This window comes from Xenopus laevis, chromosome 9_10L (assembly GCF_017654675.1).
Source record: "Xenopus laevis strain J_2021 chromosome 9_10L, Xenopus_laevis_v10.1, whole genome shotgun sequence".
In the NCBI taxonomy this organism is placed as follows: Eukaryota; Metazoa; Chordata; class Amphibia; order Anura; family Pipidae; genus Xenopus; species Xenopus laevis.
In genome coordinates this window covers 44330570-44388416 of record NC_054387.1, presented here as the reverse complement: position 1 = coordinate 44388416, position 57847 = coordinate 44330570, and the positions used below count along the sequence as shown (strand labels likewise).

General features: G+C 42.7%; 2 protein-coding genes across 3 annotated transcripts; both read right to left on the bottom strand.

Moving 5' to 3' along the window:
• Positions 1-3289: 3289 nt before the first annotated feature.
• On the bottom strand, positions 3290-27599 carry LOC108701074. 2 transcript variants are annotated; one of them, XM_018235241.2, is made up of 8 exons: positions 27388-27599; positions 20026-20113; positions 18850-18946; positions 11049-11618; positions 10385-10506; positions 9019-9109; positions 7379-7966; positions 3290-6102 (listed from the first exon to the last, which is right to left on the bottom strand). In XM_018235241.2, the coding sequence occupies exons 2-8, from the start codon at positions 20059-20061 to the stop codon at positions 5627-5629; spliced, it is 1980 nt and encodes a 659-aa protein (XP_018090730.1). In that variant the 5' UTR covers positions 20062-20113; positions 27388-27599; the 3' UTR covers positions 3290-5626. The 2 variants fall into 2 exon arrangements, with proteins under 2 accessions (XP_018090730.1, XP_018090731.1); XM_018235242.2 differs by lacking the exon at positions 27388-27599 and adding an exon at positions 22086-22235.
• A 5946-nt stretch (positions 27600-33545) lies between these two features.
• LOC121398200 (mitogen-activated protein kinase kinase kinase kinase 4-like) lies at positions 33546-38330 on the bottom strand. Its single transcript, XM_041577048.1, has 11 exons — positions 38242-38330; positions 38019-38072; positions 37800-37925; positions 37586-37696; positions 37370-37460; positions 37098-37225; positions 36538-36592; positions 36282-36354; positions 34728-34900; positions 34276-34466; positions 33546-33790 (listed from the first exon to the last, which is right to left on the bottom strand). Exons 5-10 carry the CDS (start codon positions 37398-37400, stop codon positions 34351-34353), a joined length of 576 nt encoding a protein of 191 aa, XP_041432982.1. The 5' UTR covers positions 37401-37460; positions 37586-37696; positions 37800-37925; positions 38019-38072; positions 38242-38330; the 3' UTR covers positions 33546-33790; positions 34276-34350.
• Positions 38331-57847: the final 19517 nt, after the last annotated feature.

The window sequence follows — 57847 nt, the reverse complement described above, 5'->3', positions numbered from 1 at the left end:
CCCAACCACCACTGATTCCTCCGATTTTTCGTACAGGGAAAAAACTGGCAATTCGTGGCACTACCCTTCTGACTTTCCTCCGCTCCTCGAGTTTTCACGCAGGTCATGGTAGCGGCCCTAGAGGAACTCCTGGACGACCTCCTTGTCAAGGCTCCAACGTTGCCACTGGCCACAGAACATCTACGGACAGTTCTGAGTTCCCTGTCTCACCTGGGTTGGATCATCAACACCAACAAATTGATATTAGTCCCAGCCAAAGAGATGGAATATTTGGGGCTTACCCTAAAAATCTCCAAGAGGCGGACTTTTCTCCCCCAGAACAAGGTATCAACACTGCTCAACCGACTCAACACAATTCAGAGGTCACAACAGGTGACACTCATCTATGAGAACGCTAGGGACGATGGTGGCATCCTTTCCAGCAGTCCCTTATGCACAGCTGCATATCAGACCACTTCAGAGGCTAATCCTACTTCATCAATAGAAAGACCGGAAAAACCTAGATCGACTAATCCCGGTATCAGACTCGGTTCAGGAGTCCCTCTCCTGGTGGGTTCAATCGAAAATACTCCACGTTGGAAAACCATTCCCCAACCACAAGTGGACGGTCATCACAACAGAAGCCAGCCTAAAGGGTTTGGGAGGAGTCCTAGGGGACCTCACGGTACAAGGTCGCTGGCAACTGAGGGAACGCTTGCTCCCAATCAACATCCTAGAACTCCTAGCAATCCACCTGTCGCTACTCCACTGGATGGACCACCTGAGGGGGCACCTGGTCCGCATCCAGTAAGACATGACTGCAGTGGCCTACATCAACCACCAGGGTGGAACAAGAAGTCAAGCGGCATTCGCAGAGGCAAATCGGATCCTACTATGGGCAGAAAGAACTGTCCCGGCCATATCCGCAGTTCACATCCCAGGAGTAGACAACTGGAGGGCAGACTACCTCAGCAGGGAAACGATAGACCAGGGGGAGTGGAGTCTTCAACCAGAGGTCTTCTAAACGATCACAAGAAAATGGGGTAGCCCAGACGTAGATCTGATGGCTTCACCCTTCAACCACAAGGTAAAGGAATTCATCGCAAAAATCAGAGACCCTCTGGCCCTTGCAGTGGATGCTCTGGTGGTACCTTGGCAATTCCAACTGGGGTACGCCTTCCCTCCGGTAGCGCTTCTTCCAAGAGTCATACGAAAGATAAGAGCAGAAGGGGTACCAGTCATCCTGGTAGCACCATACTGGCCTCGTCGCACATGGTTCACAGAGCTGGTGACTAACAGCAGACGCACCGCTTCACCTCCCAGACAGGACAGATCTATCACAAGGTCCCATACTCCACCCGAATTCACCTCGGCTGTGTTTAACGGCGTGGCTCTTGAAACCTTGATACTGTCTAGATCGGGCGTTCCATGGGAAGCCATACCTACAATGTTATGAGCCAGAAAGCCGGTATCGGCCAAGAAATATCACAGGGTGTGGAAGGCATTCATAGTCTGGTGTGAGAAGAACAATAGAAATCCTCAACATTGGGATGAGAGTAATCTTCTACGATTCCTTCAGGAAGGCCTAAACAAGGGACTGGCACTTAGTTCAAGGTACAGGTCTCGGCTCTTTCCATATTCTTTCAGCAGCAACTTGCACTGAAACCAAATGTCAAGACCTTCATTCAAGGAGCACTCAGACTGGCTCCCCCTTATTGTCATCCCTTCCTGGGACCTCAACTTAGTACTCTCCGTACTACAAGAGACTCTGTTGAACCATTACAGACCATCTCTCTAGCAAAGCTCACAATCAAGGTAGTATTTCTCCTAGAAATTATGTTGGCTAGACGTGTCTCAGCGCTCACTGCCTTTTCCTGTAGACCTCCACAAGGACAAGGGTTGTTTTGAGACCGACGCCAGATTTCCTTCCCAAGGTGGTATCGGATTTTCACCTTAATCAAGATATAGTTGTGCCATCATTCTGCTACAAAGGCAACCATTGCAAGATGGATCAGATCTGCAATACTCAAGGCCTACAATGTCAGGGAAAAGCCTCCCCTATTCGGTGTCAGGGCTCATTCCACCAGAATGCTCAGTACTTCCTGGGCAATAAGACATCAGACTTCTGCAGAGCAGGTTTGTAAGGCAGCAGTATGGTCGTCACTGCATACCTTTACCAGATTTTACAAGGTCCATACACTCGCCTCAGCTGAAGCAAGCTTGGGAGGAAGGTGTTAAGGGAAGTTCTCCCTCAACACTAAATGGATAGTCCCACCCTCATGGGTAGCTTTGGGATGTCCCCATGGTGCCTGTGTCACCCAATCTAGGCAAGAGAAAAATAGATTTTTGTACTTACCGTTAAATCCTTTTCTCTTGTACTACATTGGGGGACACAGGCCTTCTCACAGGCCCGTCTCACAGATGTTAAATTTTCTAGTTATTGGTTGGCCAATAATTCTAATGTTATAACTGCCTTTTTTCAGGCTTAGAAACACAGCACAGCTGTCTTGGGGAGGGGCTCCTCTTCTTGTTTGGCTCCTTACCTCTTCGGACAGAAAACTGAAGATTGAGGAAGTAGGCAGGGGATAAAGCCCAGAGCAGGAGGAGGAGCTTCTTTAACCATTTAGTGTCCTTCTCCAAGCAACTGGATCTTATCCCCAAGGTGCCTGTGTCCCCCAATGTAGGACAAAAGGATTTAACGGTAAGTACAAAAATCTATTTTTTTTGGCTTACTACTGCCACAGAGCCACTCACAGGATCTCCCCTTAGTCTCTGTTCTCATGGTTCCCACACAAAAAAATAATTGTATGCCTCCCCGAAACTTTGGGGACAAGGCATTTTCAGAAACATATTGAAACCGCTTCTTAGGCAGCTCCCCAATGGGTCCTGATCATTCTGGGCCCCCAAGCAATTGCAGGATCTACTTTCTCTGGGCGCTAAGCAGTTGCAGGATCTGTTTTCTCTGGGCAACTTAGCAGTTGCAGGATTTACTTTCTCTGGGCCGCTAAGCAGTTGCAAGATCTGCTTTCTCTGGGTCGCTAAGCAGTTGCCGGATTTACTTCTTCTGGGCCACTAAGCAGTTGCAGGATCTGCTTTCTCTGTTCTACCCCTGACTAAAGGTGTTTTGTTTCATTCAAAAATATCTTGATAACTTATAAAAGCTTTCTATCTGCAACGTTGCCATTTTTGATCTTGGGTCTTCTGGTCTTCCTATATTTTTGTCACCTAACAAATACAGGCCTGTAGTTGCTATGGGAAGAGCCAAGGCATTTGGGAACAGAAAGTCACCAAGTCAGTAATTACCCACACATATAGTACTGTCCTTTATTTAAGTAGCGCAGACACAGTCCATACCTGGCAACATTTAAAAAGTATAAGGAGGGACATAAGCAGCAGTGGAATTTTGTGCCATGGCCACGTTGTAGCCACACCTCAAAATATCACAACCACTAAACAAAAACACTACATTTTACATGGTTGGAATGGCAGCATACTATAGAGTTAGCAGGGCCCCCTGCCATAGGATCCCAGACTGCAATACCCCCCTACGGGTGTCCCTAATCAGTAGTGAAAAAGCACTAAGGGCACCAGTGTTTTATGACAGACACAGTAGCCCCTGCTATTTCATGACACATTCTGACCCCAAGTATTTCATGACCAACCCAGTTTGTGTCCCACCCATCAATTCATGACACACACTATGACATCATGACCAACACAGTTTGTATCTGACCCAGCATTTCATGGCCAACACAGTGCGAACTCTAATCAGAACATAACCCAATCCGGGACAGCAGGCTGTGTTTAGAAAATCAGTACCGACCAATGGAAAGTGGTATAGTTGGGATGTATTACATTCTGCAGCGATTTACAGAGATTTTATATCAGTCACATCAGTCCCTGCCCCGGTGGAGCTTACAATCAAGGCCCTATTACATTCACACAAAATAGCTCAATCAGGAACCGGTTATCCTGCCTGTATAGTAGGCGAGGTTGAAAAGACACACGTTCATCAAGTGCAGGCTTTTTTTCTGAGTGAAACTGACTAGCTGAGTGAGAGTAGGGTGGGTTTTTGGAGTGGATGAGGGAAATGGAGAAAACCAACACAGAGAATATACAAAATTCTCGCAGTGCCTCTGGATTTCATTTGTAATGCTGGTGCTCTGAGTTCCACAGTGACAATTTGTGTGTAACTACGCTTCTGCTTTAGGAGATGGCGGAGTTATAAGTGGTTAGAGCCATTAGACCCTGCAGTCCGGGTCTGTTTACTTTATAGAGAGGGGTTGCAGATAGTCCAAAATCGTGGGTGACCTATTATTTTGCGTTTCATATATGACCCACGATTTCATGCAGGGGCCCAAGGAAGGAGCTCAGGCCCACAAAGTTACACTACTGCCACTGCCTTGGGTCCTGAGTTTGGCTCAGCACTATCTTCTTGAAGGTCCTGTTTTAAAACTTGATAGATCTATTTATATAACATTGCTATCATTATGCATAGTGCAGGGCAATGGCTGGGTGGTTAACAGTGCTGTGTGAATTTGTTTGAGCTATGAATTATGATGGTTCTGTGCTAACTGCTACTGCCATACTGAGCTCCTAAATTTTATTCGGACCTCATTTCTATATACAAGGATTGGAGATCAATGTAAAAGGTCCATGGTACGCTAAAAATATAAAAGTGTCGCTGCCTTGTATTACTACGTTTGATTTTGACTATTGGATAAGCCATTTACCTTGTTAGTACTAAATATATAGCACTGAGCTGCCATGACACCAATTTACAACCTCGATCCTTTTAACATATTTTCCAAAAAAAAGAGACATGGGTAGAACATAGAGAAATCCTTGTTCCAATACTTGTAGGGCCTGCTATGCTGTTAGGGGATTAGGGATGCAGGGAATTCAGGATTCAGTTGGGCCTTTTTCAGAAGGATTTGGACGAATACTCAAGCCTGGTCAAACAGCATCTTTAAAATCATGTAACTTTTCATCACAGAAACAGGAAGTAAAACATTTTTTAGTTCTCTTTTGCCCTTCCCAACCACATGCAAATTAGGATTCCGTTAATATTTGGCCAAATCGTTCACAAAGGATTTGGGATTAGCGGAATCCCAATATAATGGATTCGGTTCATCCCTTGATTCTATAGCACCACCACTTTTACACAGCACTTTACACAAACCAGACATGTGGATCATGACTTGCATAAAATGCCAATGTTGAAATTAAGAGCCCTGTAAAGCAGCAGTGCAAAGCACCATGCCTCCCGCTACAGTTTATTAAAGCGGAGTTGGCTGGGGGCATTTACCTGAATGTCACAATTGTTTTGAAAACTTTTGCTGCATATTTTTAAGACAATACTTTCCCAAGAGATTGCAGCGACTGGCCAAAATGGAATGTTCTTTGAAGAGCGCTAGAGTGGGTTCTGAATTAGAAATATACCCTGTTATGTCTAGTCTGGGGCCAACGTCCCAATTCCAGTTAGTGGCAAGTAGAGAAAATAGGGGGTATATATCCTGTAGCAGCAGATATGATAAGGAAATCAGCCTTCTGGGCATTTGTTCAAGAAATGTGTTGGAACAGAAGAAAGAAATGTGGATAACAATATGGAGGATATTTTCTCCATACACCTACTGATAAAATCCAGTCATCGAGGAAAAGATGGATCATAAGAAGGGGGCAGGTAAGAAACCGCTGTTCTGGATGACAGGTCTTGGTGTGCACTGGGGAGAAAAGGTCCTGGTCGGGAAGCTGCCATTTGCTCCACCAGTTGGCACATGGCCTGTGTGAGATGTCCAAGTTCCTGCGTGTGCTGGGCTTGTGCCTGGATTAGAGCATGATTTGTCTGGACCATGGTTTTTACTGCATTCTCCAGGCACACCATTCTGCTCTCTAACAAGAGTTCGTTTCTGCGTTGGCTCCGGAGAAGTTCATTGTGTTCCCGAATGCTTTCCACTAGTTGTCCAACATGGTGCACCAGCAGCTCTGGCTGCATCGATATTTCGTCAGGCTCATGTCCTCTCATCTGAGCCGTTGGCGAATGCCTAGGAAAGCCTAGTTGTGTGTCGGGGGAGGCAATAACAGAAATGGGTCTTTCTGGGTCTTCCATAGAAATATCGTGATCTGAAAGAAAAGGGACATACCTTTATTGCTCAGCCATATTAAAAAAATGATATGCCCTTTACAATGTAGCGTTTGCCAGATTTTAAACATAGACAATAGATCAGATACCAAGATATTTGTACAAAACAGCTAACCTTTTTGTGCTTCTCAGTGAAGTGACCCTGGGAGTTTTTTTTTTCTTAATGAAGAGAAAAGGTTAGCAATTTTAATCATGGGGGTGCCTAAGAAATGGGCACAACTGCTTTCAGGCACTGAAAAAGTGACTAAAAAGATAAGAAAACCTTAAAATAAGTGAATGTAAAATTGATGAGGGTGCTATAAGAACTTTTGCAATGTGCATTCGTTATTTAATTATTTTTTGAATTCCAAGATATTAAAAGATACATGTGCTGTTAATATGAATTCATTTTGTTACATCACCACCTGCTGGTCATTTTCTGACCAGTCTGACCACCAAGTAGTCAAGGAAGTGGTCAGGAGAGAGAAAGAGGCTGCTCTGATGTTCTTCTGCTTAGGAAAAAAATTAGAACCCTTTCTCAAATCTATCCTAAGCAGAAGAACAATAAATGTACATTGCAAAAGTGCTTAGAATAGTGGAAAAGACTAAGAAGATGATAATTGATTTTAGGAGGAAAACTGAAGATCTTTCCCCATTATGTATAGAGGGTACAGCTGTTGAGAAAGTTAGGAATGTAAAGTTCATAGGAGTGAATTTTGAATACATTAGAATGAAAGAGGAACAGAAAAATAAATAGAAAAGGAGGACACTGGTATAGGACGCCATCTTCAGCCGCTTCGGTAATCTTTGGAATGAGACCTGCGTTTCACCAATTTTTGTAAGTTTCGTTGCATGTTTCACAAAACATAAAATTGCTCCAACTGCGCATGCGCCACTTCGCCAGGTATCCAAAGATTACGAAGAGAAAAAGATGGCTGCTGTGAACTCCGCTGGACAGAATCTGCATGGAGGGGTAAGTAAAGACTTAGGGGCATTTGCCTGGGGGGTAGCTAGGCTGGGGGTCTATGTAGGGTCGGGTTTTTTTTATTAAGGGTTTGTTTCTCATTTAAGTGTGCAAAATAGCCCTGCATGCCCCTGTCTGAGTGAGATATACAGTTATGCCTATAAAGAAAAGCTGAGATGCAGAATATGCAGCCATGTTGAGAGCAAGAATAAATAATAGATAAAGAATGGTAGACTTGGAGCCTGACCCAGTAGGACTGAAACTGAATCAGAAAACACACCCACAAGTGTTTATTGTATGCTCAGGTAACTCACTATTGGTAGAGGATGTGGGCACCATTTTTATCAGTATTCTCTGGCTATTTTGGGCCTCTGTCTCGTTGATAGACTCTTCTTCTTGCTCACAGGGAACCACGTGAGTTATCTCACAAGGTTCCTCCAGCATGCCATTGGTCAACAGAGAAATCTGTGCCTCGTCCTCACTTTCCATTATGTCCAACCCTTCGGAGACTCCATAGATCATCTGTGGGGTCATTGTCCGAGCCGCCATCTCCTCGAACTTTGTAAGATGAGTCTCTTCCACTCCCTTCTCTTGCATCTCCCTCCTCATCTGTAGGAGCTTCTTTTTGGTAGTTCTTCTTAGTTTATGCCACCTCTTCTTTATATCTCCAATAGTCCGGTGAGTGATGCTTACGACATTCACCCTCCGCAAGATCTCCGCCCATTTGTGTGCCTTGCGCTGCACGTCTGCCAGGTTGTGCTGGGCACGGAACAGCAGCTTATTATAGGAAGATAATTCTTCTGCCACAATTGCAAGCTCTTCTGGGTTGAACCTGGCCTTCCTCTTGTGCACTTTGGCCTGCCATCGGCTCATCATCTGTGTTGGCTGTGCAGCAGAAGCCCCTACAGTAAAGAAATTGTGAGTGAGACAAACTAATACGCCATCTTGATATCTCTACGTTGTTTTTATTCAGCCCAAATTTACTATGTGACTATATAACAGTTGAAAGAAGACTCTCACAATAAACTGTGGAGCCACCCCACCACTAACTTCTATTCTGGGCTTCCCTTCCTATGCATCTATTTAAAGCTAACTAGCTATTGTCAGTGTTAGCTATTGAATCACGTATTTATTGTTATGAAGTATTTATAAATCATTTTACTTTCTTCTGCTCCATAGTGCATTGAAAGATATAGCCATTAGGCACGGTGTGGTGAAATAGGCAACGTGCCAGCTCAATATAACCTCAGCAGGTTTAAAAGCAGTGGTTCCCAAGCTTGGGGTCAGGCTCCTGTAGAAAGGTGGGAGGCAAAGTGAGGTTTGATTAAGAGTGTTAACTTAACAAGGTGATTGTTATGAGCCCTAAATGTTCTATACTGCTATCTGTTGTCACTGCAACACCAATATTTCTATCTAACCAATGAATCCTACTGAACACCAAAACTTGTGAAAAATAAGGGGGGGCAGAGGTCAAAGGTTTATTAAACATTTAGAATATTTAGTCCACTTCACCAAATGTGGTCCAGTTGATATCACATGTAATTTTTTGAGAGCATCTACCAAGGAGGATTTGGTCACTCGCTTCCCCACCTCCCCTTTTAAGTTTTAATCACCGCCACTCTCATACCTGCTTTGAGCCAAGGGGAAGGGTTAAAAACAACCAACTAGAGAGACCCCCCACCCCCTCCTCCTGGCAGTCAGCAACACCTAGCCTCAAGAACAATAAGTCTCATTGGCCTCCATTTAAAGAATTGTAGCCTTTTTAACATTTGGTGGGCAGAGGCGAGATCCCAACTACTATATACTTCAAGTATGGAGTGTGTTTTTTACTGTGCACCCCACACAAAGTCTGTATTACTACAGAACACTTCCCCCAGTCAGCTATATCACCATGCACTGGATCTCGGTAATACTGGAACATTGTAGCAGGTTGCCCTGTAGGCTACTTTCTTACCCCATGAACTGTGAGATTGTCCTCTGCGTATTATCCTCTCTTCTCTAATGACCTTCTTCTCCTCATACTCCCAGTCAGCCTCGGACTTTACCTGGAGATGAAACAAAGTATCCCCACGAAGCAGGTCACATCTTCTATAAACAAATTACATGGCTTAACAACATGCATGCATGGACTTAAACTGTCAGTATCTGTAATACTGTATATGGGCACAGGTGTTTCCAGCAGCCAGACACAGACCTTAAGGAAAACTAAAGTCTAAAATAGAAAAATGCTAGAAATGCTGTATTTTGTATACTAAACATAAACTTACTGCACCACAAGCCTAATCAAACAAATGATTTATGCTTTCAAAGTTGGCCACAGGGGGGTCACCATTTTTGTTATACATCTATTCAAGACCAAGATGAGGATCTTAGGGATCCTCATCAATTATCAAAACAGCACTAATCAAATAATATCTGCCATAGAAGCCAATACAGCAAGACTAAATCAGAATATACAGACTGCACTGGGTCCTGTCTTGTCATGTAATCTAATGTGGATTTTATAGTTTTTGTATTGTTTAATACAACTCTCCAGAACCAGTGGCTGCAGCAAAATAATCCTCCAAATAGAATTCCGGTTATCTGTTTAAATCTGGCTCCATGATCTTTGTACCGGAAGCTGGAGTTGGAAACATTAAAGAAGAAGTAAAGGCAAAAGTAAAATCCCATTTTTACTTTTAACTGAAAAAGAAACCTATCCCCAATATACTTCAATTAAAAAATCTGTACAGTTTTTATAAGAAATCTGACTGTATGCAGTGAAATTCTCCCGTCATTTACTTGCTCTGACTGCTGCAGATAGAAATCTCTACACGGTCACCGGCTGTTCTACAGGGAAACGAAGTCCCTCCCCCTTTCCCTGCCGAGCAGTTAGGGACCGGCTGAAGTTTCCTATCTGCAGCATACAAAGCAAGTAAATGAAGGGGGAATTTCACTGCATACAGTCTGGTTTCTTATAAAAATGGTAGACATTTTTAAATTAAAGTATACTCGAGATAGATTTCTTTTTCATCAAAGAAAGTAAAACTGGGATTTTATTTTTTTGCATTTACATCCCCTTTAAGGGAGAACAGGCAATCCCCCTCTGGTCATTCAAAATATTACTTTAATACACACACACACACACACCATTTGCCAAAAAAGACACACTTTCACAATTTTGTAGCATTTTCTCTTTATCGTGTTTTTTTGCTCTAAAAATGTTGAACTGCCAGCATAGCATGATGGCCGATCACAAAAAATCTCAGGTTTGAAAAGCACGCGCTTTGCGATGTATTTCTCTAAACGGTGGCACTAGCTTGTACATAGAAAATACTTACAGACATGGCAGTCGGTGGGTTACTTGTTGCTTTGTGTGCCAACTGGTGCTGATCAGGAGCTGCACTCTCTGAAGACATTTCTGTTTTGCCGTTGAACATGTCTTCAGAATAGGAACTGTGACCTAATTAATTAGGACGAAAAAACATTAAAAACAAATATTAGTTGTTGACTGTCTTACTGATTTACACCACATGTCCTTGGAACTGCTCTAAGAACCAGTAGTTTATATTTTGTGAATACAGGAGGATCAGTAACTAGATAGCTAAATATTGCTTGAATATTGGTTCTCTCCTTTTTTTCAAAAATACACAGTCCTCCCTGCTTTATGGTTGAACATAAAATTCTAGCTATCTTTGTAACAAAGCATTCTGTCACAGAGACACAGATCCTATCTGATACCCACTGTAAGCAGCAGTCCTGTCCTGCTTTATGGCTGAGATTCTAGCTATCTTTATAACAGAGCATTCTGTCACAGTGACACAGATCCAATCTGATAACCATTGTAAGCAACAGTCCTGACCTGCTTTATGGCTGAGATTCTAGCTATCTTTATAACAGCATTCTGTCACAGTGACACAGATCCTATCTGATACCCATTGTAAGCAGCAGTCCTGTCCTGCTTTATGGCTGAGAAGAATGATTGAATAAAGTTGAAAGACTTACAAGATGTACTGGCTTCTGAATTTTTCTCTTCACTGATTTGGGTTATGGCAATCTGACTGTTGCGTCTTGTCATGTATGGCTCTCTTTGAGGGTCTTTACTCTTAGGTGACCTTTCATGTGACGATACTTCAGAATCTTCATTACTATTTAATATATCATCACTATTGAAAAAATAGCTCATCTTTGGTGTCATGGTCTTGGCGGCCATTTTCTCTAACCGAGTGAGTCGAGTTTTCTTCCTTGGTGACACTCCACCAGGCTTTCCTTGTTCCCTCCTAATCTTAAAAAGCTTCTTCCTCGCTGTTTTTCTCAAGTCATGCCAGCGTTTCTTAATGTCGTCTATGGTACGGAAAGTCACTTGATGAGCATTGACCCGGTTCAATATGTCAGCCCATTTAGCAGCCTTACACTGGGCTTTGGCAGGATCCTGATGAATGGTGAAGAGGAGCTTGTTGTGGGTAGAAAGTTCTTCCACAACGATAGCCAATTCCTCTGGTGTGAATCTGGCTTTCTTTTTGTGCCCTCGCCCTTGCCCACGCTTTGACGCATTTGAGGGATCTTTTTGTGGGCCTGCAGAAATAGATTGTTTTAGGTTAGGGTATTATAACATTAAACGAACAGTAACACCAAATAATGTGTCTTAAAGTAATAAAAATATAATGTCCGGTTGCTCTGCACTGGTAAAACTGGTGTGTTTGTTTCAGAAACATGACTATAGTTTATATAAACAAGCTGCTGTGTAGCCATGGGGGCAGCCATTCAAAGCTGAAAAAGGAGAAAAGGCTCAGCATACACAGCAGATAACAGAAAAGTTATGTAGTATACTATGGGGACCTTCAGAACTTATCTGTTATATACGGTGTATCCTGTGCTTGAATGGCTGCCCCCATGGCTACACAGCAGCTTCTTTACATAAACTATAGTTGTGTTTCTGAAGCATACCCACCAATTTTACAAGTGCAGGGCAACTATATTGCCATTCCTTTAAAACATGTTCATTTTTTGGTGTTACTGTTCCTTTAAAACATTGTATATTGTAGATTATATATTATTAGGTAAAAATGGCAAATTAGTATTCAGGTTTCCAAAAGTTCACATTTCTGAGATTAAGCACAAAAAAGCTTGAGAAGTCAGACAAACAAAATTGGCATCTAAAAGTTGGCAAATTTATTAAGAAATTAACGGTTGTGTTTTCACAATTCAAACTATTTTTCAATTCAAGTTTTTTTTAGAGCAATTTAAAAATTTGTTAGGATTATTGAATAGAAGGGATAGAATGCGATTTCACTGCATATATTTATTTATTCTTAAATATGTTCACATTCAAGTAATTCTAATTTAGATAAATCTGCTTCTGTCTTGTAAGATGCTATATATTAGAAGCTTTCATTAATTTTCATTACTAGTTTAGAAAAGATTTGTGGTTTTGTAGTCCATACTAGAGAGATATCTTGACGGGGTGGTTCACCTTTCAGGTAACTTTTATTATGTTATAAAACGGCCAATTCTAATTGGTTTTCATTATTTATTTTTTATAGTTTTATAGTTATTTGCCTTTTTCTTCTGACTCTTTCAAATGGGCGTCGCTGACTCCTTTCTCAAAAACAAATGCTCTGTAAGGCTACAAATGTATTGTTATTGTTACTTTTTATTTCTGATCCATCCCCTCTCATTAATATTCCAGTCTCTTATTCAAATCAATGTATGGTTGCTAGGGTAATTTGGACCCTAGTTACCAGACTGGTTAAGATGCAAATTAAAGAGCTGCTGAATAAAAAGCTAAATAACTCAAAAACTTTCAATAATAAAAAATGAAAACCAATTGCAAATTGTCTCGGAGTATCACTATCTATATCATACTAAAAGTTATCTCAAAGGTGAACAACCCCTTTTTTTTTTTAAAAGTTTTTATTTTTCATTTTTCAAGAACACACATTTGAGAAAGAGAAGAGAGAAAAAGGAGGAAAGAAAGAAGACAGAGAAGCCGACATTGCAAGCCAATAAAATACAAATGCTGTATCAATAAATTTATCTTGTTATCACCTTAGTCTACCTGCGTTTTACTTCCGCACTCTTGTGCCAAGGGTGATCACATTACACTGTAGGATCCTTTCTAGAGTCCTCCAAGGTCAGCCACTGAGCCCAAACCTTCTCAAATTTTTGGGGGCATCCCCGGGCAATGTACGTCAGTTTTTGGTTTGGGAGGGTGTCATTAACCAGTCTACGCCAAAAGGCTAGTGTTGGGGGAGCCGTGGACTTCCATTGAAGCAAAATGGCTTTCTTTGCATAGTATAGCAATTGTAGATAGCATAGTTTGATTCCCACTTGCAGCCCTAGATCGTCCACCACCCCCAAGAGGCATATCAGTGGGTTTTTAATACATGGGACACCCAATGCATCAGATATGTATTGTAAAACCTCCCCCCAGTACCTCTGGATATGCGGGCATGTCCAGAATACATGCAAAAATGTGCCAACCTCTTGTGTACATTTAACACAGTGGTCTGGGGTCGAAGGATATATCCTAGCAAGTCTGTGGGGGGTAAGATAAACTCTGTTAAGGAATTTGGCCTGGATATATCTGTCTCTAATTGACATTGTAATGTCCGGAATCTGCTTCAGTGCATCCTCCCACATTTCGTCCTCCAGTTCTGGAATATCCCCAACCCATTTCTCTTTTGCCTTAGCTAGGGGGTCTGGGGAGGCTTGGCACAATATTGTATAGAACCATGATGTCGGTTTTTGAGATCCACCTTTCGTAGGTATTTCTCCAGTGTAGTGACCACCATTTCAATGGGTTGTATGGGAAATTGCATTCTGAATGCATGTCTTAGCTGCAAATATCTAAAGAGCATGGAGTTGGGTAACTGGAATTCCTCTTTTAGGCTCTGAAACCCCTTTATGTCACCATTCTCTACAATATCCCCTAGCGTCTTTACTCCCTTAATAGCCCAGGCGTTAATATCAGGTATAGAACTTAGGTGCGGGAGAGTACCATTACCCCATAATGGGGTCCAGGGGGACCACACTGGCCTCCCCTTGCGAGCATGTTTGAGACCTCGCTTAAATGCCTCAGCCACTGTGGTCATCGGTGTTGTTAGTTTGTAATACTCCGTGGGACCCCTATATGGCAGCTTGGACAGCGCTTCCCAAGACCCCATGCCAGCGGCCTCCAGTGTAGTGGAGAGATTATCAATTTGAGGTACAAACCACCAATGCGCATACGTTAATTGGCTGGCCAGAAAATATAACTTGAGGTTGGGGAGTGCTAGCCCCCCACCAGTCACTGGGGCCTGCAATGTAGTAAAATTCAAACGTGGGTGCTCCCCCGCCCATATGAACCTCCTCAATATTGCATCAATATATTTAAACCATTGGTTTCGTGGTAAAATAGGCGAGTTGTGGAATACATACAAGAATTTGGGCAGGAACACCATTTTGAACAGGTTGATCCTGCCCGGGGGTGAAAGGGGCAACTGCTGCCAGACCTCGGTCTTGGCCTTCAAGGCATCCACAATAGGGGTCAAGTTATGTTCTTCAAATTTCTTATAGTTAATGTGAATTTTTATACCCAAGTATGTAAAAGACTGTACTACTTGTAAATGGTGAATTTGCAATGGTGAGCCAGTGGGCAACGGATCTATTGGAAATATCACTGATTTCGCTCTATTAACACAAAGACCAGAGAACTTCCCAAATTCCTCTATGAGGTTCAGGGCTGTCTCTAAGGCTTTGTCAGGGTTAGCCAGATATAGGAGCATGTCATCAGCATACAATGACAACTTTTCAATAATATTACCTACTGCCAGCCCTTCCACCTCTTGGGCTTCCCTTAATTTCACCGCCAGCGGCTCTATTGCTAGGGCGAACAACAGTGGGGAGAGGGGGCAACCCTGTCTCGTTCCCCGCTCCAGCCGTATTTCATCCGTGAGTAGGCCGTTCACTAACACTCTGGCTCCCGGCTTATAATATATTGCCTTTATCCACCCTAGAAAACGTTGTCCAAAACCGAACCTGCTTAAGACTTCCCAAAGGTACTCCCAGGACACCGTATCAAACGCATTTGCCGTGTCCAAGGACACCACTATTCTGGTCTTGCTATTAGTGTGGTCAAGAGCCAAATTATTAAGCAGTCTCCGAATATTTATGTCTGTGGCCTTGTTCGGCATGAACCCCGTTTGATCTGGGTGCACCAATTTAGTAATTATATTTTTGACCCTGTTTGCCAACACCTTTGCAAAAATTTTAATGTCGCAATTCAGCAAAGAGATGGGACGGTAAGAATCACACCTATCAAGTGGTTTGCCAGCTTTGGGGATCAGAGTTATGTGGGCCAAATAACAAGAGTCTGGTAGTGGGGTGTCTAGCGACGTCCTATTAAAGAGTGTGCAAAGTTTAGGGGCCAGAATCTCAACATGACGTTTATACCATTCTGCTGGAATACCATCTGGTCCAGGTGACCTGCCAGCGGGCATGTCAGCAATAGCCTTAGTTATTTCCTCCTCAGACATGTCCAGTTCTAACTCCCCTACCTGTGGTTGGTCAAGGCGTGGAAGCATTATCCTGTCTATGTATTCATTAAGGTTCTGGAATGAGGGTGGTGGAGGGGCAGCATAACTACTTTGAAAATATTGATGGAACCTATTAACCACCTGGGGTCTATCAGTGATCAATACATCATCTTCCCCTTTGATTCCCTGAACAACGGTATGTGGGACATCTCCCTTTGCTAACAGGGCAAGCAGTTTCCCATTCTTATCCCCCTTATCAAACCACATTGCTTTCCTGTAAGTTTCTCTCTGGGAGGCTTTATCAATGAGCAGTAGATTTACACGTCTTTGGGCTGCTGCATGCTCCTGTTTGGTACTTTCTGAGGGATGGGCTATTAGATCAGACTCAAGGGTTTCTAGTTCCGCCCTGGCCAGGTCAAGGCTGGCATCCTGCTCCCTCCTTACAGATGATATAAGAGAAATATAGGTACCTCTTGTGTGGGCTTTACATGCGTCCCAGACAATATTCGCAGAGGCACTACCTAGATTGTTCTGCCAGTAGGCCTCCAGCGTTGGGACGTACATCTCCCCCACTTTAGCGTTGGAGATCCACTTAGGGGGGAGTCTCCAGTTTCTAGTAGCCCCAGAATCCCTTCCTGCCAATGTCAGTATCACTGGGGAGTGGTCAGAGCACACTCGTGTGGAAAAATAAACATGTTCCAGGGCCTGTAACACTTTGGCACTGACCAGGATGATGTCGATCCTGGACAGCGCCGAAGAGGAAGTAGTGTAACACGAAAATTGTTGGAGATATGGATTTCTCCATCTCCAGGCATCAGTGAGGCCAGTTGTTTCTAACCAGTTTGCAAAGTTTCGGTTGTCACTCGCAACAGGCCTCAATCTGTCCATCCCTGGGTCTGGAACCATGTTAAAGTCCCCTGCCCATATCATAGGGAAGCTGGTGAACAACCCCTTTAAGCCATTTTAAATCCATCAGAGAGAAAACTTTTCATATTCCACTTTTTTATGTTTTTACAATGAAATTTGTTGTTGCACTTCTATATCATGGGGTGCCTAGAAGCATCATCATCTTTATGGTACTTTGAATTAAGAGACATTTGTTAGTCGATTTCTGAATTTAGAAAACCACAACTTTCGCAAGGATTTATGGCTTTCATGTACTTTGTATGATGGCATGTATACAGGTATGGGATCTGTTATCCAGATTGTCCGGGAACTGGGGTTTTCCGCATAAGGGATACTTCCATAATTTAGATCTTCAGATCTTAAAGGGATACTGACATGGGAAAAAAAAAAATTTTCAAAATGAATCAGTTAATAGTGCTGCTCCAGCAGAAATCTGCACTGAAATCCATTTCTCAAAAGAGCAAACAGATTTTTTTATATTCAATTTTGAAATCTGACATGGGGCTAGACATTTTGTCAATTTCCCAGCTGCCCCAAGTCATGTGACTTGTGCTCTGATAAACTTCAATCACTCTTTACTGCTGTACTGCAAGTTGGAGTGATATCACCCCCTCCCTTTTTCCCCCCAGCAGCCAAACAAAAGAACAATGGGAAGGTAACCAGATAACAGCTCCCTAACACAAGATAACAGCTGCCTGGTAGATCTAAGAACAGCACTCAATAGTAAAAACCCATGTCCCACTGAGACACATTCAGTTACATTGAGAAGGAAAAGCAGCAGCCTGCCAAAAAGTATTTCTCTCCTAAAGTGCAGGCACAAGTCACATGACCAGGGGCAGCTGGGAAATTGACAAAATGTCTAGCCCCATGTCAGATTTCAAAATTGAATATAAAAAAATCTGTTTGCTCTTTTGAGAAATGGATTTCAGTGCAGAATTCTGCTGGAGCAGCACTATTAACTGATTCGTTTTGAAAAATTTTTTTTTCCCATGACAGTATCCCTTTAAGTCTACTAGAAATAGAAAATCATGTAAACATCGAATAAACCCAATAGGCTGCTTTTACTTCCAATAAGGATTAATTATATCTTAGTTGGGATCAAGTACAAGCCACTGTTTTATTATTACAGAGAAAAAGGAAATAATTTTTAAAAATTTGGATAAAATGGAGTCTATGTGAGATGGTCTTTCCGTAATTCAGAGCTTTCTGGATAACGGATCCCATACCTGTACCAGATTTGATTTCTCCAGCCTCTGCTTTGCATACACAGGAAAGTATGGGTTAATTAAAAAGTTAGAGTCATTGAAAATAGAAGTTTGTTTCCAAATAGGGTATGATTAACTTTGCTTTAACTATTTTAAAAGAAAATTCTGAAAACAGCCGTACAGCTTGGACTTTACAGTTTAAAATGAATTGCATGTGGCATGCAGAGACTCCTGTGAGAAAATAGTGCATACAACATTCTTACAAACAAACAAGTATTTGGCCACAATGCAACACAAACAATGCAAGAAATTCATAGCTATAAAAAAAAGGAAGATTATGGCCAAAATCCCAATTCCGCAATGTTTTGTGGGCAAAAACAAGCAATCAGTAAAGCAAAACTGAAAATTCAATGAAGTCACTGAAATAAAATACAAATGATTCTGTGATCGGTGAGCTCTTTATTGGCAGATAATACATGTATGGGAACTATTATCCAGAATGCTCCGGCTCCTGATAAGGGGTCTTTCCTAAATTTGGATTTTATCTCATCCTTAAATCTACTAGAAAATCATTTAAACCAGGGGCTTAACTACAGAGGAAGCAGACCCTGTGGCAGGTATAGGGGGCCCATGAGGCCCTAATTAATGAGTAATTAGGTTACCAATCGTACCAATATATATTGTTAAAACAGGACAACCTCTGGATATTTTGGGGGCCTTAAAATGTATTTGCTGTGAGGTCCAGTAACATCTAATTAAGCCACTAATTTAAACAATAAATAAACCCAATAGGATTTTTTTGCCACTGATGAGGATTAATTATATTTTAGTTAGGATCAAGTAGAAGGTACAAAGAAAAAGGTAATTATTTTTTTAAAAAAAATTAAATTATTTCAATAAAACTGAGTATGGGAGATGGCCTTCCCATAATTCTGCGTTTTCTGGATAATGGGTTTGCACATAACGGATCCCATACCTGTACATTTTACTATCTTTGGCAGTTGTTTGGCTAAAGATTGTGTAAATTACCAAACATTTACACATAAAATAAAAAAAGCTAACCTTTTCCAATTACCATGTTGTTCCCAGACTGCCCCAGGGGGTCCCAAACCATGTAAGGGAAGAAGAGCCTGACTATATTACCGAGTTATGAGCTAAGGGCAGCAGAACTCCATTTACCTGAGCGAACCAACGGGGTAGCATCTTCATTACCATCTGAGGATGACGCCTCTTTGTCTTCAATATACTCCCATTCCTGCTCAGAGTTTATTTGTATCTGAAATTGAATCAATCACATTTAAATAACAGCAGGGTGTTACAAGATCCAGTCACATGATTAACTAGGGTGTGCCTAATTAGCGTTTCTATGTCCTTAAGGGACAGACGCTCAGATTTGGGGAGATTAGTCGCCCGGCAACAAATCTCCTCTTCTTCGGGCGACTAATCTCCCCGAACTGCCTTCCCGCCGGCTAGAATGTAAATTGCCAGCAGGATGGCACTCGGATCGCTTTGTTTTCCGAAGTCGCTCGAAGTTTCCTCGTGTGGTTGGGGGAGAACAATATTCCTATTATAGGTACCCTTTAAATTAATAGGATTTCCTGGGGCCAATGCTCCTCTTTGGAAAAAATACACTGGTGCTTGTATCTTTTTATCTAAGTTCTATGCCACCATATTTCCTGACTTTTCTGGTATAGTGTGGATGAACAAATTTCTATGCAAGAAATCCCTGGAAGATGCAGGCAATTCAATAGACTGCAGCTTCTCTTCAAAAAAACAAAACAGGGGAAATATAGTATCATAGTATGTTAGGTTGAAAAAAAGACACACGACCATCAAGTTCAACCTATTAACTTTTTTAACCTGCCTGCCAGTTGATCCAGAGGAAGGCAAAAAAAAAACCCCATCTGAAGCCTCTCCAATTTGCCTCAGAGGGGGAAAAATTCCTTCCTGACTCAAATGGCAATCGGACCAGTCCCTGGATCAACTTGTACTGTAAGCTATCTTCCATTACCCTGTATTCCCTCCCTTGCTAGAAAGCCATCCAACCCCTTCTTAAAGCTATCTAATGTATCAGCCTGTACCACTGATTCAGGGAGAGAATTCCACATCTTCACAGCTCTCACTGTAAAAACCCCTTCCAAATATTTAGCCGGAGTAAATATTTGTGATTTAATTCACAGGTGGTGCCTATACAATATACCACCAGTGAATTAGCCTTCTCTTAACCTTTATTTTAAATAAGTTCATGAAAAAAACAGAAACCACTACAAAAAAATTACAAATTATTTTGTAAAGGAGTTCTGACGATTTCCAAGCCGTTACCCTCCTCTGTATTGCAGAAAAGTATATTTTTACCGTGAGGAATGGGTCCTTAGAGTGTGATTTCTCCATGCCTCATTTATATTGATGTCTTTTTCTGGATGGGTCCAGCAGAGCAGCAATGCTAAAGAGAAACAGAAAAAAAAAAAAGATTAATATTATTCTCTCAAACCCCAATTTCTAGCCACTGTTGCCCCTATTCTATAGCTGTGTTTGTTCTTATGTTTATGTATGTGTGTGTGTGTATATATATATATGTATGTATATATGTATGTATATATATATATATATATATATATATATATATATATATATATATATATATATATATATATATATATATATATATATATATATATATATATATATATATATATATTAATAACACACACATATTTTTTTATATATATATATATATATATATATATATGTTATTTTAAAGAGAGGACAAACAGTCCAATAAATAGAAAAGATATATAAAGGACAAACTGTCCAATAAATAAATATATGTAAACATGAAAATAAAACCAGGTTCAGTTTAGCACTTACTAGTTCTGTTGAACAGAGAAGAAGCTGATAAAAGAAATGACCAGTTTACAGAAAACTCCTCTGATTAAACCCAAGGCTGACGTTTTGGAAACTGGCTTAAAACTCAGTGAACACGGTTTACACAGGAGTTTTATTGCAGCAGGGTTAAAGGGTGGTGGCAGACGTGGCTACTAGGGGAGATTTGTCGCCCAGCGACAAATTGCCTCTTCTTCTGATGACTAATCTCACCTAAATGGATTGCTTAGTTTTTCTGAAGTCGCCCGAAGTAGCCTCACAAGGAAACTTTGGGCGACTTCGGAAAGCCGAAGCGATCCAAGTGCCATCCCGCCAGGGATTTACATTCTAGTCTGCGAAAAGGCATTTAGGGGAGATTAGTCACCTGAAAAAGAGGCGATTAGTCGCCATGTCTGCCACCACCCTAAAGGCAGGAGAAACAGAAGCACAATACCAGGTGAGACTCATATGTTGATTAGCACAATCCCATACAACAATACCAAGTTGACCCTATAGAGCAGGGGTCCCCAACCTTTTTTTACTATTTAAATGTAAAAAGTAGTTGGAGAGCAACACAAACATGAAAAAGTCCATGGGGATGTCAAATAAGGCTGTGGTTGACTGTTTGGTAGCCCCTCTGTGGTCTTGTAGCCTCCAGGAGTCTCTGATTGGCAGTGCACCTGGTTTTTATACAACCAAAACTTGCCTCCAAGCCAGGAATTCAAAAATAAGCCCCTGTTTGAGGCCACTTGGAGCAACATCCAAGGTGTTGGTGAGCAGCATGTTGCTCGTAAGCTACTGGTTGGGGAACACTCCTAGAGAGTCACCCCCTGAATTCTGCACTAAAATGCGTTTCTCAAAAGAGCAAACAGATTTTTTTATATTTAATTTTGAAATCTGACATGGGGCTAGACATATTGTCAGTTTCCCAGTTGCTCCTATTCATGTGATTTGTGCTCTGGTAAACTTCAGTCACTCTTAACTGCTGTACTGCAAGTTGGAGTGATATCACCCCATCCCTTTCCCCACCAACAGCCTAACTACAGAACAATGGGAAGGTAATCAGCTCCCTAACACAAGATAACAGCTGCCTAGTAGATCTAAGAACAGCACTCAATAGTAAAATTCAGGTCCCACTGAGACACATTCAGTTACATTAGGAGTAGGAGAAACAATAGCCTGTCAGAAAGTTCCATCCTAAGGTGCTGGCTCTTTCTGAAAGCATGTGATCAGGCAAATGACCAGAGATGGCTCCTACACACCAATACTACAATATCTAGTATAGGTAAATCTAAAAACAACTGGACTTGCTGAGTAATCAATGAACCAATATTACAACTAAAGAAATAAATAAATGTGCTGGTTCAGGAATTAAATTTTATATGGTAGAGTGAATTTGTTTGCAGTGTAATTTAGAAAAATAAAAACTACATCATAAAAATCATGTCTGAATCCCTTTAAGCAATTGATCAATGCACGCCATAGAACTCCCTTTAGGCAATAGGCAGGATAAGACACATAATTCCTTTACACAAACCACAGGATAACAGTACCTTTAAATGTCCTACACTGCCAGCAGTATACAGCCCTCCTTGGGGCAGGGGTCTTTCTACTGCAGCAAGATTCCAGGGAAATGCAAAAAAGGTGTCCGGCCATGGACAGGGTGCACCCCAAAGTCCCAGGAGAAAATGCTCCTAGTGAGGAATTGTAAATGTACCTTACTCGGTCCCTGTAAGAACAAAAACGACCCCCCCCCCTTCCCAGACCAACAGTAATTAGTTTTAATAGAGGGAGGGATTATGTCAGACCCCCTGGAGTGAACTGGTCTGTCCACTATGTAGCGTAGCTCCATGGTGGGTGGGGGCTGGGTAATATCTGAGCCCTTGACTGCTCAAGTGTTTTTTGCTGAAAACGGGAACTACTGGAAAAAGATGCAAGCACAAGCTACTCAGCTTGTGTCACATACAAGTGTATTGCCGTCACAGCCGAGTGCCAAGTTCCAGCTTTGTAGGCCCCACCAGTTCAGTGAAACTTTGGGGCAATTCAGCTATTTGTCACAGTCCATACTCTCCTTTGCATTGGAGCAGTGGAGTCACTTGACAGAGCCATAACCCCCCTCCCCACCAGTCATTAGCTATTTGTATCTAGATTTTGGAGCACCATTGCTACTTTGCTTTTTTCTTGGAACAGGCTCACACATTTAGTGTGTCAGCATCTCTGGGGGGTCTTCAAACTCAACAAATACAAAGCCAGGTAGGTTCCCAGCTACATGCACTACATAAGGGGCCCATAGTAGCCAAATGGCTGCTCTAATGCAATCATTGCCAGTTTCCAATGTAAACTTTTCCAATTTGGAGAAAGGGTGCCTGGCTCTAAAAACCGGGGCAGTCAGTGCCCTCCTGTGACTTATTTGCAGGTTAAGGTCCCCATACATGGAGAGATCCGCTCGTTTGGCGATGTCGCCAAACAAGCGGATCTCCCTCCGATATGCCCACCTTGAGACAGGCAATATCGGGCTGATCCAATCGTGGCCCTAGGGCCCAACGATCGGATCCTAGCTTTCACAAACGGGCGGTCGGATCGCGGGACCGCATTAACGAACAGATGCGGCCGCGATCAGACGGGATTTTTAATCCCATCCGATCGAGATCATCCAAATTTCGGCCAGATCTCGATCGGGAAAGCCCGTCGGGGGCCCCCATACATGGGCCAATAAGCTGCTGACTCGGTCTCTCGGCAGCTTTTATCGGCCCGTGTATGGCCACCTTTAGACAGGTAGCAGTGTATTTGGGGGTAGGTTAAGGAATTTGAACTCATGTGGGCATATTGCTTGTGAGTAGTCAATCTTCAACTAAAACAGGCATGTAGAACCTTAATATGTGTGAAATCTTGGGGGGCTCTGACAATCTCAACGGTTTTAGGGCATGTGCCTTTTCAGCCAGTGGAAAGATATTATAGGAATTATGCGCTTGTTCTCACACACCGATCATGGGGGTTGCTTGCCTTGCACCTCAGGCTCGGCACTGCAATTCACATAGACCCCTTCCCCCTGGCTGCCATCAATATATGCCATTTCCCCTTTGTTGTTGTTTTTTTTTTTTTAAATGGGCCTGAGCATCTTCTGCCTAATTCTGGCCATGGTGTGCGGACGCTGACTAAATGGCCAAGACTGGGGGAAAACTGATTAAAGTGTTTCTGTCAGCAAAACCAGTTATAGCTGCTTCCTGAAACTGTTGCTTTTTATTAGATGTAGGGCCCATGACTACTTCCCTTACTAGTGCCTTTAAATAGATCCCCGAGAATAAGTACCCCGTGATAATAGTAGAATTTATAAAACACAACCTATCCCATTCGACGCTGCAACCACACCTGATAGTCCCAAATCTGCACAGTGCAGCAAGAGGATACTGGAGGTTTCAAATTGTCAAGAAAAAGTTGGAAGGGTAGCTTCCTCCAGGTCGGTGATTTTGAATGATACCATGGCCACGTGACTGCGCAGCAGGATAAGTAGAGGATAAACAGGAGACAAGAGGAGAGGCTGGAGAAGGCACAGAGGCTAAACATACTTGCTAAAGAGACTGGGGCTCATTTATAAACACTTGGCAAATAGAGTGTGTAACCACCCAAAGTTGTATAACTAATAGTTAAAAATACTACACTATATTAGTCAATCTGTCCTTTTTTGTCTACCCTCAAGCTATTTGAATGCTGGTCCGTTTATATTTACATTGTCCAAGTGCAAATTTGCAAATAAAGGTACTTCCACATTCATTGGCGCTGTCCACGACGCCAAAGGAGGACAACTGTAATTTTCAAAAATCGGCTTTATTTCAACACACTGTGTGGAACGAACATTGTGCAGTGGGTGCGCTTAGACTCACTCCTGGACAGTGCCGATGAATGCGGAAGTACCTTTATCTGCAAATATCAGTATCGGCGTGGAGGGGGCGACTTTCTGCGAGAGCAGCGTCCGGACGAGAGGACACATATCTCTGGGTGAGCTCCGATGCGAACCGCATCTGTTTCAATATATGCAAGTGCAAATTTGCCCAGTGTTAATAAATGAGCCACGATCCAAAGCAGGGAAGAAGCACACCAATTCAGCTAGGCAATGCCTTTAGCACATTTATTTGCAGAAGTATTGAACGCACAAGCTTTCGGGGTCCAACCCCTTCCTCAGGTGCAACCGGGGTTGGACCCCGAAAGCTTGTGCGTTCAATACTTCTGCAAAATAATGTGCTAAAGGCATTGCCTTGCTGAATTGGTGTGCTTCTTCCCTACTTTGGATTGTTGCAGTGTTGGGCTTGGATTCAAAAGTATTGTTAATAAATGAGCCCCAGAGATGGTGAGACAGGGCAGAGGCTGTTTAGACATCTAGAAGAAAAAAGTTCTTAGGAGAGATCTTGTGTATGATTAACAGAGTGACCAGATTGATAGGGAATGGAATACTAATGAGAGGAAAGAGTTTGAGTATATGATACATGGTATATGATTTTGGTAAGATTATTACCAGCTCCCGATTCTGGTTGGGGGGAGAATAAGGAAATGCCTTAGTTATTTACTAGTCATGGGGTTGGAACTGCAGGCGACTGAGGGTCACTAGTTCAACCGTTGTGAGGTAAAACTGGCCATAGACGTGCAGATATATCCAACGAACGATCGGATGACCTACCACTAACCAGTCAGATTAAAGCGATACTGACACGTTCCTATAAAAATAAGAACGTGTCGGTATCAGTGAAAAGAAGCTGCCTCAACCCAGCGAACCTTAGTAATAGCGACCCTTAGACACCATTAAATCATCTTCCTGAGTTGTTTCAGTCATGCTGGGCTGGCACAATCCCTCCATAGGATGGAGTCCTGTTTTCATTTGTAATTAGTCTATGGAGGGATTGCACCGCCCCCAGCCCAGCGTGACAAACAACTCAGGAAGATGATTTAATGGTGTCGGAGGGTCGCTGTTACTAAGGTTCTTTGGGGGCAACTTTGGTGAGCTTTTAGTTGCTTATATTTCACGTGCACCTTCTTTGCACCGATACCGACATGTTCCTATTTTTATAGGAACGTGTCAGTATCGCTTTAAGTGAAGTAGTAAAAAGAACAAATCAGACGATGTTCTGGCCATGAATTGACAGACAGCGATCGTATGAAAGTTATGTCCGACAAACAGTAGTGACAGCCACCCATTGATATCGTCAGGCAATACATGCAGAGAGAATATTGGTAGCCAATACTAAGGTGTCCATACATGATAAGATCCGCTTATCGTGTATGGACACCATAATATTGGCTACCAATATTCTCTCTGCATGTACTGCCTGACGATATCAATGGACGATATCTGGTTAATTCTTTTGTTCGTTCGTCAACTTACAATGACAACTCTAACTGTAACAAGAAGAAGTGGGGAAGCAAAAGACAGAACTCTGTCTGTTAATTGGCTCATGTGACCTAACATGTATGGTTTGTTTGTGTGCACTGTGAATCATATGATCCCAGGGGGCCAGGGTTGCGCCGCACAGGCACCCAAGGCAAGCTGGCGGACGTGTCGCCGGCTTAGCCCGAGTGCGCATTCGCAAGGTGGCGCTCGTGTGCGCAAGAAAGATGTGGTTTTAACTTCTTTTTGCACTCCTGCGCATGTGTGAATTGGTGCGAGCGTGCATTTGCATGCATGCGCAGGAGATGGAAAAAACACGGAGAGTCGGGTACCGGTCTGGGGGTAGGCGACAGAGGAGGTACGTGCCTGGCACCCCCCAAGCCATGCGCCCTAGGCACGTGCCTACTCTGCCTACCCCTTGGCCCTGCAGGGGACGGCCCTTATTTTTTAAAATGGAAGTTTTCTATTTATGATTACCCAATGGCACATACTACTAAATGAGTATATCATTATGAAAATGGTTTATTTACATGAAGCAGGGTTTTACCCGGGAGTTGTTTTACGCAATATATTTTTTTTATAGAAACCTACATTGTTTGGGGGGTATAGTTTTCCTTTAACTAGCCAATGCTGTCCTCGTTCGCCAAAATAAAAAAATCTGGCCGATCAATATCTGCCGTGTTTTTTGGCCTGATATGAATCGGGGAGACCCGTCGGAACCCCCCTGTAATTGGGCAGATAAGCTGGTCTGAAAGACCGATATCGCCAGCTTGATTCTGTCCATAGCCACCTTAAAGGTGGCCATAGACGTAACAATTACGATCTTTCTTGGAAAAGATCTTTCCAAGAAAGATCGTTCGTTTCAATACACACGTGTAGAGCTGAATTGGCAGATATACAGGTAGATATACGGGAAGAAACAATAGAATTCTACCTGTATCTGACGATTCAGCACTAACAATGGGTGATGTTTGGGTCCCTTCAAAGGCACCCGATCAAAATTTTCCGTCCAGCCCGATCGACGAGCCGACCGATATCCAAGTCTTCTGCCGATATTGGTCGGCTCTTTTTCCACCATACACGCAACGAATATCGGACGAAAATTCGTTTCGTACGATATTATCTGTGTGTCTATGGCCACCTTAAATCTTTTAACCCGTCCGATCAACTGAACGACCGTGACACGAAAAATGGGGGGGTTACTCCCCTCACAATCCGAAAATAGTAGGTTATCTTTAAGTCGGTGGCCAGCTTTAGTTATTTACTAGTCATGGGGCTGGAACTGCAGGCAACTGAGGGTCACTAGTCCAACTGGTGTGAGGTGAGCCTCCCTGTCAGGAAGCAGCCTTGCCTTGTTGTTGGGGGGGGTGAAGTAAACATTGGGAATGTTGGGACAAGGGGTCACATGACTAGCAGCAGCAGCAGCAGCGGGCCTTCAAAGGGTAATGAAATCCCTGGAAAGTTGACAGTCAGCTCACCTTGACACGTGACAGGGTTCTGGTGTTCAGACGCATCTCTGTCAGGATGTTTTCCCAGTTAACAGCAGCAGCAGAGAGAAGCACAACCAGGAACCATTGCTGCCGGGATCTAGCAGCAGTGCGGACAGGAAAAGGAAGAGGCGGCAGATTCCCAAGCCTGTGTGTTGGAGGAGGCAGAGGAAGTGCAGGAGCCAATCACCGGCCAACCCATCCCCCATCAGCGTGCCCTCGTTCACAGCTGGGCCAGGTCACGTCAGGAGGCGGGGCATCAAGGAGGCGGCAACATTCAAATGAAAACCCAGACCAGTGGAGCATAACAGCAGTGAGAGTCCAGCACCAAAGTGCGATGGATTCAAGCGTGACTTGTCCTCTTGTTCCACACGATATTCCTGACAGAAAAATCATTTTAAAATGTCCCCATTATGTTTGTAGCATCGTTATCCCAGCAGGGGTAATAAAAACATCCGAGGGGTCCAAGTTCATTGTTCCTGTCATACTATTTGCAGTCAGGACAGAAGTGCCCCTTTTTGTTCAGCGTCATGGCGGCACCATCTCCACTGAAATACTGCAGTTTAGTGCTTGTAACATTTTTGATAAAGTCCATGATGCACAACACGTATTGCTTAGCAAGAAACTGAGAGATGGAGTAGTTATAACAACAACAAAATGTGTTTTCCACAGTCCAGTAAAAGGGCATAAAAATAAAATCCCATTTTTACGTTCTTTAATGAAAAAGAAACCTGTCTCTAAAAAATGTGTACCGTTTTTATAAGAAACCTGACTGTATGCAGTAAAATTCTCCCTTCATTTACTGCTGTGGATAGGAATTGTCAGACAGTCCCTAACTGCTCTGCAGGGAAACAATCATACTTATGAACAGCAGGGGGACTTCCCAGCCATGCAGAACTCAAGCAGCTTTGTTGGTTTCCCTGTAGAGCAGTCAGCGACTGTGTAGAGATTATTTTTTCCTTTACATCCCCTTTACTGTTTCCAGCTCCAGCTGCAGGGACAATGATCATGGAGCCAGAGTTAAACAGATGAACTGGGATTCTGTTTGGAGCAGGCCTGGACTGGCAATCTGTGGGTTCTGGCAAATGCCAGAGGGGCTGCTATAAGGTCCCATAGAAAGTCAGTATTTAGTGGGCTGGTGGGGGCTGTTTGGGCCTCTATGTGGGCTGATTGGGCCTCTGTGTACCTGAAATGCCAGGGCCTATTTAAATTCTCAGTCCGGCCCTGGTTTGGAGGATTATTTTGCTGCAGCCACTGGTTCTGCAGAGTTGGAGAAAGTTTGTATTAAACAATACAAAAACTATAAAATCCACATTAGATTACATGACAACACAGGACCCAGTGCAGTCTGCCTATTCTGATTATTAATCAGTCTTGCTGTACTGGCTTCTGCCCGATATTATTTGACTTGTGCTGTTTTGATAATTTATGATGATCCCTTAGCAGCCCAGACCACACTGAGCATGTGCACACTCTTGGTCTTGCAAAGATGTTTAACAAAGTCACAAGATGGTGACACCTGTGGCCAACTTTGAAAGCATAAATCATTTGTTTGATTAGGCTTGTGCTGCAGTAAGTTCATGTCTATGTTTAGTATACAAAATAGAGCATTTCTATTTTAGACTTTCCTTCCCCTTTAAATAACATTTTTTTTTGTGTTTTCCAACTTGCCCCTCCCCCTTATCCCTCCCCTGAAGAGCTGCAAAATACTTTTGTTTAGATGGTCAGGTACTGAAGGGGTATGAGTTGGGACCAATATTTCAATAGTACACTGAGGTGCAAACATTCCCAGCCCCTTATTTGTCGGCAGGCCACAAAGGCCTGGGCCTAGGGAGGCAGGCTGGCTGCAGGTAGGGTTGCCACCCTGCTGGTATTTTACCGGCCTAGCTGGTAAAACACCTGCCAAGGCTGGGGTTGGTATTTTTGTGAATTTGTAATAACCTTAAAAAGACCCCCCTGCCCGCCCCCAATCCACTGGAAACGTAACTTTTGTTCTTCTTCTTGAAATCTCCGTGACGGGTCCCCCGCCCCTTTTTATGTCATGGCCTGTCCCTTTTGACATCACAATCCACCCCTTTTTGTTCCCCCACCAGCCGGTAACTGGTCACTGGTGACGTGAAGGGTTGCCACCTTTTTGTTAAAAGTTTACTGGCAAGGGTAGAGGGCCGGTCTATGAGGTGGTGGATCGACAGCGGCAGGGTTGTGATGTCACAGGGGCAGGGTCATGATGACGAGGGGCAGACCTGAGTCGGGAACGTGCAAGCTATAAGTATTGTATCCTCTAAAGGGAAGAAAGGGGTGAGTTGGGGGTGCATCAGAGGCCAAAGCAGGTCGGGAGCAGTTTGACTGGTGATCACAAATTTACCAGTAAAATTGTTATACCAGCCCTGGCCATGGCTGGTATTTTACCGGGTAGGCCGGTGAAATACCGGCCAGGTGGCAACCCTAGTGAAGTGCTGCAATGGAAAGAGGCAGAGCAACTACAGTTTCCGGATTTTGTAGTCTAACACATTGCCCCCCTGACGATCTTCCACGATTCGTGGCAAAAAACCAATGTGCGTACACAGTTTCTGTGGCTTCAGAAGGGGGGCGTAACTATAGAGGAAGCAGACCCTGCAGCTGCAGAGGGGCCCAGGAATTATAGGGGCCTCATGAGGCCCTGATTCATATACAATTTCAATAAATATTGGTAAAACAAGTAAACCTCTAGACATTTTGGTGCCTGAAAAATAATTTGCTGTGGGGCCCAGTAATATCTAGTTATGACACGGTATACGCATGCGCATGACATCATTCCATACCGCCAAACTGTCCCATTTTCTGCAGGACAGTCCCGATTATGACAGCTCAGCCCGTAGCTCTGTGTTTCTTACTGAAATGTCTCGACTTTGACTCAAGAAAAAGGCACAACTTTTCTGAAGCTTAATTAAAATAAGAGACTTTTGGCAGAGTCTAGAACAGGGAGCAGCTGCACTTGGATACTTTTTTACCAATTTAAGATAAGATAAGCAAAGATACAACTGTAACTATTTAGGGTAAGGACACACTGGACGATTTGTCGCCAACGTTTTAAAAAAGTAAATCGCGGCGACAAGACGATCGTCTTTTTTGAACAGACGATTCACAGCGACTATTGGCACAGATCGATTTGTATCCCATTACTATGTGCGGTACGTGCTCCACCCAAACCGGAAACGGTTTGTGCTTCCCGCTGTAACCTGGCGTCTTTACGTGCTTGCGTTCTTGCGTCATTGCGTTCGCATTGTAATTTGAATACAATTGCTGCTACTTATCTGTATGTGTGTGCGTGTCTAGGAGATTTCAGTGCTTTTCTAAGTACATGCTATTTCTGATAAATCGCTCGGAAAAGGGTCTCAGTGCGTTTTGGAGCTACAGGCGATTCACAAACGCGCTGTGGGCACAGGAGCTGGCGTCTTTCATTTGGTTTTGTTCAGAGACAAAACGAGCGATATGTCGCCACGATTTGCTTTTTAAAAACGTTGGCGACAAATCGTCCAGTGTGTCCTTACCCTTAGGATAAGCAGAAAGTATTATCAGTAAGTGCCCTTGAATTCATGTTGAACAAGGGGTTCTACTGCCCCTTTAATTGAAATGCTATATAGAGTTGAAAAACAACTCATACTAAATTTTGGATATCAAATAATGTCTGGGCCTAGCAACCCTAGCAATAATGCCTTTATTTGAATAAGAGACTGGAATATGAATAGGAGAGGGCCTGAATAGAAGGATCAGTAATAAAAAGTAATAATAACAATACATTTGTAGCCTTACAGAGCATTTTTTAGAAGGGAGTCAGTGACGCCCATTTGAAAGCTACAAAGTGTGGGAAGTAAAAGGCAAATAACTATACAACTATAAAAAATAAATAATGAACACCGATTGAAAAGTTGCTTACAATTGGCCATTCTATAACATAATAAAAGTTACCTTAAAGGTAAACCACCCCTTTAACGCCCGCTTGTTACTTTTTTTTAACAATGTTGCAAAAGTCTTAGTTCCCCAGCAAAGACAGGTCTGTTAATCATCTGCCTTGTCTTACATTGTATCATCAGTCTGAGCCGCCAGTGCAGAGACTAGAGAGGGACTGACAAACACTGTATACATATATAAAAACTAAAAAGCCATGTACAATTTGCAATGAATGTATATAGCAAAGTTGCTTAGAATTATGTTTTCTTTAATGAGGCAAAAAAAATATTTTTTTTGTTTGACATTCCCAAGTATTTGGAATCGAAACAGCAGGTGGCGCTGTTGAAACAAAATTCATTCATATTAACACTACATGTATCCCTTAATATCTTGGAATAAAACAATAAATAATGAATGCACTTTGCAAAATGTTTTAGAATAACCCCCCTCGTCAATTTTACATTCATTTATTTTAAAGGTTTACTTATGCTTTAAGTTTTCCTGTAAGGTCATCTCTCACCGTAGAAACACATGAGGCAATTCATGGAACTTTATCTGCTATGTTCTTTCTGGCCTAAAAAATCCCATTTTCCTAAAGGGAGTGATATGTGCAGTGAACCTCTGGGGAGCAGGGTACTATGGTAAAATATTCACTACGAATCAAAACGTAGAATAAATTATGTATGTCTTACTTTGGCTCAGGGCTCCTTGAATTTCCAGTGGCCATTAATATCCCACCTGTTATCAGTAGACCAATCACGGGATGGACTGATGCCCAATGAAACATCACACAGACCTGGCCCTTCCTCTGCCCAAATAATGCCAAAGGCAACTTTATCATGGGACAAATGTCTTCTAATGATAGTGGCATGTTTATGGGTCAGCTCTTTCTAGACCCAATGAGTCTATTTCTCCTTGGTCCAAAGGATACTAATGGCAGTGACATGTATATCCAAGTCCCTGCTAGGCACAAAATAACATTAATAAGTCAGCACCTTCTGAACCCAGTCCCATAATGTACTAATCCCAGTGATATGTTTATATACACTACATATCATTTGTATGTGATTGATTGACCAAACCTCTGACATCAGTGCAGATCAGTAGGACTGGGTTCAGACATGGTTATCCCCTTCTTATATTTCTTCATCCTTAGCATCTCCTTTCACCAATTTCTCCCACCCTTGCCTCTTGATTCCACCTTAACTTTTCAGTGACCCTTTTCCCTTGCACTAGAGGTCTCCCTCCTCTGTACTGTTCCCTGACAATACTATAGAACTATAAAAAATGCAAGAACACCAATTAAATGTGTATTAACATATTTATTTATAAATTGGATGTTAAATTTATGTATTTTAGATTAATTCATACTAATTTAAGTTGGGAAGGACTCACATCCATTTGGTTCAAGTTTTAGTGTAAAAGGGATCTTCCTATTTAGTAGTTGATCCAGAGGAAGGCAAAAACCCCATCTGAAGCCAGAGCCAATTTGCCTCAGAGGGGGAAAAATTCCTTCCTGACTCCCAAAGGGCAATCGGACAAGTCCCTGGATCAACTTGTACTAAAAGTTTATATCAGTGTCACTACTAAGAGTTTATGTCAGGATTTAGAGTAGGAGATGTGACTGGTTGTTGAGTGGAAGGCTTGAAAGGATAGAATTTAGAAAGGAAAGAATTTGAACAGGAGAAAGCACTGAGGAATTAGGGTTAGGAGATTGCAGGGGAGGGAGGCAAAAGAAAAAGTGGAGAAGAGAAGCCTCTGTGTAGGGGGCAGCATTTTAATGTGTGCTGTGTGGTGTGACTAAATGTCTTGGTATTGGTGGAATGGAAGAACCAATGGAGGTGCAGGAAGAAGGGCAAGGATTAAAAGATATTTTAAAGAGGAGAAACTCTTGATGATATGTTAATAATATAATAATAATAATAATAATATAATAATAATATAATAATAATAAGATATTGGTGGAATAGCACAAGTACAGGGCTTGCGGGTAGAGGTAAAATATGGGATAAGGGCTGGTGGTGGAGCTAAAATTAAATGAAAAGTCCTTGGGTGGAGATGTGGTAATTGGATACTAATGAAAACTAAGGTCCTAATAGTGGAGCTATGGTGTTTTAAAATGTGAATGCTGCTAGTGGAGCTGTAGAGGTGGATATGAACGTTGGAGCTATGGTTTTGTGAAATGTAGATGCTTAAGGCAAGATGTTGAAGTTGTAATAGTCTGCAAAAAAAGAAAGATGGAAGGAACTATGGCAGCTGGAAAGTGAGGTGGAGATGTGTGTGGGTGGAGTGATGTAAACTGGAGCAAAGACACCACTGGTGGAGATGTGGTAGTCTGAAAAGGATATAATCATGGAGCTGCAGAAGGAGATCAAGTCCCTGCTGGTGTAGTTGTAGGTGTACTTTCTGAATTGCATCAGCTTGAAAGAAGATGTTGCTGGTGGAGCTGCAGACACCACTGGATCTGTATGAGAAAAAAATATCAGTCAGTAATAGATCATAATTAATTCTCATTCAGAGGCATTGCATTTATGCACAAGCCTTATTCATTAGGGGTTCCAACATGTTAAGGAGTTTTTCTCCCAGGCTGATGGTCCTTTTAGAAATAAATGCACTGGCTGTGGGAATAGGAAATAATGCCTGAGCCTTCTCAATCGCATTCTACCCTATTGTGTTATTGTGCGACTGCTGCAGTGAGGTTAATGTCCATCAGCACAGAAAACCTTGATTCAGCCCCTACTGCCCGGTGTGTTTATTTGTTTTACACATGGGGAGGATTGTGACCAAGAAATGTAAACTTGAGCATCTTCTAGCCGAAACCCACCTCTTGTGCACAGTGAGGATTCAGGTCCTTCCAATGTAGCCACTAGGCAGCAGGGGATCAAATAGTTATTTGTCTACCAGCTGAGAACCATTGTACAGGGATACTGAATGGAGATGGGACCTTACCCTGTGGATGTTTCTTTTTCCTCGGCTGTGATTCAGGAAACTCATTCTGGGCTGTTGATGTTGTTGGCCACAAGATCAATCACAGGAGAAGCCCTCCAGGGCCATTTGCAGAGCTGCTTCTTGCTCTGCCGATGTCTGTGTGCAGAAGACACAAGCACGCTGCAGCTTCAGGGTCCAGAGAGCCTTCGGTCCTGTATAGGGAAAAATCATATTTGTGATTCATGAATTCTAATTAGAGCTTGTATATGATTCATAAACAAAAAAATGAAGACGAAATGCAAATTGTCTTAGAACGCCATTGTCACCATTATACTAAAATATAATATTAAGCTAAAGTACCCCTTAAAACAAGTTTATTATTCCCAGTGCCATTATAATAAAACCAACTCTTGCAGCTGTTGAGTTACACTGTGTGATGGTGCAGTCGTATCAAATATAATGGATTCCCTCACCTTTCTTGGCTGGCAGGTTCTGCAGAGTCCGGAGATGTTCTTCAATCTCAGCCCTGATCTTCTTAGGTGGCAGTTGGGTGATGAATGGGTGCTGCAGGAGTTCCTCAGCACTCCCTCTCTCCGAAGGATCCTTCTTCAGACAGGACTCCAAGAAGGACACAAAACGTTGTGACCTGGAAAAAAAGAGATTCCAGAAGCTTTTACCCAGGAACCATTAGCTATACTCCAGAATATACATATATTTTGCAATATATCTATCTCTCTGTCTATCTATCATATATCATCTTTCTATCCCTCTATTTATCTATCTGTCTATCCCTTATACCTATCTATCCCTTTATCTATCCATCATCTAGCTATCATATATTTATCATCTATCTATCTATCTATCTATCTATCTATCTATCTATCTATCTATCTATCTATCATCTATCTATCATCTATCTATCCATCATCTATCAATCTATCTCTCTATCTGTCTGTCTATCTATCTATCTATCTATCTATCTATCTATCTATCTATCTATCTATCTATCTATCTATCTATCTATCTAGCTATCCCTGTATCTATCAATATATCTAACTAACTATCTATCCCTCAATATATCATCTATCTATCCCTCTATTTATCTATCTATTTTGATTTGATCTCTTTAGGGAGAAGTGAGACCCATAGTATTACAGCATTATAGAAATCTTCTCCCAAAGTCTTACTGACTATGCCTTACCTTGTGCACTTTTTCATCTCCAATTTGTACTTGTATGTTAGCCTCCCATCCACTTAGACTGTAAGCTCTACGGGGCAGGTACCTCTTTCCCACTATGTCATTTAACACATAGCACTTAAGCTCTTTGTCCTATGATTCTGTATATATTTATTATGTGATTTGTCTCCCCTTGTATACTTTTATTTATTGTACTTTTATGCACTGTACATCGCGGTGGCTCCTTAACAACGCTTTACAAATAAAGTTATACATACATGCATACAAGTGTTCCCCAACCCAAGATTCCCCACCACTATCCCAAACTGGTCAACAAGGGTATAACAAAGGATATCAGTGGCAAATCTAGATGTCTATAAGGCTATGAGGGACAAGGTAAGGTCCTGTGATTTTCCCACACCCTCTCCTGACTGTACCATAGTGCACATGGTCTGTAATCTCACAGTAGTGGGGCCCATTTTTATACTGTTATGCCCCTGAAACATAGACAGTGATTATATACATAAAATATATCATATCTGCTCTGCATCCACCTATATTTCCCTGAAAACACACATATCCCTGCCACATTTAAAGTCTGCAGTAGAAAAACCTCTATTTATATTTAGGAGGCATTTAAACAAAATACACATCCCCCTGAGCTGAAACTGAAATCTCCCCATTATCCCAAATTTGTATAGACAATGGGCATGGTGACGGCAGACTGTGGAAGCGGCTAAGTGGATATAGATGTTGCCAAATGTCCCAAGTGTTAATAAGAAAATGTGGGGAGTTCCATGTCTGCAGGCACAGGTACAATGTACAATGACATGAGCTGGGATTGACTCACCATCTGTTTGATTGAAGCTTCGGTGGTTGGGCTTCTCTTATAATGTGCTCCACGGGGTATTGATCTGCATATGCTAAAAGTTGAAAACATATATATCAGGCCCATCAAACATGTCTATAAGTTATTTATTTAATCTATAGAAAAAGTTTTTTTTGCTGGAAATAGCAGATCACCCCAAATTCCTCCCATTCTGATATAGAACCTCTGCTGCTCAATGTATAAAATAAAGTAGCCACAATTGTTGTGATTCACTTACGTGCTTTTCCCTCGGCCATTTCGATGGCGGTTATCCCCAGCGACCAGATGTCACACTGCAAAAGACACACAACAGAGCATTAGAAGGAGGTAATTGGGTTAGTGGGTGTTTAATAAAATCTAAGTAAAAAGGCTACACTTATACAATTCTCTTTTAGAGACATATACATATATTATCATGGGTGCAAAAGTACACGCCATTCTCCTTAGCTCAATTATGGTCAAAACAGAACGGAATAGAACTTCCAAAATAGCCCAATGAACACCCTAATAAATGAACACATCATGGTATATGTAAAAGTGAAAAAATGCTTTATTATATATAAACGTGTATACAGCAATACATCTCCATTACAAACAATAGCAGTTACAGTACATAACACCAGTGTCACAATGCAAATGAGCAAATATATTAAAGCAGACACATTGTGCAAAAAGTTAAGAAACCCAACGTTTCGGAATAACTCCTTTCTCTTCATGAGAAAATTACTGCTTCTAAGTCCCATTAACACTGATAAGTAAATGCTCCGTGTTGTTACAAGTATTATAAGTACAACATACTTTGGTGTCGTACGCCAGGCGCTGGCCCTTCTGCCTTATGGCCTCGGGTGCCATCCAATGTGCAGTCCCGTCTGCTTCGTGGCACAATCCAGTCTGCGGGTCCAGGTCCCAGCTGTTTCCAAAGTCGACTGAAATGACAGATAGACTCTATTAATGCAAAATAACTTGTTTAACCACAATAAGTTAGAAACCTGAATTATGAAACCCCCTGACTCCATATTCGCAGAAGCTCCCCGCCATCCATTACTCTTATAAGTGTAAGTTTTACTCACTGATCTTCACTTTGGCCGTCTCTGTGAGCATGATGTTCAGGCTCTTGATGTCTCTATGAACGGCCCGGTTCTTGTGGATGTGGTGCAGCCCCTGGGGAGATTGAGATGTAGGTTATAAGACTATCACAGGCATAAGACTAAACATTTCCAACAAAGAGATTGTACATATAATTTATGCAATTAAAGAAGAGTCCTAAAGGGGTAATATGGCCTTACCTTTAAAACCTCCTTGCAGACATAGCCAATCCAGGTCTCCTTCAGGGATTGGCCATTGGTCTTGTGGATGAGGTTGAAGAGAGAGCCTCCACCACAGAACTCGAGAACAACCTGCAATATACAGAAATTATTTAAGGTCATGTATTCTATCACTACCAGTGGAGATTGCTTTGGCACAAGAGGAATGAACATGATACAGTAAATAATGTCTTACTTCCAAGAGCTCCGATGAGCACTCTGTGAGTGGAGCCCTGTAGTAGGCTCCATAGTAAGAGGCGATGTTCTTGTGGCCTCCGAACTGCTGGAGAAACTTCAGCTCCCTGCAGACTGACTCTTCATCCTGGAATGGAATAATAGAAATCCCTTTAGCTCACATAGGCAACTACACAAATAGGATAGATATATAATTATTGGAATTATAAAGATACAGTACTCGGCTGATGTTGGCGATCTTCACCGCTACCACGCCTTTACGATGGTGTCGTCCCTGTAATACAGACAGAAAGGTTAACTTATATACAAGTAGGAAAGAGAGAGTCTAATGCAGCCCCCAAACCAGAAGCTTGATATGTCTGCCTAAATCATTGTGTGATTGTGTGTAGTGATCACAATCTTGTTCAGTTCCCCTACTCTCTAGGAATTGGTTGGTCCCTTACCTTGTAGACGTCTCCGGTGCCGCCCACTCCAAGAAGCAAATCCTTGGTCAGCCGACCATCAGGAGGCTGGAAAATAAAATAGAAAAAAGAAGGATTTTATTGATAACATAATATTCCCCAGGGTACAAAACATGTCTCACTCCCGGCAGTAGCAGCGAGTGTTTTACCCTCCTTTCTACTCACCTTATAAATCTCGGAGAGGGATCTGGACTCTGCCTGTGGCTGAAGGAGAAGAGAAAGATTCTATTACATTCTATACTTTATCTGTATCTGTTCTCTATACAGCAAAACCCTTAATTCAGATGAAACAGTAGCAGTTGCCTTACCTTCCTCCAGGGGGCGCAGAAAGGCATTGCGCCAAGTTTTTTAGCTCTTAAAAGAGCTGTTGGGTTATAAAGAGATATCAGCTGACGTCAAAGGAAGATGTTTTTCCAAACGCCAAAAATCAGATGGAATATCACTGAATATCTCTATAAAAAATCTCTGAAATCACTCGGAAAATCGCTTCGAAAACGCTATGAAAACGCTTCGTCGCTCGGAAATCTCACTGTGTGGGGACAAAGAAAGAAAGAAGAGATTGTGAGCTCACATACACCAGCCCTCTCTGTTATACTTATCAGGATTCACTGCCTCATATAAGTATTCACACCCTCAACCAATTCTCCCATTGTACCAAAAACAAACCCTAAACTAATGTATATTGTTTATCTGTTTTATCTGTTATTTTTATTCTGACCATAAATTCTGAAATCTGATATCCATTGGCAAAAAAACTAAATTTAGCATCAGTTTTTCCTTTTGCATTAACAGCATTAAAGTAAAGTTCCCCTTTAAATGAAATGAAATTAGACAGATTGCAGCATTTCCCTGCATTGGCAACATCCATTCTTCTCTCTATTATAATATGAGGCCCAGTCCCTGCTGAAATGCAGCCTCTCAACATCATGATATCACAGTAAAAGGACTAGTACAGGCAGCAGGTCTGACAAGGGATACTGGGATTTGTAGTTCAATAACAGTTTGAAGACAATAGGCTGCAGGTCTGAAAAGGGATGCTGGGATTTGTACTATAGGCTACAAGTCTGACAAGGGATCCTGGGATTTGTACTATAGGCTACAGGTCTGACAAGGGATGCTGGGATTTGTACTATAGGCTACAGGTCTGACAAGGGATGCTGGGATTTGTAGGTAAGTAACAGTTAGAATACCACAAGCTGCTGGTCTGACAAGGGATGCTGCGAGTTGTAGTTCATTAAGAGCTAGAAGGCTACAGGCTGCAGGTCTGACAAGGGCTGCTGGGATTTGTACTATAGACTACAGGTCTGACAAGGGATGCTGGGATTTGTAATATAGGCTACAGGTCTGACAAGTGATGCTGGGATTTGTACTATAGTCTGCAGGTCTGACAAGGGATGCTGGGATTTGTACTATAGGCTGCAGGTCTGACAAGGGATGTCCCCCCCCCCTTTTTGGTCTTCAGCTCTGTTTGTCTATATATAGTATTTTGGCCATTGTCTTTATATTTACAATATGAGTGACCCTCATCCAGATTTTGGTAGGTGGTGTGGCACTTGTCTAAGTAACTTACCTAAAAATTGCTATTGATTTTGTTGAAACTTAGTGACTCTACAAAATAACCAGGCTAGGGTTAAATGCCTAAATAATTATTAGAAATAACTAGAGTTTAAATGCTCATTGGCTCTCTGTTCAAACACACCAGCGCAGTTTAAACATCACAATTCCCTGGTGTTTATTCACTTGGGCGCATGTACAAGTTATTTTTTCGCGCAGGCGTAAAATTGCCAAGACGCATTAAAATAATATAAGCGATTTCGCCCAGGCGCAAAAAACGCCCAGGTGCGAGTATTGCCAATACACACATCTACTTCTGGAAGTGACAAGGGATGCTGGGAATTGTACTATAGGCTACAGGTCTGACAAGGGATGCTGGGATTTGTACTACAGGCTACAGGTCTGACAAGGGATGCTGGGATTTGTACTATAGGCTACAGGTCTGACAAGGGATGCTGGGATTAGTAGTTCATAAGAGCTAGAAGACTACAGGCTGCAGGTCTGACAAGGGATGCTGGGATTTGTAGTTCAGTTTCAGATAGAAAACCACAAGCTGCTGTTCTACCAAGGGATGCTGGGATTTGTAGTTCATTAAGAGCAAGAAGACTACAGGCTGCAGGTCTGACAAGGGATATTGGGATTTGTAGGTCAGCAACAACTAAAAGAACACAGGTTGCAGGTCTGACAAGGGATGCTGGGATTTGTACTATAGGCTACAGGTCTGACAAGGGATGCTGGGATTTGTGCTACAGGCTGCAGGTCTGACAAGGGATGCTGGGATTTGTAGTTCATTAAGAACTAGAAGACTACATGTAGGTCTGACAAGGGATGCTGGGATGAAACAGTTAGAAGACTACAGGCTGCAGGTCCAACAAGGGATGCTGGGATTTGTAGTTCATTAAGAGCTAGAAGACTACAGGTCTGACAAGGGATGCTGGGATTTGTACTATAGGCTATAGGTCTGACAAGGGATGCTGGGATTTGTACTATAGGCTACAGGTCTGACAAGGGATGCTGGGATTTGTAGGTCAGTAACAGTTAGAAGACCACAAGCTGCTGGTGTGACAAAGGATGCTGGGATTTGTACTGTAGGCTACAGGTCTGACAAGGGATGCTGGGATTTGTAGTTCAGTAACAGTTAGAAGACCACAAGCTGCTGGTGCAACAAAGGATGCTGGGATTTGTACTATAGGCTACAGGTCTGACAAGGGATGCTGGGATTTGTACTATAGGCTACAGGTCTGACAAGGGATGCTGGGATTTGTACTATAGGCTACAGGTCTGACAAGGGATGCTGGGATTTGTACTATAGGCTACAGGTCTGACAAGGGATGCTGGGATTTGTACCATAGGCTACAGGTCTGACAAGGGATGCTGGGATTTGTACTATAGGCAGCAGGTCTGACAAGGGATGCTGGGATTTGTACTACAAGCTACAGGTCTGACAAGGGATGCTGGGATTTGTACTATAGGCTACAGGTCTGACAAGGGATGCTGGGATTTGTACTATAGGCAGCAGGTCTGACAAGGGATGCTGGGATTTGTACTACAAGCTACAGGTCTGACAAAGGATGCTGGGGTTTGTACTGTAGGCTACAGGTCTGACAAGGGATGCTGGGATATGTAGTTCAGTAACAGTTAGAAGACCACAAGCTGCTGGTGCGACAAAGGATGCTGGGATTTGTACTATAGGCTACAGGTCTGACAAGGGATGCTGGGACTTGTACTATAGGCTACAGGTCTGACAAGGGATGCTGGGATTTGTACTATAGGCTACAGGTCTGACAAGGGATGCTGGGATTTGTACTATAGGCTACAGGTCTGACAAGGGATGCTGGGATTTGTACTATAGGCTACAGGTCTGACAAGGGATGCTGGGATTTGTACTACAGGTTTCAAGTCTGACAAGGAATGCTGGGAGTTGTACTACAAGCTGCAGGTCTGACAAGGGATGCTGGGATTTGTAGGTCAGTAACAGTTAGAAGACCACAAGCTGCTGGTCTGACAAGGGATGCTGGGATTTGTAGTTCATTAAGAGCAAGAAGACTACAGGCTGTAGGTCTGACAAGGGATGCTGGGATTTGTAGGTCAGTAACAGTTAGAATACCACAAGCTGCTGGTCTGACAAGGGATGCTGGGACTTGTAGTTCATTAAGCGCTAGAAGACTACAGGCTGTAGGTCTGACAAGGGATGCTGGGATTTGTAGGTCAGAAACAGTTAGAAGACTACAGGCTGCAGGTCTAACAAGGGATGCTGGGATTTGTACTATAGGCTACAGGTTTGACAAGGGATGCTGGGATTTGTACTATAGGCAGCAGGTCTGACAAGGGATGCTGGGATTTGTACTACAGGCTACAGGTCTGACAAGGGATGCTGGGATTTGTACTATAGGCTACAGGTCTGACAAGGGATGCTGGGATTAGTAGTTCATAAGAGCTAGAAGACTACAGGCTGCAGGTCTGACAAGGGATGCTGGGATTTGTAGTTCAGTTTCAGATAGAAAACCACAAGCTGCTGTTCTACCAAGGGATGCTGGGATTTGTAGTTCATTAAGAGCAAGAAGACTACAGGCTGCAGGTCTGACAAGGGATATTGGGATTTGTAGGTCAGCAACAACTAAAAGAACACAGGTTGCAGGTCTGACAAGGGATGCTGGGATTTGTACTATAGGCTACAGGTCTGACAAGGGATGCTGGGATTTGTGCTACAGGCTGCAGGTCTGACAAGGGATGCTGGGATTTGTAGTTCATTAAGAACTAGAAGACTACATGTAGGTCTGACAAGGGATGCTGGGATGAAACAGTTAGAAGACTACAGGCTGCAGGTCCAACAAGGGATGCTGGGATTTGTAGTTCATTAAGAGCTAGAAGACTACAGGTCTGACAAGGGATGCTGGGATTTGTACTATAGGCTATAGGTCTGACAAGGGATGCTGGGATTTGTACTATAGGCTACAGGTCTGACAAGGGATGCTGGGATTTGTAGGTCAGTAACAGTTAGAAGACCACAAGCTGCTGGTGTGACAAAGGATGCTGGGATTTGTACTGTAGGCTACAGGTCTGACAAGGGATGCTGGGATTTGTAGTTCAGTAACAGTTAGAAGACCACAAGCTGCTGGTGCAACAAAGGATGCTGGGATTTGTACTATAGGCTACAGGTCTGACAAGGGATGCTGGGATTTGTACTATAGGCTACAGGTCTGACAAGGGATGCTGGGATTTGTACTATAGGCTACAGGTCTGACAAGGGATGCTGGGATTTGTACTATAGGCTACAGGTCTGACAAGGGATGCTGGGATTTGTACCATAGGCTACAGGTCTGACAAGGGATGCTGGGATTTGTACTATAGGCAGCAGGTCTGACAAGGGATGCTGGGATTTGTACTACAAGCTACAGGTCTGACAAGGGATGCTGGGATTTGTACTATAGGCTACAGGTCTGACAAGGGATGCTGGGATTTGTACTATAGGCAGCAGGTCTGACAAGGGATGCTGGGATTTGTACTACAAGCTACAGGTCTGACAAAGGATGCTGGGGTTTGTACTGTAGGCTACAGGTCTGACAAGGGATGCTGGGATATGTAGTTCAGTAACAGTTAGAAGACCACAAGCTGCTGGTGCGACAAAGGATGCTGGGATTTGTACTATAGGCTACAGGTCTGACAAGGGATGCTGGGACTTGTACTATAGGCTACAGGTCTGACAAGGGATGCTGGGATTTGTACTATAGGCTACAGGTCTGACAAGGGATGCTGGGATTTGTACTATAGGCTACAGGTCTGACAAGGGATGCTGGGATTTGTACTATAGGCTACAGGTCTGACAAGGGATGCTGGGATTTGTACTACAGGTTTCAAGTCTGACAAGGAATGCTGGGAGTTGTACTACAAGCTGCAGGTCTGACAAGGGATGCTGGGATTTGTAGGTCAGTAACAGTTAGAAGACCACAAGCTGCTGGTCTGACAAGGGATGCTGGGATTTGTAGTTCATTAAGAGCAAGAAGACTACAGGCTGTAGGTCTGACAAGGGATGCTGGGATTTGTAGGTCAGTAACAGTTAGAATACCACAAGCTGCTGGTCTGACAAGGGATGCTGGGACTTGTAGTTCATTAAGCGCTAGAAGACTACAGGCTGTAGGTCTGACAAGGGATGCTGGGATTTGTAGGTCAGAAACAGTTAGAAGACTACAGGCTGCAGGTCTAACAAGGGATGCTGGGATTTGTACTATAGGCTACAGGTTTGACAAGGGATGCTGGGATTTGTACTATAGGCAGCAGGTCTGACAAGGGATGCTGGGATTTGTACTACAGGCTACAGGTCTGACAAGGGATGCTGGGATTTGTACTATAGGCTACAGGTCTGACAAGGGATGCTGGGATTTGTACTATAGGCAGCAGGTCTGACAAGGGATGCTGGGATTTGTACTACAGGCTACAGGTCTGACAAGGGATGCTGGGATTTGTACTATAGGCTACAGGTCTGACAAGGGATGCTGGGATTTGTACTACAAGCTACAGGTCTGACAAGGGATGCTGGGATTTGTACTATAGGCAGCATGTCTGACAAGGGATGCTGGGATTTGTACTACAAGCTACAGTTCTGACAAGGGATGCTGGGATTTGTACTATAGGCAGCAGGTCTGACAAGGGATGCTGGGATTTGTACTACAAGCTACAGGTGTGACAAGGGATGCTGGGATTTGTACTATAGGCTACAGGTCTGACAAGGGATGCTGGGATTTGTACTATAGGCTACAGGTCTGACAAGGGATGCTGGGATTTGTACTATAGGCTACAGGTCTGACAAGGGATGCTTCGATTTGTACTACAAGCTACAGTTCTGACAAGGGATGCTGGGATTTGTACTACAGGCAGCAGGTCTGACAAGGGATGCTGGGATTTGTACTACAAGCTACAGGTGTGACAAGGGATGCTGGGATTTGTACTATAGGCTACAGGTCTGACAAGGGATGCTGGGATTTGTACTATAGGCTACAGGTCTGACAAGGGATGCTGGGATTTGTACTATAGGCTACAGGTCTGACAAGGGATGCTGGGATTTGTACTATAGGCTACAGGTCTGACAAGGGATGCTGGGATTTGTCCTACAGGTTGCAAGTCTGACAAGGGATGCTGGGAGTTGTACTACATGCTGCAGGTCTGACAAGGGATGCTGGGATTTGTAGGTCAGTAACAGTTAGAAGACCACAAGCTGCTGGTCTGACAAGGGATGCTGGGATTTGTACTATAGGCTACAGGTCTGACAAGTGATGCTGGGATTTGTACTATAGGCTACAGGTCTGACAAGGGATGCTGGGATTTGTACTACAGGTTTCAAGTCTGACAAGGAATGCTGGGAGTTGTACTACAAGCTGCAGGTCTGACAAGGGATGCTGGGATTTGTAGGTCAGTAACAGTTAGAAGACCACAAGCTGCTGGTCTGACAAGGGATGCTGGGATTTGTAGTTCATTAAGAGCAAGAAGACTACAGGCTGTAGGTCTGACAAGGGATGCTGGGATTTGTAGGTCAGTAACAGTTAGAATACCACAAGCTGCTGGTCTGACAAGGGATGCTGGGACTTGTAGTTCATTAAGCGCTAGAAGACTACAGGCTGTAGGTCTGACAAGGGATGCTGGGATTTGTAGGTCAGAAACAGTTAGAAGACTACAGGCTGCAGGTCTAACAAGGGATGCTGGGATTTGTAGTTCATTAAGAGCTAGAAGACTACATGTAGGTCTGACAAGGGATACTGGCATTTGTAGGTCAGTAACAGTTAGAAGACCACAAGCTGCTGGTGTGACAAAGGATGCTGGGATTTGTACTGTAGGCTACAGGTCTGACAAGGGATGCTGGGATTTGTACTATAGGCTACAGGTCTGACAAGGGATGCTGGGATTTGTACTATAGGCAGCAGGTCTGACAAGTGATGCTGGGATTTGTACTATAGGCAGTAGGTCTGACAAGGGATGCTGGGATTTGTAGGTCAGTAACAGTTAGAACGCCACAAGCTGCTGGTCTGACAAGGGATGCTAGGATTTGTAGTTCATTAAGAGCAAGAAGACTACAGGCTGTAAGTCTGACAAGGGATGCTGGGATTTGTAGGTCAGTTACAGTTAGAATACCACAAGCTGCTGGTCTGTCAAGGGATGCTGGGACTTGTAGTTCATTAAGCGCTAGAAGACTACAGGCAGCGCCGATCCGCGCCTATATGCCGCATGAGGCGGCCTTCCGTTGCCGCCCCGACCCCTCCTCACGGCGCTCACATTTTCTGCGCAGGAGGGGGTCGGGGCGCTGCACGACGCTAGTGCAGAGAGCGCAATTGCGCTCTCTGCACTAGAAGAGCCGAATTTCCGGGTTGAAAACCGGAAATTCGGCTCTTAGTTACCAGGAGCGGCATTTTTGCCGCCCCTGGTAACCAGGGGGGCGCTGCCGCCTGAGGCGAGTGTCTCAACTCGCCTCATTGGTGGAGCGCCCCTGACTACAGGCTGTAGGTCTGACAAGGGATGCTGGGATTTGTAGGTCAGAAACAGTTAGAAGACTACAGGCTGCAGGTCTAACAAGGGATGCTGGGATTTGTAGTTCATTAAGAGCTAGAAGACTTCATGTAGGTCTGACAAGGGATACTGGCATTTGTAGGTCAGTAACAGTTAGAAGACCACAAGCTGCTGGTGTGACAAAGGATGCTGGGATTTGTACTATAGGCAGCACGTCTGACAAGGGATGCTGGGATTTGTACTATAGGCAGCAGGTCTGACAAGGGATGCTGGGATTTGTACTACAAGCTACAGGTCTGACAAGGGATGCTGGGATTTGTACTACAGGCAGCATGTCTGACAAGAGATGCTGGGATTTGTACTACAAGCTACAGGTCTGACAAGGGATGCTGGGATTTGTACTATAGGCTGCAGGTCTGACAAGGGATGCTGGGATTTGTACTATAGGCTACAGGTCTGACAAGGGATGCTGGGATTTGTACTATAGGCTACAGGTGTGACAAGGGATGCTGGGATTTGTACTATAGGCTACAGGTCTGACAAGGGATGCTGGGATTTGTACTACAGGCTACAGGTCTGATAAGGGATGCTGGGATTTGTACTACAGGCTGCAGGTCTGACAAGGGATGCTGGGATTTGGACTATAGGCTGCAGGTCTGACAAGGGATGCTGGGATTTGTACTACAGGCTACAGGTCTGATAAGGGATGCTGGGATTTGTACTACAGGCTACAGGTCTGATAAGGGATGCTGGGATTTGTACTACAGGCTGCAGGTCTGACAAGGGATGCTGGGATTTGTACTATAGGCTACAGGTCTGACAAGGGATGCTGGGATTTGTACTATAGGCTACAGGTCTGACAAGGGATGCTGAGATTTGTACTACAGGCTACAGGTCTGATAAGGGATGCTGGGATTTGTACTACAGGCTGCAGGTCTGACAAGGGATGCTGGGATTTGTACTATAGGCTACAGGTCTGACAAGGGATGCTGGGATTTGTACTATAGGCTACAGGTCTGACAAGGGATGCTGGGATTTGTACTACAGGCTACAGGTCTGATAAGGGATGCTGGGATTTGTAGTACAGGCTGCAGGTCTGACAAGGGATGCTGAGATTTGTACTACAGGTAACAGGTCTGACAAGGGATGCTGGGATTTGTACTACAAGCTACAGGTCTGACAAGGGATGCTGGGATTTGTACTACAGGCAGCATGTCTGACAAGAGATGCTGGGATTTGTACTACAAGCTACAGGTCTGGCAAGGGATGCTGGGATTTGTACTATAGGCTGCAGGTCTAACAAGGGATGCTGGGATTTGTACTATAGGCTACAGGTCTGACAAGGGATGCTGGGATTTGTACTATAGGCTACAGGTGTGACAAGGGATGCTGGGATTTGTACTACAGGCTACAGGTCTGACAAGGGATGCTGGGATTTGTACTACAGGCTACAGGTCTGGTAAGGGATGCTGGGATTTGTACTATAGGCTGCAGGTCTGACAAGGGATGCTGGGATTTGTACTATAAGCTACAGGCCTGACAAGGGATGCTGGGATTTGTACTATAGGCTACAGGTCTGACAAGGGATGCTGGGATTTGTACTACAGGCTACAGGTCTGATAAGGGATGCTGGGATTTGTACTACAGGCTGCAGGTCTGACAAGGGATGCTGGGATTTGTACTATAGGCTACAGGTCTGACAAGGGATGCTGGGATTTGTACTATAGGCTACAGGTCTGACAAGGGATGCTGGGATTTGTACTACAGGCTACAGGTCTGATAAGGGATGCTGGGATTTGTACTACAGGCTGCAGGTCTGACAAGGGATGCTGAGATTTGTACTACAGGTAACAGGTCTGACAAGGGATGCTGGGATTTGTACTACAAGCTACAGGTCTGACAAGGGATGCTGGGATTTGTACTACAGGCAGCATGTCTGACAAGAGATGCTGGGATTTGTACTACAAGCTACAGGTCTGGCAAGGGATGCTGGGATTTGTACTATAGGCTGCAGGTCTAACAAGGGATGCTGGGATTTGTACTATAGGCTACAGGTCTGACAAGGGATGCTGGGATTTGTACTATAGGCTACAGGTCTGACAAGGGATGCTGGGATTTGTACTACAGGCTACAGGTCTGGTAAGGGATGCTGGGATTTGTACTATAGGCTGCAGGTCTGACAAGGGATGCTGGGATTTGTAGGTCAGTAACAGTTAGAAGACCACAAGCTGCTGGTCTGACAAGGGATGCTAGGATTTGTAGTTCATTAAGAGCAAGAAGACTACAGGCTGTAGGTCTGACAAGGGATGCTGGGATTTGTAGGTCAGTTACAGTTAGAATACCACAAGCTGCTGGTCTGACAAGGGATGCTGGGACTTGTAGTTCATTAAGCGCTAGAAGACTACAGGCTGTAGGTCTGACAAGGGATGCTGGGATTTGTAGGTCAGAAACAGTTAGAAGACTACAGGCTGCAGGTCTAACAAGGGATGCTGGGATTTGTAGTTCATTAAGAGCTAGAAGACTACATGTAGGTCTGACAAGGGATACTGGCATTTGAAGGTCAGTAACAGTTAGAAGACCACAAGCTGCTGGTGTGACAAAGGATGCTGGGATTTGTACTGTAGGCTACAGGTCTGACAAGGGATGCTAGGATTTGTACTATAGGCAGCACGTCTGACAAGGGATGCTGGGATTTGTACTATAGGCTACAGGTCTGACAAGGGATGCTGGGATTTGTACTATAGGCTACAGGTCTGACAAGGGATGCTGGGATTTGTACTATAGGCTACAGGTCTGACAAGGGATGCTGGGATTTGTACTACAAGCTACAGGTCTGACAAGGGATGCTGGGATTTGTACTATAGGATACAAGTCTGACAAGGGATGCTGGGATTTGTACTATAGGCTGCAGGTCTGACAAGGGATGCTGGGATTTGTACTATAGGCTACAGGACTGACAAGGGATGCTGGGATTTGTACTGTAGGCTAAAGGTCTGACAAGGGATGCTGGGATTTGTAGTTCATTAAGAGCTAGAAGACTACAGGCTGCAGGTGTGACAACGGATGCTGCGACATTCAGGACATGAGGAACAGTGGCTGGGAAGTTGCAGCTCTAAAACTTTTTCCTTTAAAGCTTTTTAAGAAGTCAGTTTTAGATACAAAGTAAGATGCAAAGAGAAATCTGGATATTAAAAGTATTGGAGGAGAAACAGCAAGTGGCCAACTGTCAACTGTCACTCCAAACACTGGGTGACCCCTGTTATATGGGAACATGGGGGATTTCACACTTTTGCCCTTAATAATTGCTTAACTTTTACTGAAAAGCTTTTTAATAAGTAAATGTTATATACAAAGTGAGATACAGAGAGAAATATGAATATTAATAGCATTAGAGGAGAAACCTGAACAGCAAGTGGCCAACAAAGTGACCCCTGTTATATGTTATATGTTAACATAGGAGATTTCAGACTTTTTATTATTTCTTAACTTGCACTTATTTTAAATATAAAGCAATTGGAATCCCAAATGTTATTTTATACTTTCTGTATTGAGCCTGACAGGTGTGTAGTCTCCCTGCATCCTTGTTCCTTCCCCAACTCTCTTATAATCTATTAAAATGACAAAACCAAGGCTAATATGACAGGCGCTAACAAGAGATGACAAGGGATGCTGGGATTTGTACTATAGGCTACAGGTCTGACAAGGGATGCTGGGAATTGTACTATAAGCTGCAGGTCTGACAAGGGATGCTGGGATTTGTACTATAGGCTACAGGTCTGACAAGGGATGCTGGGATTTGTACTATAGGCTACAGGTCTGACAAGGGATGCTGGGATTTGTAGGTCAGTAACAGCTAGAAGACTACAGGCTGCAAGTCTGACAAGGGATTCTGGGACATGAGTAACAGTGACTGGGAAGTTGCAACTCCAAAACTTTTTCCTTTAAAGCTTTTTAAGAAGTCAGTTTTAGATACAAAGTAAGATTCAAAGAGAAATATGAATAGTAATAGCATTAGAGGAGAAACCTGAACACCAACTGTGGCCAACTGTCACTCCAAACACTGTCAGTGACCCCTGTTATATGGGAACATGGGACATTTCAGACTTTTCTCAACTTTCCCTTAAAGGCTTTTTTTAAGAAGTAAATGTTATATACAAAGTGAGATACAGAGAGAAATATAAATATATATAAATATATATTAGAGGAGAAACCTGAACAGCAAGTGACCAACATTTTCACCCCTGTTATATGTTATATGTTATATGTTAACATATGAGATTTCCGACTTATTATTATTTCTTAACTTGCACTTATTTTAAATATAAAGCAATTGGAATCCCAAATGTTATTTTATACTTTCTGTATTTAGCCTGACAGGTGTGTAGTCTCCCTGCATCCCTGTTCCTTTCCCCAACCCCAACTCTCTCATAATCTATTAAAATAACAAAACCAAGGCTAATATGCCAGGCGCTACCTAGTGACTCAATTTAGTAGTGATTTTCTTCATTTATATCATTATTTTCCATAAATTGTCCCCCCAGTGTGTGCTGTGCATCCACTTACCTCTGATCCCAGAAATGAAAGTGAGAAATCCGTTATTTAACTGCCAATTAGTCGTCCGGCCAAATGCCAGGATGTACTTCTGTGTATTTATCCTGAGTTGTCTGTAGTCTGCCTGTTTCCCCATTCCTCCCATAATGATATTTTCTATTAGAATATGCACAAAACCAAGGCTAATATCCCAGGCACTAGCCAGTGTCACACTCAAATAGCGATTTCCTTCATTTCTGCCATTATTTCCCTTAATGTATTAATGCTCCGCTCACCTCTGATCCCAGAAATAAAAAAGTGAGTTTACAGCCAATCACGTTTTATGTCTGTATCCTGATAGTGATTGGCTGCAAATTCAGCACATATTTACATGCTGCTTAGATAAGTGGGACCTCAATAAGGAGATGTGAGGGTTCAGATCATGAATCTTTGATAAGGAATATTAATTCTAATGGCCAATGTAAGAAGTCTCAATGAGTGAGCCCTATTGAAACCTCCCATGAGCCTCTATGGATATGAAGCTTACACAGAAGATAATTACCTGCCCTGGGATATTGCACCAGCTGCTGAGGGAGCCCCATTCTGCCATCTTTAATACTGGCATCAATATTCTCTCCCAGTGTGCGTTTGCCAGTGACGGTCCCACAGTAGCCATTATGCTGCTCTGCCATAGATCTCCCTTTCTGATTGAAGGTCTCCAGTGATGTCCCACCTCTACCAAAGGTTCCCATCCTTCTTGTACCTCTGTCCTACAGAGAAGTAAAGTCCTCACACCATTGAAGAGTACGTCTGACTGAGTCACTGGGAAATTGGGGTTACAACAAAGGGAAAATGTTATGTACTGTTCATCTTTAATTCTTATCACACAGACCAACTGCAGGAAGTTTATACTTCGCTTCGCTGCAAGTTGCACAGATTCAGATATGAGCAAGACCTTTATAGAACTGAATAAATAAAATAGTTAACATTTACGCCTCCATGTCCTTTCCATTGGAGTCAATAATCTCTCCCAGTGGGTTACTAATATATTGGATTAGTGGATTTCAATTTTATAAGAGGGGATAATTCCCTATACTGGGATATTGGTGTCTCCCCAATAGTGAACTTTTCTGCCTCCATGTACTTCCCATTGGACTCAATACTCTCTCTCTCCACCAGGGTGCAGTTGCCAGTCACAACCCCACTTGAAATGTGCCAAAGGAATGGACGGCACTCCACATGAAGAGGGAAAAAGTCTTTATTACAAGCTAAAAATAGGGATCAAAGGCCCTACGCGTTTCGGGATACAATCCCTTAATCATAGGCATACAACACAACCACCATAGACACGTTTTATACCTAAGGGAATAGTGACCCCTGCTGGTTATACATAATATAAATATTAAAATAATTTATTTTAAATTTTTAATTTTCAATGATAAAACCAACATTCAAAGGTAACAACCTTAATAGTACTCTTAAAAAACATACTGGTAGTTAAAATAGATCCCTGTACCCATATTGCACTATGTGTGAACTCATAATCCTGGTCGTTTGTAAATTGTGTAAATGTGGATTTGTATCCAAATAGTGAGTGTCTATCTTAAAAAATCTTTTTGTATAGTATATCTCTTTAATTAATTGTGGAGAATCTACCATCAAAATTCTCAAGATCCACATATTCAGATAGATTAACTCCAATTCAAATGTGTTCAAAGAGCCATGGGGTAAGTATTAAGCTATCAATATAGATAGGATATATCGTGTCTCGTATTTAGACCCTTGGGTATTCTGGTCTCCAATTTAAGGATCCAGAATGCCTCTCTTAGATCCAGAGAACGTGTCAGGTCCCCACCCCTAAGGGGTGTCTTGACTTGTTCTATGATTTTAACCGACAGGTCACTCACACCTTTTTTGGAACAAAGGGCAAAATGTTTGCCAATTGGGGATGTCTCATCATGTTTATCTATAGCTCGTATGTGTTCCCGTATCCTTTCTTTTAGAGTACGGGTAGTGCGGCCAACGTATTGTTTTTTACAACTTTGACATTCCAAAAGGTATACCACCCCTTTAGTGTTACAATTGCAATAGCCGAAATTACGATATTCCTTTGCTGTCACATTAGATTTAAAAGTAGGACCCGTGGAGATGACCCTACAAGTTTTACAAGTGGTTGCTCCACATCTGTAGCTGCCTTTTATAGTTAGCCAATTTTCACTGTTTCTATTTTGGGCCGAAGTTATTAGGCTCGGTGCCAACATTTTGCCCAACGTGGGTGCCCTTTTAGGGACACATTTCAAATCAGTGTTGGACAAAATTTCACACAGTGTCGTATCATTATGCAAAACTGGAAGGTGTTTCCTAATTATATTGCAGATCCTCCCGTATTCCTTGCTAAACTCAGTAATGAAATAGATTTTTTCTCTTTCATTAAATCTGTCTGAGTCTTTGTTATTGGTTAAGGTGTTTTGTGTATTAAACCTGTCCCCAGTGGAATACCTGCTAGCTTTTTCGCAGGATTGTTTTATCATATCTCTTGTATACCCTCGCCTGTGTAGTCTGTCTCCCAAGTATCGGGCTTGTTCCTCAAAAGTATGGTCCTGACTGCAGTTTCTCCTATATCTAACAAACTGACTATATGGTATCCCCCGAACAATATGTCTGGGGTGACAGCTGTTAGCTCTTAAAATAGTGTTGCCCGACGTGGGCTTTCTATAAACAGTGGATTCAATTCTACCACTACATGTGTCTCCCCTTAATGTGAGATCTAAAAAGTTGATCTCTGATTTGTTGAATTCAATTGTGAAATGTAAATTATATTGATTATCATCTAAATACGTGTGAAAATCCCTGATTAATTCCTCAGGGCCATCCCAAATAAATAAGAGGTCGTCTATATAGCGACCATACCATACAATGTGTTCACGAAAGGGGTTATCACATCCATAGACGCGGGACCGCTCCCACCAGGCCATGAAAAGATTGGCATAGGTGGGGGCAAAGGAAGCACCCATGGCGGTCCCACGTCTCTGGAGGTAGAACCCCCCATCAAAATAGAAAAAATTGTGCGTAAGTAAAAACTCCAAAACCAAAAGTGTAAAATGAATTAGATCATTAGTGTAAGTGTGTGTATTGTTGAGGATATCTGCAATCGCTAAAAGGCCCAAATCATGTGAAATGATTGTATATAATGACTTAACGTCCATGGAAAGCCATGTATAGGTGTCACCCCATTTTAAAGTGGACAATCTCTCTAGTAAGTGTCCGGAATCTCTAATATAGGAGTCCAATTGTGGGACCAAAGGTTTTAGACATGTGTCCACCCAGACTGACAATCCCTCATTAACTGACCCTATACTAGCCACTATTGGCCTTCCCTCTGGGGACGTAATTGATTTATGTATCTTGGGGAGGTGGTGGAAAATCGGGACCACCGGATTAGTTCTGACTAGATAATCAGTGTCCCGAGAATCCACCACCCCTAACGAGACACCATAGGAAACCAGACCTTTGACAAGCTCAGCATATTCCTTTTGTGGATTGGAGGGGAGGGATAGATAGGTGTCTGTATCACCCAGTTGTCTCCTAGCTTCCAACAAGTAGTCAGCTGTATTTAGTACCACCACACACCCTCCCTTATCCGCTTGTCTAATTGTAATATCAGTGTTGTCTCTTAATGATTGAATAGCTAACTTCTCCTCCTTAGTCACATTATCAGGACCCCCTCTTGGGCTGACGGTTTCTGTCTTCCTGAGGACTAAGCAGCCCCTCCAGTTTGAACGGTGAGCTAGGAACGGCTAATTGTGGGGGTGCAATGAGACCATGACCTCAAACTTCATACACACAGATATAGAAGGTCTTCTGCACTCAAACCATTATTGATTTGGGACATCTTGTGCCTTAAGCTTCTTGCTAGACTACCCCAAAACAGACAAACAGGGAGAAGGAGTTATCATATGGCTAGACTGATTTCCCTATGAAGAATTTTTCCTTATTGTTACATTGAGAGAATTCATTAAAGCCCATCCCAATCTGCCTGGTCCTCTTCTTCTTCATGAGAATGGGAATTCCAATTCAAGCAGATACTGAGAAGGTCAAACAAACTTGGATTTGGATTTGAACCAGTGACTTTCAGTTTACCATGCAAGCTTCTTTCAGCTGCTATGAATCTGGTGCTCAGCATTCCCCTGTTGTGTTCCCCATTGCCTGTTATAGACCATTCATTCTGGATATAGGCAGAAACTCAGATAGCAATGTGGGATTCCAGGAGGAGTTCATAAAGAAAATGGGGAGATGGCAATCTCAGAGATATAAAACCTACATTATGTCAACATTCTTTTCAAGCATATGCGAAGGTCCGGCAAGGTGGACTTATTGGGAATTAGATGCAATCAACCTTTGCTTAGGTTTAACGATCAGTTTGCATTGTGGAGCACTGATTGATGTGTGGAGTTTGTTGATGGGAGACGTAGACTGGTAGTACTGTTAACTGTAGATCAAAAAAACTCAAATATAGATGTACCTTATTGCATAGTGCCTGATTAAAGGACAAGCAAAGTCCAGTTCATGGAGGGACAGGGTAATTTGTCATTAACCCACTAGTAAAGCAGGCTGCATATTTTTTTCCCTGGGTTGGTATGTCTTTTCTGTAAAAAGAAAAGCACCATTTACCTCCAAGGGCCTCTCCACTAATTACATTTTTTAGTAGAGTTAGCCTAAAGGTACATTACTTGTCCCCTTATCAATAAATCCCTATGTCCCATGCATTCCCAGTCATACCTGATATCTAGCATACCAAAATCATTTTTATGGAATAGCATAATTTGCACTTAGCAATAGCACTTCTCTTTGCTCACGTGTTACATCTCTAGTATGTTTTGCAATCAAATTCATTAAACATAAAGTAAAAGTACAAAATAGTAAGTTAAAGAACAACCAATATAAATTGGTAAAAATGCAGTTTAACTTGAATTTTATACAGAACTTGAATTTTATACAGAATTTCAAAATGCTGAATATTTTTACTAGGACCAGTGTCCGAATAATTTTAATAATAATTTTCTTCTTTGTGTTTACACAGCTGTCATTATTTTTCAACCCTACACACTTATATTGATTCCATTTCTTGCATTGCCAACAATTAACCATGCTTTGCCCTGGCTAATAGATATAGCAGGAGAAATGAGTTGTCAATGCTAAAGTTTTTGGTGGAGCAGATACAGAATGATATGGATTCATGGATATACATCTCAACTGCATACATTTTTCTAATCTCTGACTGAATAAGTATGTCTATAAGTGCCAGAAGCACTGTATCAAAATATCCTGAAATTGATCCAAATTCTTATGAAATCAGATGCTAGCAGGGATTCATTCATTCATTTATCCACTACTACCAAAGAGCAGGAGCGTAACTATAGAGGAAGCAGACCCTGCGGCTGCAGGGGGGCCCAGGAGGTATAGGGGCCCCACGAGGCCCTAATTCATATACAGTTTCAATAAATATTGGTAAAACAAGTCAACTGCTAGAAATTTTGGAGGCCTGAAAAATAATTTGCTGTGGGGCCCAGTAATATCTAGTTACGCCACTGCCAAAGAGTCTTCATCTGAAAGAACAAGCGGTTCTGAGAATATATAGAAATCAGTCTCACTTCATCTCACTGTTGTTGTTGTTAAATATAGCATACGTGCTTACAGCATGAGTGCCACAAGGTATTTCATCTTTAATAGTGGATTGAAGTTTTATCCTGTGTGGTACACAAGTTTGCTCATTTTAAAAAAAATTGGATTTCAAAAACTCAATTACATAAAAAGAGGGATTTTTGTGTTTACCATTAAAGGAAAAGGTTATTCACCTTCAGGCGCTTTTATCAGTTCAGTTGGTTTCAGATTATTCACTAAAATAAAGACTTTTTCCAATTACTTTCTAGTTGTGGTTGTTTTTTTTTTTTTGCTTCCAAAGCAAAATTTGCGAGAGGCCCACATAACACAGAAACCCCTAATATATCCATCACAGTTACCTGTTTCTTCAAAAAGTATGAATAAATACAATTTTCTATGCTAAAATCCAGCTGGTTAACAGTTCTTCTCTTTCTGCATCATTTGAAATCCTGACAGGGAAGGTGGGACTAAACACTGACGTTACAAATTGTAACTTACTCCACACTCCACTTGCTCTGCTCTTCAGAAAAGGTGATCTATCGTGCGGCGCTCAATTTCTCCTCCCTGCCTTCCTTATAGTGGATAGCCAGAGAGGAGAAACCGTGCGCCGCACAATGGATTGTTGCATTTTATGAAGAGAAGCGCAAGCGGAGTTTCAGTAAGTTATTTCTTAATAAAGGCTGTGCAATTTTAAAGTTTAAATTAGTCTTGGTGGGTTTTTTTCTTGGTTTACTTTTTGAAAAGTAAACATCATTTCATACCTCCCAACTGTCCCTTTTTCGGAGGGACAGTCCCTCTTTTGACAGCTCAACCCGCAGTCCCTCTTTTCTCTGCACTGAACAGCCAGAAAAAGAAACAACGTTTCTCACTTAATTGGCTTTTAGCAGAGAGCTCAGAACAGCTAACAGGTGCAAATAAGATACTTTGTAACAATTTTGAGACACAAAAACACAATTTAGATAAGGAGAAATATTTTCAAACTTTCATAACCTGCCAAATTTTGTAAAATGAACATGGTAATTAGGAGGTGGGGCCACAGAAAGGGGTGTGGTCAAAAAAATTGCTGCGCTACGTGTGGAAAAAAAAATTTGTCCCTCTTTTTACTTCCAAAATGTTGGGAGGTATGTCATTTTAAGCAACTTTGCAATATACATTAATTACAAAATATGCAGACCTTTCATGATTTTAATGGTTTCTGACAGTTCCCTAAGCCTAGCCCCTGCTCTTCTGCTGATCTGTCTACTTTGCTGAGCTGACTGACTACTGTTACGAATAATTTTATTTAGCTCTGGGAGGGGGGGTCACTGACTCATTATGTTGATACATCAAGTTTGTCCCTGCTGAGCTC

Excerpts from the sequence above, each read along its gene's own strand:
- LOC108701074 (XM_018235241.2), bottom strand. The coding sequence starts at position 20,061 with ATGGAGAAATCACACTCTAAGGACCCATTCCTCACG. Across the intron at positions 18,947-20,025 it reads CTAAGGACCCATTCCTCACG|ATACAAATAAACTCTGAGCA; the intron begins GTAAAAATATAC and ends ATTCAATTTCAG. Across the intron at positions 6,103-7,378 it reads GCCCACATCCTCTACCAATA|ATCACGATATTTCTATGGAA; the intron begins GTGAGTTACCTG and ends CTTTTCTTTCAG.
- LOC121398200 (XM_041577048.1), bottom strand. The coding sequence starts at position 37,400 with ATGCTCACAGAGACGGCCAAAGTGAAGATCA. Across the intron at positions 36,355-36,537 it reads AATGGCCGAGGGAAAAGCAC|CATATGCAGATCAATACCCC; the intron begins GTAAGTGAATCA and ends TTCAACTTTTAG. Across the intron at positions 34,467-34,727 it reads GAACCTGCCAGCCAAGAAAG|GACCGAAGGCTCTCTGGACC; the intron begins GTGAGGGAATCC and ends TTCCCTATACAG.